Source organism: Pyrgilauda ruficollis, unplaced genomic scaffold (assembly GCF_017590135.1).
Source record: "Pyrgilauda ruficollis isolate IOZ18807 unplaced genomic scaffold, ASM1759013v1 scaffold1, whole genome shotgun sequence".
Taxonomy (NCBI): domain Eukaryota; kingdom Metazoa; phylum Chordata; class Aves; order Passeriformes; family Passeridae; genus Pyrgilauda; species Pyrgilauda ruficollis.
In genome coordinates this window covers 9,105,019-9,177,107 of record NW_024508100.1, presented here as the reverse complement: position 1 = coordinate 9,177,107, position 72,089 = coordinate 9,105,019, and positions in this window count along the sequence as shown.

Genomic DNA, 72,089 nt, shown 5'->3' with positions numbered 1-72,089 from the left:
ATATATATATAAAAGAGAACCATGAATATAGAAACTATGATTAAACAGCACACTTCAGAGTGTTTTTTTTTTTTTGCATTTTGTCATTTGCAACCTACACATGTAATTACACAACTATATAATAATCAGTCAAAAGGCTTGTGTATCTAATTCATATTAACCATTCATGATAACTATATCAATGTGCTTGAAAGGATAGAAAGATGCTGCTGAAGTAATCTGGAGATATGAAATGGTGTGGACAAACACTAAAACTAGCATTCCTTAAAAAGGTTGTTTGTTGTCTAGCAATTCAGAATGTGAACTCCACTTGCATTTACTAAGATGTCTCTGAACACCTATGTAAAAATTTCCATTTAAAAAGGCTTTAAATTGCCTGCTGCTTGTGTTGTAAAACAATGACAGATTTTGGCCATGTCTTTGTGCCAAAGTACAGACTTGTGACTGGATTTCCCTTTTTCTAGCTAGAATTGTGTATTGCTGAATTGCTGCATCTATGTGTATGCTGACTTCTGGTAGTCATTTTCCCCTGCTAAGTTAAAGGTTCAAGCACATCTAGGAGTTGTCATATTAAAGAGAGAATTTTTTTTTCAAGACAGCTACAGAATTTTCTTGATGAAGAGAAAAGTAAATCTGTATGTCATCAACCCAGAATAGCAATTTAATAAATTGCTTTCCTCAGAGGCAAGGTGCGCATGCTAAAAAATATACAAAGTACCAACCAACCTAGTTCAAGTCCCTTTGGGATTTCACAAAGTGTAAAGTGTAAAAGCAAAGCAAGGACCCTGCTTGTATCAAAAACTGTCTTGAAATAAATACTAGTTTTTAAAAAGGCTTATAAGAGAGGAACTAATCTTTTCCTTTGTTTATATCTTCATGATATGCCTCTGCCCCCTCTCCTCCCACCCCTGCTTTTAGTCTGAGAGCAGTTCATACTTGTTATTGACAATGAGAGAGATACTCTTTTAGGCTTTTCTTCAGAGGAGCACTGAAAATCAGCCACTGATATGTTTATTTGAGAGCTGAGGCTGGAGCAGAGAAAATAAACATTGTCAATATGTTTGGTGTTAAGGTGAATGGCATCAGGTCCTCCCAGTTTGACTTGTAAAGTCTCAGCAACTGTATTGCTGTGTGCTGGTGTTTTAGCAGGCCATAGACTGGCCTCTAAAAGGAAGGGAAAAGTACATGATGTTTGTACAGCTGAAAACAAGATGAAAAACCACAGGCCCCGTCTCACACTCCATTAGACCCTAAAGTCCATGGAGTACTGCACTCAACACATAAACACTCAGTTTGTGGAAAACTTTTTCAATGTGTGAAAGAAGGGAACAAAGCCTGGAGTCAGAACAATGAACATCTATGTATGCAGCGAGCAGCCAGTGCAAATGCAATGGCAATGCTCAGTTAAACAAACAGCTGATACAGAAACACATTAGTCACATTAATAACTCCCAATAAGTTCTCTTGGGAATGTCTCTTGATATTCCAAGTGCACTGTGATGTGTGCGGTCTATAGATAATGTAGTTATTCTTTTCTTCTCACTTTTTATGAGTGGAAATAAGAAATAATGCCTCTGGTGTATGCTGGCAGAGACCTTGGCATAGGCAATAGGAGGACCTGGTTTACATGTCCTGTACTGACATGAAAACTCATCTGCAATATTTTGTAAAAGTACATTAAGGGAAACAAAAAAAAAGACATTCAACCTTGCTATACAGTTGTGTGTATTGCAGCTCTACTCTAAACTGTCTTCATTCTGCTACCTTGTATAACAAAACAGTACTCTCCTGTGTCATTACTTTGTAATAGGAAATACAGAATAGAAGGAAAATGATAAACAGAGCTTTTACATTCAGTTGTAAAAATCTCTTCCTATTTTGAAAAGAGCAGTAAGAACTTTTACTATATTTTTCTTTGAATTCTTTGAGGCTATCTAGCTACAAATTTCCAGAGTCTGGAAAGTAAGATGTGCCTTATGAGTAAGATGTGCACCAACATAATGATACTAAGAATTATGCTGCAAGAAGCATGAGCTTAGGACTAACAGGAAGGTGTCAGATGAGGTATTTACAGTGTTTGCAGCTGATGAGCAGTGAGAGCAAAACAGATTTGCTTCTACAGATTAAGGAAAATATTAAAAACCTCATTTCTATTCAGGCATCGGGATTGTTTTAATACTGTATTTGCCAGTATCCCAGAGCACTGAATGCCAGCAAACAAATAAGATCTCATTCTCCCAGCCAGCTTATTTATTTAGATAAGGAGGATCAGCTGTTTAACTTGCATGGTGAGATGGTGTCAGCAGAGAGTTTCATAATGCATGGCCTCTTGTTCAATTACTGCACTTTGCCACTACTCTCTCACCCTTTAATCTAGGTGTAAGAGTTAGAGCTGCAGCAAAGGCAGGGTGAAAGGGGCATGGCAAAAGGGAAAAAAATATGCCTAAATCCTACCAGCTGCTGTGAAGAAAGAGAAACTGAAGGTTAACAGGAGTAGACAGGCAGGAAGCAGCCACAGTTGGGAGGAATCTGAGAAAACCAAGGAAAAGATCACTTTGGGATTCAAAATGCCTCTCTCTTACCCCATGGGGCTTCATTGATAACAATATAGCTTCTGATTAGTTTGTGGCAAATTAAAACCTATACATGGAGAAAACGGGACTTCTATACCTGCCTGTTTGTAGACAGGGAGGAAACTGAATTGTAGGTGCTGAGATGAATGTGAATTGAGATTTTTCACATATCAGTGATTATTTTACTGGCATCTTGAAACAGTTTTTAAAAGCTGTACTGTAGCTGTGTTTTAACAGAATAATTTCATGACTGTCTTAAGTTTTGGTGTTGAAGGTGTTGAATTAGAGTCAGTTGGTCTTCCAATTATTAGCTCCAAATACCAGACCTTTAAATACATTTTCTGACTTCCAGAAGTACTGAAATACATCTCTTGCATCTTTGCAGGGTGCTACCATGAGGTCTAAAAATCAAGTCAATTTTCAGTGATATGTGTGTGTAGAGGAGGATTTAAACAACTTGACTGTAGAAAATGAAATGTGCATCTCTTACTCCTGGCCATGATCTTAATGCTTCTCTTCTAATTTCTGTCAAGAAAGTCTGAATTAATTTTGCTTTAGACTTCATTCTGGAGGTGAGCTTGTCTACATCCCTTTTTTTCAGTTTCATACATCACGAAATTCAACATGAAAAAATGCACATTGTTAAAATTATATGCTTTTCCCTGGTTGGAAGCTCAGCTCAGGCTTCCATTAGTATAAACCAGACAAATATAAAAAACATTCTTGTTCTGTCCCAATGCTTTAGTTTAAGATTGATATTATTGTAGACTTTTTAGAACTGTGTTTTTACAGGCAACTCTTTCTTGGGGTACTCCAATGAGCCAGTCCCAAGGAAAAACCTCAAAATGATTCAGGGGATACTTGACCTTAACATAGTTCCCAATCAGAAGTGCTGACAAGACCCATCAGTGTTACTTTCCTCCATCTCACGCATTTTTGAGGTAACAGCAGTTTGCTATGTGCTCTGTACAGCCTCACACTTCAGGACATGGCACATAACTCCAGATTTGTCACTCAGTCATTGCACTGGTGGGATGCAGCCTGACCCTGACATTATCTCAGGGGCACTTAAAAAGCACCTCCTCCCCCATCCTGCCAAAAAATCAGGTAAATGTGTGTAGGGCCACATGGCCCAGACGAAGCCGGGACCAAACAATGCTGTGGCCAGCCCTGGAGGGATCCTGCAGAAGGCAAGGTGGCCATGGGCCACTCACGCCACCCTTGGCAGGGGGTGAGGGTCACTCCCTGGGGGCACCCTGCATATGCAGATGGTGATGCTGCCTCGTGGGCCAGTGACCACTGCAGGTGACCCCAGGATCAGGGGCCCTTACAGTGGACAAGGTCCTGCATCCCCCCTCTCACACTAAGCCTGCTCTGGTGTGGGGCTCTGCTTCACTATCGTACACAGCTGCTAATTTTTGTGACTTGCCAATATAATGACATCGTTTGTTTTGTTAATATTGCAGCAATTGCAATTATGACAGGGTTCCTAGCTGTCAGGCTTTCAGAGAAGTTTTGAAGCATGAGCATTTAATTCTAAAAGATGAACAATTACAAGTTTATTTATTTTGATGCTTAAATCCCATGATTTAAAAATCAATCTCCCTATTCAAAGATGACTGCAGAAACAAAGCATTATAAATGTACTAACGTAATATTACAAAGCTTTAAAATAGCCTTTTGTTTTCCCTCTTGCATTTAATATTTCTAATTCATTGTGAAAAAGAAAAATTAACAGCAGACCACTGGAAGGTTTACCTTATTTTTCCAAGATAGTAAATGCCATGAAATACAAAGAATTATAAAGCCAATTTTATCTGAGATAATACAAATTACTTTACATCTCAACCTATATTCTTAAGTTTTGCAATTTAAGATATGTATTTTTGTTTCATTCTCTTTAGGAAAAAAAGTAATGAGTGGCATTTGCTGAATAGCGTTTAAACCTTTTTGTAATGTACCTCCTTTCCACCCCAGCTCTGTCTTTCCCTGACAGTTTTAAGTCTGTAACACAGAAATCCTCACATTCTCCAGATGGTAGCATAAATTTTCAGGTCAAGTGATATTAAAAATAGATGATAGCCCAGACCTCATGAGTCTCTACAGAAAGACTAAACAGTCACAATAGGGAATATCACTGTTTTGGTTTTCTTTATGAGGTTTTATGTACTCAGCTGTTTCTTCAACGTGCTCTCAGTGCAGGGAGACCCTGATCACTCTGAATTCCAGTTCCACCTCACTTCCTACCCTTTATACTTTCTAAGCCCCATGCCACACAAGTCAAGGGAAATATATCCACACAGCTGCACCATCAGCCCCTAATGTGCTCGGCACTGCCGATACTCCTGCTCTGCACTTCAGGGTATTTATAACCGCAAATGAGTTCTTGAATAACCTGCTCTTACAGCTCCTTTGGAGGAACACAGTCCACTCCAGGGCATTTTGTCTTTTTGATTAATGGATAGAACCTCTCTAAAAAAGTCTGCTGAAAATAAACTCTTTTAAGCACGGGAAGTTATGAAAGTGCATCACAATAAAATACGTCTTTGAGTAATCATATTTTGTAGGCAGACAGTAGCTGCCAGCTAAGGGGTTGAGCTTGTCTCAGATGGTTTCCTAGCATGTCTGTGAGGGACTATTAAAAAACAAAGTAGCTTCAGGGTGGCAAAGAGCCCCAGAAGCTATTTCATCTTTTGTGTCTGGTTCTACTTGGGCCAGATCTTAAATAGATATTTCTCATGTGGCCATGGGCATTTGCAGTTCAGAAAAATAGCTTTTCAACCATGAAGGTTGCTTTTCACACCCAAGTGGAACTGGCAAATAGCCAAACCATCTGCATGGTTCGTATTTACACAGTAATAAGATTTCGGGAGGAAAAGAAGCTCTGTGGCTTATCAGTTTCCTTTGACCTGTGTGGCTTATACTTAGATATTTTCTTGTTAATCTAAATTTGGGGATTTTTATTTTTTCTGCAAAAGACAAAAGATAATGAAGTTAATAATTCTTCCCTAGTGTCCCCTTGCAGTGGGATGGATATGTCTTTCACAGGTAAACCTACTAATGCAACTCGTTAGGGCCATTCCAGGAGAAAAACCCTGCTGGACAAAACACCAGTGAGCTCAGTGAGCTCAGGAATTGCAGTGAGGAGCTACTCTTACAAAATAGGGACAGGCTACATCTCCTATAGCAACTTTAGCCCAGCAGAAGCAAATCTGATGGGCAAAAGAATCTCTGCTTAGGACCGGATGCCCATTCTGTTCTCATTTCAGGGGATCCCTTCAGCTCCAGTAAAGGCTCCGATGTCTGGAACAAAAGCTTGTGAGCATTTAGAGGTTTGATAGAGGCCTCAAGATTTAATTTCATCAGAAAGGAATTCAGTTTGTGTGCCCTGAGATTGCTCCACAATGTGTCTCACGTGTGGTAAATGGGGCCAGGCCATTAGATGAGTCTCTTAAAGGAAAATTCTCCTGATCTAAACCACAACATTAATATCAGCATAGCCAGCACGTAACAGAACTAAAACAGAATTCCCACCCTGAGAAACTGCTTTTCAATTTCAATATTATATGCATAAATTTTAAAATCTCCATTCTGCAACTAGGGGTGCATGACTGAGGAGGCGTGGCTTCAAACACCACAGTGCATCCAAATTTTTCTCAGCAAGGGCAGATCCGCTCCATGAGATTAGGGGACACCTCTGAGGAAAGGTACACACTGTGCCCCGCTAGGCATGCTGTATAATTCCATATCCCTGAGTCACACAGTAATGCCAAGTTGCTCTCTCAGGAAACTATGCTGTGCTCCCAGCCGCAGGAATAGCTGCTGCCCTGCAGAAAAGCAGTTCAAGGATTTTCAGTGTGTGTTCTGTAAGTCCTGACCAGACAACACCATGTTGCCTCTGCTGAATTGCCTTAAATTTCCCTCAATTTAAAGCTATGTGAGTTGGTATTTTCCCTTCTTTCTCTTTGCCAGGGAGCTTTTCTTTACTGTGGGCTGTCCCTAATCAGAGTGATGTTCTCAGCTGTCGGGGGCATGCTCCAAAGCTCTTGTTTTTGATTGCTGCATTTGTGGCTGCCCTCGGTGTCTGTTAGCAGGCAGTGCTCTGGTGTGGGCACAGCAGCCCTTTGTACCACGGTGCAGTTATCTCTTGAAATCTGTGCTCTGTTCCTCTGTTTACACTTCCCCTTGTTTGCTTGCTTTCCAAACTGCTACCAGACATCAGGTTGCTGGTTTTAAGTGTCTGTCAACAGTCGTCACCAAATCCTTTCCCTGATCAGTGTTTTGCAGTCTGTGACTGGGGAACATACTTTCTACTCTTTTTGTCAACACTCCTCTTGTTATTTACTGTTTATTTAACAGCCTAGTAATCTCCCCTGTCTGTGCCTGCTTTTAATTCCAGATTTGAATCATCTTCTCAAGGGTAGAATCAGCCCTTGCTGTCTCATAGCTTTCTTGTATGCTCACTAGTTCATCTGTTCTTCATTTTAGGACATACAGTGTAGGCTTCACATTAAAATTCAGTGTCAGTAAATATTATACAAATAACCTTCATCTTATCAATACTGTTTTCAGCTTATTTTTGAGTTTTCATCAACCCTCCAGAGCAGAATATTTCTACGCCCGCTGGTACTACTTTTGCTGTGCAATCAAATGTATGAAATCACCTTCGGCATATTTAGTGCTTTAAGTTATCTCTTGCTCTTAAGTAACAGGATTAGCAAAGGAAAATAACTCCAGGTGAGATCCATACAGAGCTAGTGAAAAGGCATCTGAAAAAAAGGGATTTAATTTGTGTGGCGCTGGGGAAATACAAAGTTTGATGAGAGCCAGCAGCATCAGGAGGTTTCAAGACACACCTAAGGTTGTTCATTACAGCTGCTTCCAGTTCTTTAGTAATTAAATTTTGCATGGATTAACAGTTTGGGACCAATTTGAATCTGCTTCAGTAAATATCTGAACTGTTCACAAGGGGACATCAATATTTTCTCAGTGAGAGAAAATTGTTTGTTGGAAGAAGATGGAAAATTGTAACAGACATTTGTCTAGCATGTATATGTCTTGATCATTTTACTAGTTACATGGAAAGTAATAAATTAGAATTGAAGTCATGGTAAATGAGCTGTCTTAAAATTTTTCTGGTGGACTTTTCCCTTGATTACATCAGAAGTTTAGTGCATGTATTAGAAGTTGGAGGAGCAGTTGGACTAAAGGAAGAAAAATACACATATTCAGCTTTTAAATATGAATAGGGTCCAGTTTTGAAAACAGACTCCTTTATCAGTATTAAACTCAATATTTAGAAAAACAGTTTCTCTACTAACCAGGCCTTGTGTTTTTGTGATCTTCAGTTACATGATTTTGTTGCATAGAAACAGAATTTTGTTTTGCAAAGGGGGTTTGACATTTAGCTGTGTATTAAACTGGCAGAAAACCTGAAACATTTAACATTTTCTAGAAACCAGGCTTCCCAAATGTTTTCTTGTTTTAGATTGATGGTTCTTCATTTGACAGAATGGAAACATTTAATTTCTTATGGTTTGTGTGGGCAGGATTTTGATAATATATTATATAAGTATGAGGTAAACTAAGAAAAAATAAATTAAAAGTTATGTCACAATAAAATTTAAAATAATAAATTGTGAATATAGCTTCAAGGCATATTTTGAAATTGTCAAAAGTACTCTTTCTTGGAATGAAATTCCAGGAAAACAAACTGTTTCTGTCAAAATTGCATATTATGTATACAGCATTTGCAGCATACAAGATTTGCAGCAGAGTTTTTGCTAATAAACCTCAATTTTTAAATAATCTTATTTTTTTCCTGAACCTTAGGCAAAGAAGAATGATCTAGTTTTTGAGAAAGACCCTAAACACAACACTCTCCAATGCATCCCTTGTATAAGTGTTTCTTCTGATTGTGTTGGTATTCAAATTTTCTAAAATGGCCTAATTTTACCATGTGCTTGACAATTCAGTGAAACAGACTGGGTAAGATAAAGACACATAAAAGAGAAATAATTTAGTAAGATAATTTAGTAAGAAACATTGTTGTGCAAAAGTTTGTTTGTGCTTTTAAATATCTACCTGAGCCTTTTCCTCTTTGTTTATGTGTATCTCACCTCTCATTATCAATGTCACCTGCCACCTTCCTACCCTATCCAAGCTCATTTCCAGTCCCCTAAACATGGCCACATTTTTCATCGGAATTCACTATGATCTACAAGGCTGTAATATTCAGGCTGCTTCAATGTAAGCCTAAATACAGATATGGAAATTTTTGTTTAAGCTACACAGGCTGCAATGAGGGGAAAGAGAAGTCATAGAGAGTTTAGGAAATACTTGCTGACTCTGACAGGTACAGACCTACAGAGGGCTTATGCCCTGTGGCATGTTCCCAGTGAAGTCAGATGAACTTCAAGAATGCTTTGAAAAATAGTAAAGGGTGAAAATACTTGTATAAAGACATAACATTTTTTTCCCCTGGAACTGATTTTAGTTGTTCAGTAAATAATAAATTCAAGAAGTCAAACCCGCTAGGAAAATTACAACAACCCAAAACCTTCAAGATAGCTTCTGCAGATCCTGGTGCAAAAGGATGACAGCAAAAAGGCAAAAGCAAAACAAAAGTTCCTACACAGCTCCTTCAGAGTACACCATGTATGTTGCACTGTTTAGAAAATGCATATCTGAAACCTATGTTTCTTAAGGGAGCCTGTGGTTTAGCTTGGAAATATCTTTACTTGGGGCTTCATTAGTCCAGTCCACCCTGGTTATTCAATGACTTTTGAGGATGGGGGTTGAAGAGGAAGAATTAAGAGACTCCAGAGTACAAACATCAATTGTGAAATAGGACAGGACAAGATTAATCACACTCACAACACCTGAAATATAACTGTGCACTAGGGAGTGACCAATCGTTTAAATGGTTGCTCCCTATTAAATCCATCTGCACTTTTCTCAGCCTTCCTTAACATTTTAAGAGCCTGGGCTGCCATACTGAGGCAGCTGTGGGGCATGCACACCTCCCTTTAGTGACAGTGAACCCCAGGATGTGTGGTTCCACATGCTCGGAAGGGAAAGGAAAGGAAAGGAAAGGAAAGGAAAGGAAAGGAAAGGAAAGTCTGTGGCACAAGCAAATACCACATAATATATCCACATAAAATGTTTTCATCTGCTATAAGTTTTGATATGATTGTCTATATTTTGACTGTATAACTTCTCACATGAATTAAATTTTTTCCTGTCAAAGTACATTATTTTATGGGTGACAATAACTTGGCTTCAAATGAGGTGAAACCATCACAGTGATAAATGAGTTTCTTGAGGAGGGCAGTTATACCCTGGGAATAGTCTTTGAAAGACCACACACCTCTGCTTAACTAAGCTTGTTAGCTTTACAACACATTACAAATACTCCTTCTAATGCACATGGCAGTGTGGAGACCTGAGCACTTGACTTTTGAAAATACAGTGTATTTTCAAAAATACACTGTATTAGTCTTGATTTTCACACTGGTCTTTTGTGCAAGTCGGCTGTTTAACAGACGAACACTGCCTTTGTCCCTTTCTTTTTGTATGAGTACTTTTTAAATATTCTAATTTTTTTTCTTTTTTGTGCCACATTCAAAAAATACAGGTCAGGTTTTGACATGAAACTTTTAACTGCAGTCATCAGACACCATCTCATTTACTTGCTGTGTAGTTCATGTTGCAATACAGGGGAAAAAAGTCATGCCAAATAGTATCAAATTTTTAGAAGCATTTCAAGATATCACTGCAATTTTTAATGACACAAGCTGCTGAACTTCATGAGTCCTGTGATTATCTTGCTAAGACATTCTCATATTGCTCCCTTGACATTGTATGCAACATAATGGAAATCTGGAGAAAAAAACCCTGGCATAACCCCTGGATGTACAGGAACATGACTGCCATTCACCATGGAAAATATGCATCATGCTGCAAGATTTACTTCTCTTTCACAGCTTTTTTGTAAGTGTTGAAGTAATGGCTCTGTGAATTTTTGAGAGTTACATCAAAAAATACCTGTGTGATGCTTTACTCCATTATCTGCTTCACATGATGACTTTAAATAAGTCAATAGCACAGCTAAAACATAGATTTATTTTTTCTTAGCATTCATTTTCTTCTTCAAGGAGTTGCCTGAGGGACAGACTTGATTTTTCTTATGATTAGATGCTGAAAGGATGGCAGAGATGGTATGTTCAGTAATGTACTTTCTCTAGCAGTGTTAGAAATACTAAGTTAAACAACAGATTTGACTTTACCTAAATCTCTATTCCTAAAACCCAGCCTCTGATAGATATATTTTTCTTGTTCACATAGTCTCTCTCTATTTTCATGCCCTAGAAGAATGCTTTTGGGGCTAATCAGACCAAAATATAATACAAATGGAACCCATATGTCAAGGACAGATTTTCTGAGAAACTCAGTCTTCTGAGATACTCAAAAACTTTTAGAGTATTAACTATAGTGGAATCTGGGAGCCTGTCAGGTGAATAATAATTCTCCATGGTGAATAACTAGGTTAGTTCAGTGCTGAGATGTTGGAGCTTTCCTTGTGCCAGCCAGTGTAAGCCCAGGGAACTCATCTGCTTGAGCAGTGGTGTTGGAACGCTGGACGCAACCAGAGCTGCTGTGGCATTCTGACTGTGCAGTGGAGCTGCAAAGCCTATCCAGGAGCATTAGGAGTCAGCCAAGATCTGGAGGCAGTAGAATCATTGGAGATTTGTCTCTGTGTGGTCCCAAACCCCCCTTATCCTGGACAGTAGCAAACTGGTCGTATTTGGGATCAGGGCTCCCACTGCCAGGAAAGCTTTGAAGTTAAGGAGGAAAAGTTTTCGCAGTGGGACATCTCCCTTCTGAACTATAGCATGTCAACACTTCCAGAAGTGAATGCAAACCCTTTCCTCTGTGCAGGTCATCTTAACACCACACCCCCGCCCCCCCAATACCTTTTGACAGATATTTGGAAAACGTTTGACAGAAGGGAAAGGAAAAGAAACAGATTTGATACAAAACCTGGGCGTGAAAGAGATCATCTTCACGTGGGTGTCTCTCCTCTTTTATTGTCCCTTTCTGGCACTCTGAGGTCAGATTTGCAATGCTCCGGGGAAGATTTGAGGAGCCCTGGCTGAGCAGGCCTGGCAGTGCAGCCTTCCCAGCCCTCCTGACCCCTCAGCTGCAGGGGCAGCCTGGCTCCCTGTGTGCTCCTGCTGGAAGGCTCTGCCCCAGCATCAGCAGCACCCACCACTGCTCCCACCGGGACAGGTTTGCTGGGCAAGTGGCAGAGCCCTGTGTGCTTGCAGGAGACACGTTGAGACAGCCAGAAGTGGGAAACCAGAGTTAGCCCACATACTTGCTTCTCCTTAGACACAACCTATATATATTAAAAAATATAAAAGTCTACATGAAATTTCTTTGTTGTTTGTTTATGAAGGATGGGGCCGGCCCATGGGGATGCATGCCAGATACAACACAGGCAGGTGCTGTGCAAACTTCCCACCGCAGCTCAGCCAGTGCCCCTGAGTCCAGGCTGGTTGTGGTCTCAGGGCCCTCGTGATGGACGGAGTGGTGTTTTTATGAAGTGCTTGATGGTGGCTGCTGCCCGTTCCCACTTGCTGTGCGCCAGGAGAGCAGAACACTGAGCCATTCTGCCCCAAGTGTCTGCACTAACACCCATCAATTAGCACCTGCTTCTCAGGGCGGCCTCTCCCTGCCCGCGCAAGTGCTCCTGGCTGCTCACACCTGCTGAGGCCGGCCCTGCGCGCCACACACAGACAGCGGGTGAAGCTGGGTCGAAAGCCGATTGTAAATCAAGCCCTTATTTCACCTAGTTTCATCCCACTGGCTGAAAAACAACTTTTGCATTGGCATGAGAACTGGGCTGATGGCCACCAATATTGGGAGTGAAAGTGGCATTCATAAAGCTCCTGGCCGGGAAAGGCAGCTCAGCACCTCAGCCGGCTGCTGCTGCTGCGAGGGGAATGCTGCCTCCTGCCAGGATGCACTGGGCTCAGACAAGAGCCAAAATCCAGAGCTGCTCTGCAGCTATTTGCTTTTGGAGTGTTGGGGTGGGTTTTTTTAAATTTTTTAATTTTTTTTTTTTTTTTTTTTTTTTTTTTTTTTTTTTTGGTGAAAATGTGACAGGTGTCTCTTTTTTTAGAGAGCTGCCACCAATACTGACTGGAAAATATCCAGATGTTTTCAGGATGAGAACTTTTCCAGGAGTTAGCTCTCATCTTTTTTGCAACAGCAAGTCCCCAGGTGCAGCTGTGCCTGGAGCACTGATTCCTGATGACAGTGGTGTGAAAGGCTGTTTCTGCAGGGTTTTTGGAGGCTGTGATAGTCTACTGAAAAGCCTGAATTTCCTGGCATCCATTTGCTGAGGTGGAGCCCAAGCTGCTACAGCTCTTGCAGAATCAGACCCAGAAGCTTCTATGCCTTTAACTTCAAAGCACTGCAGCATCTGTTCAGTTAGCTCATCCAAAAGAAATGCAGTTTGTGTGCTATGAGATGCTCCACAACATGAATCAAAGTGCAGTTAAGTGGGCACCACCAAAAGATTACCTTGAGAAATGTTAATTCCTGACCTGAAATAAACCACCCTTTGGAATATCTCTAAGGCTATTAGAAAGATTATCTTTCTCTATTTAGCCCATGTTGAATACCCCATCTGTGCCTCAGTTTGGCCTTTTTGAGCTTTGAATATCTTGGGCTTTCTATTGTAGCCTAAAAAATTTAAATATATATATATGATGTGCCCGTTATCCAACCTTCAGTGGCAGTGCCTCCTTTGCTGTCCTTCTTCAGTGTAATGACTAGACTTTGTTGCTCTATCCATCTTTCTTTCTTTCTTTCTTTCTTTCTTTCTTTCTTTCTTTCTTTCTTTCTTTCTTTCTTTCTTTCTTTCTTTCTTTCTTTCTTTCTTTCTTTCTTTCTTTCTTTCTTTCTTTCTTTCTTTCTTTCTTTCTTTTCTTTCTTTTCTTTCTTTTCTTTCTTTCTTTTCTTTCTTTCTTCTCTGATGTTCCTCCTTTTCTTCCCTGTTTTCCTTATTTTCCCCTCTTTTCCTTCTTGGTCTTGAGTCTAATCTTTTGTTTAGGATTGACCTTTCTAAGCATATAAAGGATTTATACATGCTTATTTTTTTACCTTATGCTTAAATAATTTGATTTTTAGACAGACTTGTAGTTTCATTTGTTTATTTATTTATGCACTTGGATTGATCATAAATGCAAAATATTACGGTGGCAGTAATATACATGAAACTGACTTTGCAAGTGTAGTTCAAGAGAAGGTTTGGAAATGTTGAATGAAGACTTGCTTGCAACTGGTCAGGAAATAGTCTTTTTTCCTCTTTCAGGGGAGAGTTAAAAACAATAAGGCTTTTTAATCATCTAAGTACTTCTTTGGTTATATTGGAGAAAAATCTCCTGAAAAGAAAATGTTAGCATTTATAGGTGTTGTTTTCATAAAGAGCTATCTCAGTAATTTTGTCAAAATGGATGCTTCAGCAAAAAGCACCTTTCCATTTAAACCTCTGATGGATATTCTCGACCAACTTGAGTTAAAAAGTTCATCCTTTTTTAATGCAGCTGCCAATGTACTTGGTCATTTTACAATTTGGTCATTAGATGGTGCTCAAGAGATTAAATTCATGCTTTAGCTTGTGTTTGCAGTTTTTGTTTAAGAAGCTGTAGACTAGATGCAGATTCTATTTCTTTCTTCAGAAAATATATGTAATGTGTATCTCTGGGCTAAGTAGAGAAAATTTACTCTTCATTTTGATGGGATCAAAGTCTTTAGTGATTAACTGGTGTGATGGAGCACAGATATTGAGAACTACCACACTGTTAGACCCAGAGTGAAAATATAGTCACTCTTTGGCTATGTCAACTAATCAATAAAATTGTCATATTAAAATTAGTGGGCTTTTGACAAAGATCTAGCAAGTAGTTTTGTTATGATATGAGACACATCTGAGGTTTGCTTCTTTTGGTTAAGAGCATTTACAGAAATTCAATAAACAGGGCTTGTAAAAATATTTCTGCTATTTACAATGTGTATAAAATTTTTTAATGATCAGAAAGTTTTAACTGTGAACCAATCATTTCCATTATGACTTTTATTAGAAGTAAGGCTGGACAGAAAAAAAAGTTATTTTTGAAAATTTACCATATTTCTAATTAACACTCCAAAGTGAATACACTGTGAAGATTGATCTCTTCACATAACATAACTAAGTACTGCTATGGGGTTTTAATTACTATAAATACTGGAGGGATGGTTGTTTTCACAGCATTTTCTCTCAGCTGCTCATAGCCATGTTATAGTGAGTTGCATGCAGACTTTTGATCTTGTTATGCCTCTGCTTTGAGCTGCAGATTCCCAAGGTGGGAGTGCACCATCTGCCACACAGACTCTGAAGGACAGCGTAATACAGATGGAGAGTGCTGGAGTGGTACCACAAGGAATGGTGTGACCTCAAAATGTATTGACTTGGAGATATCAAGCAGGGAAATATATCCTGCTCATTTCTTCCTCACATCTTCATTAAGCCATTGTTGTGAAAAAAGACATTTTTTCCACAGTATATTTTGTCATTGTTATGTTCTGAATGGTGTCCCTGAGGAGGAAAGTCAAATGAACCTGTTATTTATTTCCCTTTGTCTGTACCTGTGAAGCATGAGCTCTAAGCTGTGCATTTGAGCAGTACAATTTAGAAAACAGCCCTATATGCATTTGTTTGTCATGAATTTGGTTGGTTTTGTTGAAAGTATTGTGGCTTCCACTGATGTACCAGCAGAGATTTAATATTTAGCCAGGATTCAAACATGATTAATATTTTAGCATTTGACATTACCACTATTTTTCCAGGCTTTAAAAAAATAATTATTTCACCTGTTGTATATTATAAACCTCAAATTATATTGGTGACAAAGTACCAATGATGTAGCTGCCATTAAAAGATGTTGAGGACATATTGCCCATAGCCTTTTGTTAACATCAAAATCCATAATAGATCAGAACATTATAGGTATAAGCATTAAACAAAAACTAGAAGATAATTAGCACTTGATATAAGGATATTTTTCCCTGCTGACCACCTTAATTTGCTGGCAGAAAATGTTAGCAAGTCTTGAATGTATTTTCATATTAATTGTTGAACAAAAAGCTATACAGATAAAACCTCAAAATTATTGTTAAGAAAGAATAGTGGTCATGCATATTGATTAGGTGAAAGATATAGCTAACGTCTTAATAGGAAAATATTCCATAGTGCAGCTTATCCTGGAAGCACATATGAAGGATCCCAGTTAGTGCCTTCAGTAATTTGGCTTTGCTCTGTGATGGTGGTTGCAAATTTAATGTTGTAGAGATCAAAGACTGCATAGCTTACATTTTTATTATGCTGTTTGTTCCCACTGTATCCAATGAATTTCTAGGTAAAAATCAATGGGAGAATGTTTTCTTTACAGGAAAGTAGAATAAGATCATGTTTGGGATAGGGGGATAAAGATCTGAAAGACGTTTGTCAAAGTGTGGATCATGTCTATTCACAACAGTTATGATGAAAAGGTTTTCCCAACAAAGAATACTTTGAAACATTTTCCAAATACATCTACATTCTCAGCTAATTTTATTTCCTTCGGGAGACTGATTATAAGAATTAATTTTATTTTCTTCCTTATTCTAGATGAAACTAGTTGGGTTGGTTCATAACTTGGTGTTCAGTTTCTAGTGTTATTGGGGCTTAGTCCATTAATGGACTTGAAATTTAGGACAAAAGCCTAAAAATACTTGCTCATGGTTTCATTTAAGCCATGGCAAAGGGAAGCAGATGTATTGCATATTAGCTAGAACCTGCAGCTTCTCTTTATGTTCCACATCAGCTAGCATGAATAACTGCAATCAAGCCTGGCTATGACAAATATGAGTTACATTTACTTGTCCTCACTTGGAAATGAACATTTTTTAGCAAGTTAAATGTGAAATGCTTTTTCATCCTCATAAGCACACATTTCCAGCTACTGGGGGTTTGTCACCCAGAGTTGTATGTCTATGCTGACATTTGAAGAGTTAATAACTACATAAACTGAGAATAAAATATGTAATTGAGTGCAGACGACGGGTTTGGCACCTAAATCAATTTTCTTTCTTGCTCTTTCCCATTAGCCTCCTTGGGTATTAAAGACCAAAGGGTTCAATGAGGATCTTTGTGGGAGCTCTACAGATGAAGACACTTGTAGGGGAAGATTTTTAATTAATCTCATCTCACAGAAGTGCTGGAGAAAGGAAAGACTGCTCACTGGGGGTCTGTCCTGGTCCATCAGTCACTCCTGTTGCATCACATGAGCATGCCAGAAAAACAGTATGGGTCATTATTAAATAATAGAGAGAAATCAGGAATTTTGGACTCATGTCCTTAGTGTTCACCCACAGCTTGTGTTCACCCTCTCCAAGTTCAGCCCCTTAGCTGAAGTGTCTGCTTCTCCAGTGCTGCCCATGCAATTTGAAGGAACAGCAGTTCAAAGGACAGAGAAATCTTCACCTGTATTAACACAAAATAAATCAGTGCCTCTTTTCATGGTGCAAGAAGATTGTTGTTGAAAACAATCATTTAGGGCCAAAAACTACTGTCTACAACCCATTAGACCGAGCATAATTTATTAAACTAAAGGCTTAAGGAAAGAGCTGCATTTGATAGATCAAAGTGAAAGACCACAGTCCCAAAATACAAAACAATAAGAAATTGCTAAAAAATATTGAAGAGAAGGTGGCTGTTTGTTTGGTTGGTTGGTTGTGTTTTTTTTTCCCAAAAAATAAAAAGTTCACGGTAATGGAGAAGTCAATGAGAGTATTATCATGGTTATTGTTGAAAAAGTGAGAAATATTTGTGTTGCCAGATATGGATGTACCAGAAGGCATTAACAAACATTAAAGCCTCCTTTTTTGTTTTTCTTATTTTTCCTTCTCTCCTGCATTGACACAGGGAATAAAGACCAGCACCCTGTCACCTTTGCATCTTGTTCAAAAGCACAGCTGCATGTGACATGGTGTTTTTGTTTTTTTTTTTTTAGGGTGAGCAATGCACAGAATAATTTGAAGAAGTCAAATTACATAAATCACCAGGAACCAGAAACTCTCATTTGAGGATTTTGGCTGAAACATAGTGCCAAGGAAAAGAAATAATGGTGAGAACTTGCAATAAGTAATTGAAAGTAGAAAGTTTTTTGGTAGTCTAGAAAGATAAAAAGTTGAGTAAATATAAAACAATGCTAAAGGGAATTTTGGAAAGTACAGATTGAATGTCTTAGTGATGTGTGTGTAGTATATAGATGTTTTAAGATCACGGTCATGCCAAGACAAATCCTGCCTTGAAAGCTTTTACATTTTTCATATCATGCGAGAACAATATGGGGTTCTACTGCCATAAAAATATTCCCATTCTTACTTGCTGAAATACACAGCAAAAACTCTCTTGTGGTTCATATTGCTCCATTACTGTAAAACACACACAGGCAGGAATGACCTTTCCTAGATGGAAACGCTACTGACGTGGGTTTGGCACACAGCAGCACCCACAGCCAACAGTCATTTGAAAAGACAATGCTGTCCATTCCACAGCTATCTACATTGTTTTCAATTTAAAACATTTCCAGGCTTGGATTCTTTTTAACAAATGATAACTCAGAAGGAGTAGATTTTTCACACTATTTCTCGGTAGACTATAACAAAATGTGTGTTCAGAGTAACCCAACCCAAGTGAACTACCCTTAAAAGTGCAAGCCAAGCTGATCTGAATGCAGGGGGTTTGGAACAGATGAAAGAAGGTTGTGAAAATAAGATCCTTTCAAGGGAAACAAGACAATCAAAATGCACACTGCCAATCAAAATATCCTGTCCTCATCCAAAACAAATTAAAGAAAACACCCAAATGAACATTAAATCTTGTATAGCTCCATCAAGATATATTGTCTTAACTCATTTTACACATCCAGTCAGGGCAAGACTGGCAGCACAGATTTCTGGGTTAATTCTCAAAGAATGAAAAATCCTTAATTTGAACTGGCGCTAAGGACTGGCCCACAAAAATGCTTCTCTGTGGCATGTTGGAAATGAGGACAGGAAAACAATAGTTGGAAACTGTGGGAAAAGAGCAGAAGGATCACTTTCAGCTTTAGTGTTTAATGGCAATTGGCAGTAAGGTCAGCATGGATGATATAACCCCAAGTTGGATTTTCAGAAAAGGAAGTTGGAGGAGCTGTTCTGTTCCACTTCAGGAGCCTTTTGGATACTTGCTTTTTAGGTGGTTCCAGTTGTACTTTGCTGTCTCTTACAAGTTTCTGTTACCCATTTCACTTTACTGCTCCAGAGACTTTTTTATTATTATTATTTTTTTATAGTCTGCCATTTATGATAATGAAATATTTCACTCTCTCCCCTCAAATTTTATAAATTCAGTTTTGCCTGCAAAACGTGTAGCTCATTTTTAAAAATAAAAGCCACTTTTGCTCTTGTTTTGATACTTTTCACGTGCCATTTAAAAAAATGCTTCCAAAAAGCCTACTGATGCAACATAAGTCTTCATTTTTATTTTTTCCTCCACAGAAGCAAAAGAAAAGCACTCCTGGTGTGTGTGAAACCTTTCTATACTCCATGAAAGGTGCCCTGCTCACATTTTTTGAAGTCTTTCACTTATGAGAGAGAGAAACATTTTTTTTCCTTCTTCAGACTGAATTCTGACCTTGATGCTCCACAAATAAAGTACACATTGTTGACTCTGCTTCTGTTGACTCCCAACTTCACTCACTGGGAAGTATTGATTTTCTGTGAATGACAGTGAAATGTGTATATTGATCTGGTACACCTGGCAAGATGTAACTGGTGTTCTAGGAAGCAGATCTACTAAAATTATCAAGATTTCTCAATTAGCATCTGCAGAGGAGTCTAGAGATCCCTAACGAAATCTTGCTTGAGTAGAGATAGGTGGAACAATTGAGTTTAATCTTGTAATTTCTGATTTCTCTCCAACACTGGAAAGCAGCTCTTCTAAAGTGACTGCTGCTCATCTTCCTCATTTTCTGGTCCCCTACAAAAACTGCTCCAGAGATATGGAAGAGCATATTTTCCCCATCTTGTTTGCTTAAAGAGAGCAATGAAGGAAGTGTTGCTTCCTTCATTGGGGGTGGGCTTGCTCTGTTTCACCTAACCAGCAGCTTGGCATACCTCAGATTGCTTCTCTCCCAGGCCACTGGTGACTACTGGGGACCTCCCCCCTTTTTTTCAGTTCTCCTGCAGTTTTTGATTCTGCTCAAAATTTTTACTGTTCTGGTAATTGGAAGACAGATTTTAGGTTGCCTGGTTTCCATGACTGTTAAAATGGATAGTTTTAACAATGGAGAGTTTTAACAAGAGAATCTCTGGATATTTTGAGAAGGGGCAAATTAACAATGTCTTTTCTTTCTTCTCTCTTTTTCCATACAACGTCCTGCCAAATTGACCCCATAAATTCATAATGATATCAGTTCATAAATTATTTTATTGTCATTCCAAATCCACTAGATCAGATCAGGATACCTTAGAATTATTTTCTTTGACATTATAGATTTATGTATCAGGAAAAGCTTGTTAATGCTAAGAGTAATTACCCACGTCAAACAGGCTATCTGCAGACAAGGAAAAACTATGATAATCATAAGGACTGAAAAATTAAATCTGTCAGATGATCTTTCTCCTTTCTAAAAAAACATTTGATGCAAATATTTGGCAAACATTTCTGTTTCATCTTGTATTTAGGTTAGCACTTGCAATTATCTAGACACTGTTGCTTTTCTCTTGTGGCATTTTGAACTTTAGATTATTAATTATATTAGGTTAATAATTAACAGTTTAGATTAAAATAATGAAATCAAAGAATATTAAGCTATACATTATAAACTTGGTGCTCTGTTTTATAAGTACATGGGGACCTTCTTGACACAAATGTCCTGTAGGCACGACACAAAAAAATAACATTGCCATAGATACATGTCTGTAACTCATTTAGTTATTGTTTTCAAGGGTGAATTAAAGGAACTTACATGTACTTTTTAGGGAAATAACATCATTGGAATATTTTCTTTATATGTATAAAGAATAAAGAATAAAGAATAAAGAAAGTTATGAGACAAATCATCTTTTAAAGGATGAACTATGCACATTCCAGACAAAAATGTCCAGTAGACTAGTAAATATAAATCTGAATAATGAGACTTAGTATAAAACTAAATGCAATGTAAAATGTCAAAACACCTTGAAAATTATGAATATTCTTGAAGTGATAATTTCTTTTTTTGGCTTTAAAAGCCTTTATGATTTATTTTGAGTGCTCTTCAAAGTGCTCAAAATACTCTTAAAAGCTGGCAAATGGAACATCCAGTATTTTTTCACCATGTCGTGGATAACAAGACTATAGTATATGGAGAGCATTGCCATTGAAAAATGTATGGAAAGCCATTGATCCCAGCCTGTAAATAAAAATGAGGGAAATAATAAAATGAGGGGGAGTTAGGGAACGTGGTGTGGCTTTGGCCTTATTATTTTACAGGGTGATGTACAGAACAAAAAAATTAGGCAAAGCTTCTGTGTCTGTGTGGTCCAGCTCTCAGCTGTGGTCTGAGTTAACTGATTTCATGTTGGAATAAGATGCCTGTCTTATATTCATGGAAGAAGAAAAAAGCCCAACCCTGGAATATGGTACAACACTGTATTGTGACATCTCTCAGGTTGCACCAGCTGTGTTGTAAAGCATGTGAAGTAGCAGAAATTGCTTGCAAAGAAAGGATATTTTGACTTGTATAAGTTAAAAAATGTGGTTTAAATAAGCTGAGAGGACCTGTTTGAATGAATGTTTTAGAGTGTCTGTTTTCTTCCTAAAACCTGACATTGAAGAAATTTCCACAGACTTTACCCACTAAGCACTGACATACCCAGAGTTTTTGCACAGAATGCTGAAATTCCATATGATGTGTTTAGGTCAAAAAATACCTACCTGCAACATAACTTTGCTATCATTAACAGCAGTGCAACTTCCACTGAAGCCACCTTGGCATATTACACCTGATGAAACATCTATTGCCAGTTTCTGAGTTTCAGTCTTCATTCCTGATTGCTCCCCAACCAGGACTTACATGCTTGGTTTGACACAAGAGATGTTTAGCAGCGTTAGGAATCCATGTGTGCATGCAAGTGGTTGTCAGGAGTAGCCTTTGTCACCTCTTGCAAAGAGATGCCAACCACTTTGATCCTGCCTGAAAAATTAAAAATTATAGAGCTTGAAGGAAAGTCTGCTTGCTTCCTATATAATTTTCTGTGCTTTTGTCCCTTTAAAATAATCTGAGCGTGTAGTAATGCTCAGTATGACTTTAACAGTGATGGTCATGAAGGCTATAGCCAAAGAGCTACCTCTGAATCCATTATTTTCAGCCATTTTTTTAGATAAAAAATCCAGTGCTGATCCTTAATGACCCCTCTTGCTCTGATTTAACCTGTTGGATTTCAGAGCATGCCTAGTATACCAGCAATAAGAAACTGCAAGGTTTCTAGTCTGTCTGGCTTCTCCCTGTATCTTTCTCTCTAGAGTTTTCCTATATATTAATAAATACATATTCATACTAAAAACTAAGCAGTGCATATAGCTTCTTTAATAACTCTCGGGAATGCTGGTTATCAAGGATTCCCAATTTTTTTTTTTTGTAGCCTGTCTCCAGTATTCTGTTTCATATAGTTTTACAGCCACACAGCTGGAAATCCAAAGGCTGTGACTGAAAAAAAGGTGATGAAAGCTTGGGCTTAAGATAAAAGCCAAAAATTAAACAGAAGGAATGGCTCCTCACCACAAATAGTTTTTCAGCTTAGCAATGAGGAGGTGCTGACCAGGGATACTGCTTACCCAGCTCCTTGGGTTGCTCAGCAATTAGGTGGTTTGTACTGCGTGAGCCATCTATGTCTGATTTCCCTAGGATTTCTTACAGTACACACTGTAGTAATATTTGGGAACCAACAGAGGTTGGTGGTTCATTTCTGTGGCTACATAAAAGCTGGATCAAGCCTTTTCTGTGTTGTAAGCAAACATGAATCCAAATTCGTTTTTGGTTATGGCCAAGATGAGTAAAAAGACCCAAGAAAGGAAAGCTTAATGCTGCAGCAGAGTGAGATCTCAGCAAAAGATGGTATAGGGGAATGGGAGAGGTTGACAGGAACCTGATCTGGGACAAATTAGCAGAGGTGGAATTGGAGGATGGCCCTGGGCTTTTGAAGGTGGGTGGTTTTAACTTCTGCTGGATTAATTCCCTTTTTTTTTGCCTTTCTTTTTGCCCAGCAGTGAGTCCAACCATCTCTTCACCTTGTCACAATAGGAAAAGGGGCTGCTGACGTACATCTGCTGCCTACCAAGGTGCCAGTCTGTTTCTGCAGCTCTGGGCCTCATGTCACTGCTTTCCTCACCGTCCTCTTCATGCAGGTATAGCCTCCTAAGAGCCAGTACCTGTGGATGAGGTCTACACCTTTTTCTCTTTGTTCCTCTGTTCTCTCCCTGTTTAACTCACAAATCTCAGTGGTGGCAGAGATTCTCAGTGGCAGGTCCAGCCAGAAAGTAAATCCCAGGATTTAAACTGCTCTGCCATTGCACAGAACTGATCTTACAGAAATGGCACAAACATGGCTGCGCTGAAATGCAATTCAGTCTTAATTTCATATTTGCCTAGTTGCTATTGGCAAAAATACTACAGTAATGCAATGCAATAGAAGATAGATTAGATAAATAGATAGATAGATAGATAGATAGATAGATAGATAGATAGATAGATGTTGATTCAGTCCCTTGCTTTAAAATATTGCTTTGGTTTTCTTTCTAAGTGATGATATATACATTGTTAATAAATGGCTTTATTTTTATTTTTCCCTTTTGAGTAGCAAATCAGATGTGTCCACTAATCTTCCATCACATGTCCAAGAATCAATCTCCCTGTTTCTTCATGTTTGCTTGTTAATACATTGACTTCATTTGTGCCCATTACTTTAAAAAACAACTTCTATCAACAAGCTCCATAGACTGAACAGTCCACAGCCTAATCCTCTGCAGCCTGTGATGGATTATTCAAGCTGTGGATCACTATTGCTGATGTTTCCTGCTGCAAGACAGTGCCCTGCAGAGCTTGGCAGGGTAAATGCTGCTTGCCAGTCTCTTGTTGCTCTTTAAAGGAGCTATCTGCAAAAGTCCACTTACTAGAGTTTTAAATGCACACAGCCAAACTTGTGACTTTTGCTATCAACAGCTTTGATTCTTGAATGCTTAAATTCTCTGTCATAACCTGCTAATATGCAGTTGACAACTGACTGAATTAAAAAAAAAAAAAAAAAGAATCCATTAAATATGATGACAGAGGAAAGCAGCTGACTAGTAAGAAAGCATCTTTGGGAGGGTTTCTAAAGGCAAAATAAAGCCAGAACTGTGAATTAGAAGCTCCACTCAACCCACATTAAGTCCCAAAGGGGCTGTAGGTTAATATGGGTGCCCTAAAAAAGAGGAGACAAAGGGACCACAGAAAATACATTAGAGCATAGTAATTCAGAACAGAATGAGTATCCATATATAGGCAACCTGAAGACCCAAATAAACCACTTGAATGTACTGAAGACCAGAAAGCAGTGAAGAAGTCTAGAATCAGCCAAAGAGGCTCTCTGCAAAGTCTTTTCAATTTGACAGTGCTGGCATTCCTTCCTAGTGAGAAGCTGTCTGTGACAATCTGAGGAAAAATACATGTGAGGAAACTGTGCATCTGGTATGTAAAAACCTGTTTTTTCTCAAAAAGCTTCTCCCCTGCATGTGTTAAATAATGTATTGCTGTGAGCTGCAGGAGGAGCTGTGGAATTCCACTGAGTGCAGCTGGGAAGATTTTATGCTTCTAAAATCCCAAACCTTCTGAGTCTTGTAAACCCTTTTAACAGTTCAATTTTTTTTTTTTTTTCCTGAAATCATCCACAGCAGGCTATTTATCCATCACTGTCTCATGCTCTAGTTACAACTACCATGTAGCAACTGCTCTGGGAACTGCCAGATACAATTGGATTTACTGGCTTTGTTTTTAAATGCAGGAGACTGAACTCAGGGAAAATGCTTTTGTTTTTCACGACGAAATTCTTTCATAAGCTAATCACAGTGCCAGGATATACTTTCATGAGGTAATGTCTTCTGGTACCAATGAGCTGTACCTCAAATAGAAACAAAACACTCCATAGTGCTAGAATGTGATTTTATGATTTATCTCTATCTAAGGATGTCCCATAGGCATACTTACTACAGACAGTACATCAGTAATTTTCAAATTACTTTACACACTATTTCAGTAGTCTCATAGTTAAATCAATGATATATTTAGGAACTTTCTGAAATTCCTGATCTTTGCTTTCCTATGGGTGAAACGGTCAGTAAAAGCATCACTATTGAGATGTCTGTGGATGGTTTTATTCCTGTATTTTCCAGTGATTTTTTTAGCCCATGTTGCTTTGTGTGGGAGGATGAGAGTGCAGAAAGGTTAGGCAATGCATGTTCGTGTTATTGTCCGAAACAATCAATATATGTGTTTTCTGTAGTCATTGTTTCTTTTGAGCTTGGCAGCACTTATTATGCTTCAGGAAACATCATCTTGCTCTAGAGTACCCTTGCGTCACTGAATATAAAGCAGTAGAAAATATTCAAGAGAATATGTCTCTTAAGTCTGTTATATTTTAGAATTAGTGGAACAGGTTAGATTTGGATCTGTATCCATAGCCATACTTTCTGTGAAAAGTTTTTATCTTTGTTATTTAAAAAATATGACTAAGAATGCAGATTTTTTAAAGATTTAATTGAAAAGATGAGAAAACTAATTTTACTCTGAGATAATATATTTGATAAAAGTTATGAACACTTGAGATGGGAAGTTATGTTTGGGGCTTTTTTTGTACTAAATTAAATTAGCATACAATATCTTTGACACTACAATTACTGTAAGGTCTAATCCAATTATAGCTAAGCCTAAAATTTATCAGGGAAAACTACTTTTTTGCAGTAATTTGTATAGTCAGACAAATATTTTAAAGCTAAATATTTAGCAACTCTCAGACTTTCACCCCTGATACTTGGTAGTTTCCCATACCTGAAATTCTGTATTAGTATGTGAATTTCTGTGTCTGTACAAATACAACAATTACGGGGGTGAAGGCCTGTTTGGAGGGAGAGGGCAGAAATACACTTGACAGGCATACAAATGTGTGCATGCTTCACAAAAACTTCAGAGTAAGACTCCAAAGACCTTATCCATTTGACCACTACCCTGAAAGATGCTAACTGAGATTTTCACCAGACTAAAAATAAAATTTGTCAAAGAACTGTGATGATGTGAGAAAAGCAGCTATGCAGAAAGATGATACTCTGGAGATTATGACCCATGAGATATTGCTATTCCTTGATGTGCTTTAAAGTCTCGTTAAAGAAAATAAAAAAAAATCTTCCAAAACACTTTGAGCATTAAAAATATAAATGTCCTTACATTTAATTACTTTGCTGCCTATTCTATAGTTTTACACTGAGATGAAACTGCAACATAAAAATATTTTAATGCATTTATTTTATCATTGAAATATGATTACTGGAGTGTTTTTTTAGAAAACAAAAACAGAAGTACAAAGCTATATTTAAAACTGGCCTTGCTTGTCACCCAGAATTTTTCCCTGTTTCTCATTTTACTTGAAGACCTCCTAAATAATGAACAGTTTCTAGCAATTAGTGATTCCCTCAGGTAAGTGAAAATGTAAATCACAGCTTACTCAAACTTCTGTGTTCTATAATTTGTCTCAGAGCTAAAGTATATTTCTTCTCTGTAAATATTTCAAAAGATTTAATGTTACAATAAAATATACACTGCAATGTTATTGACCTTAGAGATCTCACTTTAATCCTCTTGGTATTCCCTGCATTTACTTAAATCACTATTTTACAGCTTCATTCTTATACCTGATGAATTCCAAGCGATCTATTGCTAATCCATTTGGAAAATGTAAATCCACAGAGTATTCTCTTTAATCATGTTAAATTACTTTTACGTGAAAGAAGTTAATGGTAATTTAATTTAAATTAAAAAAAAGGGACTAGGATATATTTTAACTTTCTATTCAATGTCTGTACATGAAGAATAAGACCGTGTAAGATCAGATGCAAATGGAGGTTTCTTTAACTGCATTTTTGATTTAAAACTACATTTGTTTTTGGGTGAATGAGTTGACAGCTAGGGATGTTCTCAAACTTACATTATAAGCAAGAATATGTACAGATAATATAATTGATGCACAAGCAAAATAATTTACATAAAAGACCAGATGCAACAAATTACATTACTCTAGTCAGGAAGCAGAGACTGGATATACCAAAAATATCCAATTCCTTTCAATTCATGTAATAAATATTCTGAATATACTTTTCATGAACAGCCCATAAACCATTAAATATTTATGGGAATTATTTAACCAGTGTAGAATAACAAATTAATCAGAAAAAAAATGCATTGTGGGTGAATAACATTCAAGGTAAAGGAGTTCATATCACTGCATAAGTTAGTTATTCATTGTGAATTATTCTTTTGACTATAAAGGCTAAGAAAGAAAAAAATTAGGTTTTTATTTTGCATATTTTGTTCAGTGTTTTTCAAAGTGAGTTACAGTCATTAAACTGTTATTATCCCCATCTCATGCATGGATAAAGCTGAAGGACTTGGTGTTTTAGCAAAAGCCACAGATTAAGTCAAATGGTGGGATTAGGAACAGAAGTGTAATTCTTGATTTAATATTTTAGTCTCTGCTCAGTAAATAATTCTTCCAAGATGACTGTCTATGGAAGGAAACAGGAAGATGGGAAGGCAAATCTTTAGGCTCAAGCAACAGGAATAAGAATTGCACAGGAAATTTCTTTCAGATTTATAAACCCTGTCTCTGGTGAATGGTCTTCACAGCCCATGTTGATGCGTTAGGATGCTGAGATTATCCTAAACCCTTGGGTGATGGGATTATTGTAGGCTTTCTGTTAAGACCATTCTCCTTCCTCCACCACCCCAGCTCTCTCACATTTCTCCTGAGATAGTGTGGTGACCTTCCCCTGCCTCCTCTGGACATGAAAGGCAGCCTCCCAGTGAGAAAGGAGCTGCAGGTGTCAGTCACCACTGGGGTCTATTCCATAGATGCACCTGCTGGTGGAGCCAATGGAGTCACTGCAGGTGGAAGGGGACATCTTTCTACTCTCTTACAGCATCTGTTGCCTCTAGCACCCAATTAAAAAGATTTCTTTTGAGCCTGAAGGCTGAGTTGTACCAGACAGGTTGCTTTAAATATTTCAAGAGAGGAACTGTTGCTTTCCCTAAGTCCTTGGGGCTACAGATGCCCTAGAAGTCAGCTCCTAGAGAGTGCACATGATGCCTTGCTATAAAATCCAAATCATTTCTGCTCCATCATTTTTCATTCATGGACTGCCTGCTTGTTTATCCATCAATGCACTCCTTACCTGTCTGAATTTGCATGCCTAGTCCCCATTTCCTCCAGGACTTCAACTGACATCCTCTTCCATCCCTTTTCTGTCTGTTTCCTCCTGGTGCCTTATTTTTCCTAGCTTGAATAGCCCCAGGCAGAAAAAAAAAAAATCTCTCTTGCCTCTTTGCTAAGATATTTCCCCAGCCTCCAGGCCAGGATAGGTGTGATGCATCTTGGTGCTTCCCTTTCTGTGAAAGACCCTTGATGCTCATACAAAAACTTTTTGGCTCATACACACTTTACCATGCAAGCCTTGGTTTTGGTTGTGTCCACAGAGAATGTTCTCCTTTCCTGTGCTGAGCTCCCACAGACAGCAAGAAATGGGTGAACTTGATAACTCTTGAACAAAGACATAGACACCTATGTTAGTAGTGGGATGAATTTTGGGCAGAATATGGTCACATCTATACATTTTATGTCACATCTAGATATGGACTGGTGCATTTAGATGGTGCCAAAGAAGCAGAACAGTGCAAGGCTCAGCTTGATAAAGCTCCCCTTATAATCTTTTCCTTCTGTGTTTTCATGGGCAAATTGGAAGTAATGCAGTGCTCTGTGTTACAATGGATGAGTTCCAAGACCACGTGTGGTGCAGAGATTGGGGCTGGTGCCCACAGAGCATTTGAGGGCGTTAAACTGCAGGGCTTTGGGTAAATGTGCTGCAGCTCACCCAGCTGCAAAGAAAACACAGCAGTCCTCCACAGAAGCAAGAGTGTTATGAAATCCTTGTGCACTGCAAAGTTGTCATTTAGGACACACAAAATGAGGTAAGATATTAAGAATCAATAAGTGGTGATCATTATTTTTCTTAAAGGTTGATCTCAAATTCTATATAAATTGCTAATTCATGTCCACTTTTCTTTTTTTTCTAATCACTGTGAGAATATGTATAGTCTTTATTTTTCTGTGGTTGTGTTCAGTTTCACTTTGCAATTTGGAAAAAACAACACTAATTTTCTAAGAATGTGTTTTAAGAAAAATTTAAGAAAATCCAGGAGAAAATGTCCCTTCTTGCCTCAAAGACAGACACTATCAAACTGAAATCTTCCAAATTTTAAAACTGAACACTTAAAAAGCAGTAGAGTATAGCATTCTTACCTTTTACTAAGCTTGTGAAATCATATTAAACCTGTTTTCTCTCCTGTTTTGCTCTTGAAAGGTCCTCCCCAGACATCAGAAAAAAATGGATCAACTCAGAGATGCTCCAGGTGAAAGTTTAAAGAAGTACATCTTAAGAGGTTTCAAAAAGTAAATAGGAAAAAGCAGTTTTCTCTCCTTCTGCCTGTAGTCCAGAAAAAATTTTCTTCCATGTAACTTCTACTGTTTGATCACATCTATTCCAGTCTGGATAAAATGGAAAGAAGAGACTTATCTGTAGCTAATTATTTGCATCTGATGTTAAATGGTTCTATTTTCTCCAGCATACATTCTACTTTGCTTCATATATCTTGGCTTTCACTGTGGCATCTGAGTACATTTGTTAAGGCATTTAAATAAATAAATAACAAAAAGCCCACAAAGCCCTGAGGATTCAGAGAGAAATTGCTTTTCATGGAGCACTTGTTTATACAATGATGTGGAGTTTTGCTGCATAGTTGTGGGTGGTTTGGATACTAGTTATAGTGAACTGCCTAGAAAAATCTGTGTATGAATAAACCATGTAGACATCTGTTGTGGTAAGTATTTAGGTACTTAAATACCACTAAGCAATAAATGAAGCTTCTCTGTCCCTCAGTGGCCCCAGGTGAGCATGATTCTCTTGTGTACTTTGCTTGTAACTCTTTACTTATCCTGTTTTACTGAGAGCAGTGATGCAGTTCCTCACATACATAAGACCCACAGAGAAATAGCAGTTGGCTGGAGAAAAAAAGAGAACTGGGAAGTGAAGAATGAAAGAAAAAGGAGGAAAATGAAAAAGCAGAATATCTAAATATGAGTGAGAAAATGGTATAATAATACAAGGTATTTGCTACTGTCCTGTCCCTCTCACTGCTGTAGCTTTGAGGGGCTTATTTGCATTTGCAGAAAGGTCATAGTACCACTCATCCCATATGGAATCTTATTTGATTTTGAAACTTAGAAGAAGCCCAAGGTTGTTGAGAAAAGAAGTGGTAGAGATAAAAATGGATTGAAGAATATTCTTACCCTCAACTTCAGTTTAAAAAAGATGATGTTGTTACTACAGGCTTTAAAGACAACAGGAATTTACTCCATCATGTGTTCTTCCCATGTTCAGAGCTGTGCCATTCCCTCCAGACCCTGTGTCTTATCTGTGAGACTACACAGAAGGGTCTACCAAAGACTTGAGTTTCAATAATTAACGGCAAGTCTTTAGCACTTCACAGCACTGAATCTCACACAGTTAATTTCCCTCTCATTTCCATTTAAGTTTGGGGGAAAACCCCCATTTTTGATAATTTTATATATTCAGACACAATAAAATGTTCCTAGTGACACACTGAAGAGAATTTTTAAGTGGAGTTACCGATAGCTGTAATGTAGATTTTTGTGTAAATACACCTAATATCTTTATAACAGCAGTCTTTCCCTCTCTCTTTTATCAGAGTAGTAAGAAGCCCATGAACTCCTGCACTAAAGAAAGCAACTTATTTTGGTCCTCCCAAGGAATGATGTGTGCAGTAGGGGAGCAGGTCCTGACAGTATTTCATAGTAAGTACTTTTTTTGGTGTAAAGCACATTTTGGTATATTTTTAAAGAGAGGAAGGAATTTGGTCACTTTTTCATAGCACTGCCTCTGTGATTTGCCAAGTGCTTCCTTCCCAAACCAGAGCCAGAGTGTATGTAGCACATCTTCTAGGAAGACTTCAAGTTTCATGTCAAGATTCTTCATGACAGGGAATAAATAAGATCCCTGTGTAAGTAGTGTCTGTGTTTGACTACCAGTCTTCTTCCTCCAAAATTTACACATCTTCTCTGGAGACAGTGTATTAACAAATGCACTTGCCCTTCAACAGCAGATTTTGGGAAGAAATCTATCTAGCCCAAAGCACCACCATATTAACAGGACTTTTCTCACTTGTTTTTTATTTAAGAGACCTCAGAATATCTCAGTGGCAAGTTTCCCAATAGAAGCTGCTGTCAGCCTATAATTTTTATTTTATAGACCCATTAACAAAACCTGACAACTAAATTATAGGTTCCACCTTTGGTCACACCAATAGTATTTTTGAAAGGACATGAATGACTCCAGGCATTTTATTTGTGGATCCAGATGATCTCCTTGGCTTCAAACACATATTGAAATGAATATGTGCAGCAAACAGAAATGACTGTTTTTTAAATATGCATCCAAAAAAATGTGGACTCTGTGCAGCCACAACAGAATTTCAAAGAACAGTGTCCCAGCATGAAAAACATATTTTGTGAATCAGTACAGTTTGGTCTTAATTCACTCAAATCCACAGAGCTATCCAGTTTACACTGACTGGTGGTCTGGCCTCTTTTGCTATCTGTCCTTCATCAAGTTTCTTGGGAGCACTGAAAATATATATAAACCAAACAAGGAGCTTTTACTAGGGCAAAGCAAGACAGCCAGGGATTGTTGCAGCCATAAACAAAATAGCTGAGTGCCTGGACCAGAACAGGGAAGGACAAAACAGCTAAGACGCTGCTGGGAGAGACGAGGGGGAAATTGCATTGGTGCTGCTGCTTCAAGAATTCCTCCTGTATCTGAAATGCAAAAGGGTGTGTCCCTGCCTTCAGTCAGGTAGAGGTTAGGTTAGGTTCCTTGGAATACATGGAAAATTCCATTTTATATGAGAATGATGCACTAAGTAGTGAATGCAGTCTAAGTGTCTGTATTTCAGTGTCAATGCAGATCCTTAAATGATTGCATAGATACCATAAATAAAATGACTTTAAAAAATAGAAAGCAGCACTTTAGTTGATTTTTGAAATCACAACACAGAGCTCAGTGTTTTTAATAATAAACATTGCTAGCATATGAATAAAAATTATGGGTTTGGTTATCAATGCTTAGAGAGCTTTAACATGTTTATTTTTATTCATAACATAGAATCAAACTTTTTCAGAGTATAGTAAGGTTACTCCTGCAAAGTAGTATATAGAAAATTGCAACTTTTTATGTACAGTGTGATTTGTATTTTGTTAGCTGATATTAACTAGATTGGCCCATCTCTTCTCTAATGTTACACTTCAGTGTTTGTGTATAAGGCTGTGGGTTTTGTTTTCAGTCTATCTTCACTACATTATAAATTGGCAAGTCATTTGGTATAGACACTGGATCATCTAAAATAGGTTTAATCATTTAAAGAACACTCTCTTTTTCTGTTTAATTTACAACCTTGAACTTGATGATAACTTCAAAACTGTAACTGCATGTGTTGCAAACAGATTGTTCATCTTTTGAGTTGGCCCTAAATTGTTTGTTGATTTCCATTTTCTTAAGAACTGTTCTCTCTTGCAGAAAAAATAAGTGTCTTTTGATAACAAAAGACATTACAGCTACTTGAATCCCCCTGATCTTTTTCCTCATGGAGTGAATTCTCCAAAGTACTTATGAACCCTCTTTGGTTTGATAGCATTGCTTTACAAGAGATTACTGTGGTAGGATTACTTTCAGCTTCCAGCAATGGAACTGAATTCAGCAGCCAAACCTAGTGGAGTATTTACCATTGGGTGAGGACTTTCCACTGGCTCTGGGTTTGACCCTGCCAATTCTGCAGACTGTGCCCTGCTAAAGAGTAGTGATATGCACTGTCCAGTACATTTCTGATCTTTAAAACATAAACCATCTTGTGGTGCATTATGAAGAACCAAATGTTTCAGAGTTGAGGGAGCCTCTAGAGAATGCACTTGGTCATATGGTTTACTTCTAAGTTGCCCTCTGAGGAGCAGGGAGAGGAACCGGATGATCCTTGTGGGTCTCTTCCAACATGAAATATTTTGTTATGTTCTATGAGTTTAAGAGAAAACTGGAGGCAATCTTTGTGAGGCTTAATGCTGGCAATGGCACATCAAAACAATTCAATCAAAACAAATAAATTATGCAATATTGCTATATAACAAAAGCAGAAAAATACTTGTTTCCACTCGCTCCAATAAGCCTCTGAGCATAACATTTTGCCTAGTAAGTATTTAGGCTTTATCTTATGTCTTGATATAAGAAGAAAAAATGTCCTCTCCTACTGTTAGCCATCACATATTTTCTTCATATTTAAAGTGAGAAAAGAGTTGCTACTCTATCTGCACTGTTATGAGCAACATCACTAAATACTGACACTCCTGTAGGTGATTTCCTTCACAGAGTTCTACAACACTGAACAGTATTTTAATTATTTGGACTTGAAATTGATTAGTTATTCCATTGTTTGTATTTTGAAATGGGCTGATCAGGCAGTTTTTTGGAGATTGCATTTCTCATGCCCCACAGGAAGCTGCTGCTCTCTGCTGTGGGTGAGAGAGTCAGTGTTTCAGAGTTGCTGCTGTGCTGACATAGTGTTCTGGATGTTCTTACAGCAAAATTACAGCTGTGTGGAGCTTGACCCAGTTAACATCCAATTCACCTCTAGATAATATATTTCCAGACAGATTTGCTTTCCTTCCTGCAATTCCAACAAAGCTTTTTCATGCAAGGGACACAGAATAGCCCTTAATCTCCTTCCATAATTTTACCTTTTCAAATTTTCTGATATTTTCCTTCACATGAATTTGCAGACCTTGAAGGTAGGATACTTTCATATTGAGTAGAAGTCTCCAGCTTTTGCTGTAGAAGACTGACTGAATCCATTTTCATAGGAAAGGATGATCCAGTAGCCCATTTTTCCACATTCTACTGTTCTACCAGTTCCTTTAATTTCAAGTAAGAAGAAACCAAAGCTTTATAGAGTAGAAATAATCTGTGTTTTTGAAGTTGGACAAGGCTGTCATTGATGACTTTTTATTTTTTATTTAGCTTCTCAATATTCTATTAGCATCTAGCTCCTGGTTGAGGCAGCGAACATAAAGAAAAAAACTATTTCAAGGCCTCAGGGCAAACCCAAAACTTTCAGGTTGGATTTGGCTTTGTATTCATCCTCTAAAGCTCAGTGCATACTAAAGTCTCTCAAAGGCACCAAGGTTTTCTGGTTTTTTTTTTTTTTTTTTGGTTGTTTTTTTTTTTTTTTTTTTTTCTTTATTTTCCTTGGCGACTAAAACACATTTTACATAACCACATTATGTGCTTCACAGTAATATATGAGATTTCATAAATGGTATAAATGGCCTCATACAAATTCAAAACAGTGCAAGAGTCAATAAACTTATATTGCAAGAGCTCCAGACCACAGCAAGGAAATATCTGAGCCTTTCAAAATTAGTTCATTTTCTCCTAAAAAAAAAAAGCCTGAAAACCCCTGACATTTGGTTATATTCAATTTATTCACTGAATGTTTCTCCTAGCTTTTATCTTTTAATATCTTCATCAAATTATTTTATCTCCACATTTAGCACTATTACTTATAATCATACATATATCCAAATAGATCTGAAATTGCTTTTATAGGGCAGTAGATATGCTATAAAGCATATAATATAGAAGAGGATATAAGCTTTTTGCTCTACTGGTATGTGAGAAATTTATGGGTAAATATTCAAACCTAATTAATGTAATTCAAGTGGTGCTGGGAGGAAATATTTGTCCCATGATCATATTTATTATAGGTATATATTACTGAATTATTTCTGGATTAGCTTGATGTTTATCTTTGATGGCCCAATTGCCAGTAAGGTGTTTTTTGGTCTCTTTGTTATAACTCTGTCGAAAAAATATAAAAATTGAAAATATTTTACTGCTTTCTATTTTCTGAATATTTTTTCACAACCCTCATGAAAAAGCTGACTCATTTGAGATGTATCTACTTTTTGTGTTCATCTTGTCTCTTCTGCTATTCATAGCATTCCAAGTGACTCTGATCTTAGAAGAGGCTTCCAATACAAGATTTTTTATCTTACTCTCTCACTTCAGAACGGTACATAAAAAGATATGACATTTTGTGGCCTGATCCCATGCCTAGAGTCCCATTAGCCTCAACAAGTGTTAGATCATGATCTTCAGTTCCTTGGTTTTATACTTCATAAAGCAGCCTGAAGTCAAACTGTAATTTTGCTTGATTGACGTTTAAAAACAGATAAGCCCCAGATTCTTCCTTTTCTTCCAGACCCCATGTGTAATTTGATAATTTGTTTCTTTCTAAATAAATACTTAAAGAATGAATATTTTTTAACAAAAGCATATTGAAAAATTATCTATTTATCATTTCTTATTAAAAAGGAAATTAAAGTACACACTTGTGAGCAGTACTCTTACTGGGAATCTATGCTGTACATGAAAAACAAAAAGGATGGAAGTTACTTTGCTTTCAGATTTCCAGATCTGTTGAAAATATATTAAAAGTAGACATGATAATAAATAAAATCATCAGATTCTCAGGAGACTGTTTCTTTCTGAGACTGCCTTTAGCTTTGCCTTTAGTCACTTGTTCACTCATCCCTCTTTGCTAATCTCCAGCTTGCTGAGCTTAGTCGCAATCAATGCATGGCTCTGCCACATGTGTCTGTGCTAACATCTGAGGACAGACTATGACATTTTCTTTGACTAGCATGAGATGAAGAAAATTCAAAGCTTGGCACTTTTATAGACAAATCTGCCTTTTGAATAGATGAGTAAAGGAGGAAATTTATCTATGCACTTGGAAGAAGTGGAAGGAGAGAGATAATATATAAGCTTGACATTCAAACAAATTTAAGCAACTTAGTTCCTTTTAGAAAACCTTTACCACAGGTAGCAATTGTGCTGAACTGGACAGAAAGAAAACTCTTTGTGAAATTGTTTTCCTTCTACTGAATAATTTAAATGTCTGCTGTAATGCATCATATTTTACTATCATACTGATTTTTGTTAGAGCAGCAAAAATGTAGACATTTAAAAGCAATTGTATTCCTGACATTTTGCATATATTTTTATATTTTATGTAAGTGTAGGGATGAGTGTATTCAATGCAGTCTTGAAATGCTGCTAAGTCACCATCTATGGAAGTGAATGCAGTAGTATACAGGCATGACCTTTGAAGGTGCCAAAGTTAATCCAGATGTACCATACAATTTTGGCATAGTAATGTAAATTATATGAAAAGTTATTAAAAATAAAGTTTTTAAAAGTAAGTTTTAAAGTATTTTTAACTACTTTGAGATATTTGAACTTTCCACCTGGAAACATGCAGTTTCCTGACCAGATATGCTCACCTTTCAGCTCCAAACAAGACATTTAATATTCCGTGTGTGCTGTTCTTTTCATATGATGTATTTTATGCAGAGGGGGAGTTATTGCTTTGCAAACACCACAGAATATTTTGGAGGCTGTGCTCCTGTTTGCCCTGCTGCTGCTCTGCACTTCTGCAACATGACTGCAGAATCCTCCGCCAGGTGCTGCCAGCCCCACACTCCACTGACAGGACAGAAATAAAGATTTAATGAAAGGAGATTGCCCAAAAGGGCTTGGAGGAGTGCTGGTCCTTTCACAACAGTGAAAATATAGATCTGTTGAGGTCAATAACAGCAATGTTTTTCCTCTGTATAACTTCAACAAATTGTTGAGGTTATACAGAGGAAAAACATTGTTCTTATTGAAATAATGGTTTTATTTCTGGCAATCTGATAGTGCTTTAGATTTGAAACATAATTTAATTAAAAAGGTGTTTCTTAGAAAAATGGATTGGACTTGCAAACTTGTTTTTGTTATAGAGATGGAAAATAAGAGAAAACAGATTTACACATACATTTTTGCCACCTAAATTACAGACTAGGGTATTTAATATAGTTTACAAACACTCTGCTGGTAATATTCTAATTCTCATCAGGTATTTAAGTGGATTTTGGTTACCAGCATACCTTTTTATTTATTTTACAATTCTATTTTTACATTAAATATATTTAATTTTACTTCTGGTGGAAAAGCAGGAGAGAAGCTTTGCAGTTAAAGGAAGCAAGCTGTATACAACAGATAATTTTATGATCTATGAGCATGTTACTGTGAAACAAAACATGTGAATATCTTTGGAAGGTAATTGGCTTATTCATATAATTTAAGTGATTTAGGAGCTTAAAGTTTGCAGGATTAGACTTGCAAGTGGTAAGAGTCGTTATAATAACAATGGAAGGCAGCTCAACTGAGAAGTGAAACAATAAAAAGCAAACTACTCAGGAATGGTGTAACCACTGTTGGGTTACTTTAAACAAGGGTGTACTAAAGTGAGTTCACAGGATTACTTAAAGGAATATTAAATTGTTTTGTTACAGATTCATGTCATCGTTTGTGCTAAAATGTTTCTTAGGAAAACTGAAAAAAAAAAAAAAGAGCAGATGTGAGGCATTTTTTCTATGAATTTTTGTACTATTGAACTACCTTTACGTTGTTTGATATGATTGGTTTGTTGAGCCTGTATTATTTTTCTCCTATTATTTTTCAATATTAAACTCTGTCTATAGATGGCACTAACTTCTTGCTATTTCAGAGAATCCAAGAAAGAGCTTCTTGACATATACAAAACATTTCTTGGCACTTTGTGTGCCATAATCCAGCAGTAAGAACATAAAATGACTGGTTTGTAATTTGCTTTAAAAACATATAAAAAATCCTTTTTTCATTTTTTTTTTAAGATTATAATACTTTCAATGGAAAAGAGACACAGAATGTCAGCTGTGGATTTCTAAAACACATTTCAAATGTCTTTCATATATATATATAAAGATTCAACCTTTTGAAAATAAGTGAAATGATCTAAAATAAGAGAATGAGTATGTTGTAAAGTTCAAGCCTTGTGCCGGCAGCATGACTCTAATAATAGGAAATGTTGCTACAAATGTTTTCTTTAAAAAATTTAGATTATGTCTTCATATGTCTTCTGTTTCTATATCTGCATTTTTAGTTGAAAAAAAGCAGCATGGTTTCTGTATTAGACAGTCTGGAAAGTAGAATTTAGTTACACTAAATTCTTCAGTTATACTAAAGTTAGCGTGTTTATGTAAGACTAAACATTTTTGTAAGCGTTAAGATATGGCCTTTTTACATTGTATGCAATAAATAGCAGCTAACCTTTCACAGTTGTGAAGCATTACAGCACTGTAATTGACATCACTGGCACACTGATTTCTGCTATTAATCTAATTTAAAGCCTGTTTAGTACCATATTGCTTCCTGTACATTACCATATACTTTTTTCTTTTTGTCCTATTGCTTGGCGCTGCTGAGAAAAGTCCAGTTCCATCCTCCTGACACACTCCCTTCAGATACTGATAGACACTGAAGAGTCCCTTCTCCGTCATCTTTTCCTGAAGCTAAACAGGCTCAAATTCCTCAGCCTTTCATCATAAGTGAGATACTCTAGTCTTCTTTGTAGCCTTCCCCTGGACCTGCTCCACGAGCTCCATGTCTCTCCTGCACTGAGGAGCCCAGAACTGGACACAGCTCTGCAGATGTGGCCTCAGTAGGGCTGAGTAGAAGGGCAGGATCCCATCCCTCAGCATGCTGGCAATGTTCTCCATAATGCACCCCAGGGTACCATTGGCCCTCTTGGCCACAAGGGCACTGCTGGCTCATGGACAGCTTGCTGTCCACCAGGATGCTCGTATCCTTCTTTGCAAATTAGAGATGATGATTGATGAGGTACAAAGGCAGAATAATTGGTGGAAAGAGATGGAAATAACTTTGAAGTGGATCTAAGGTGCAGAGCTTAAACAGGGAAGTGATGATCAGATACCTCCATCTGAGAAGACTAAAAGCTTTAGCACATGAAACCACAGATTAGGCTGCAAATGTTTTAAATAACTCTAGTAATTTATTTAAATTGACACCAGATGACTGAAGTGTAACAAATAGAGCATTTGTTTTAAAAGCAGGGTAAGGAGGCCATCAAGACACTACAGACCCATTAGTTTAAAATCAGTAAATCCAGGCTACAATTTGTATTAAAGAATCGTTAGGATATGGATACAAATTTTAAAAAATAGGGACAAAATACATTATGGATTTACTAGTGTAAGCTGATAGATTATCCTTAATAAAAATTATTTCTCCTTTACAGAAATCCTGGAACCTGAACTTCATACAGTAATAGAAAAAATATTAAGGACAGAGAAGAAATAAAAATTAGCTGACAAACAAGGACAACTAATTTTGACACTGAAGAACAATTAGGCTCCCAGAGTTCTCTGAAGTTCATTTTTGCTGCCAATCTGATGAAATATTTTCAAAAGTGGAATTCATACAAGTAATTTAAGTTAAACTTAGGGTGTTCAGAAACATATCTAAGTTACAAAGAGTACTGGACAAAAATATTAATTAGAGGTACAAATTTAATATCCAAAATTTTTGTGGTCATGTGAACACAATTCAGTCAATCTTTCTGAATTTTTATATTCAAGAGATAGGAACACTGTGTTTAAGGTTACTTTCTTTTGTGTTTCTTTGGGTGTAATTACATAGTCCTTGGTTTTCAGAAGAAAATAAAAATTTGAAATAATGTCTGTGAAAGACACAATGGTGTTAATATATCCTGAGAACATGAAGCATATACTGACAATATGGAAATGCTCTGAGGGAAATTTATTTCACTTGCAATTCATTTGGTTCCTGCCATCATGATTGGACAAAGCAGTTGAGTAGCTGCCAGAGAAAATGAGAAGCTGAGCACTCAATCACCATGCCTGAAATTCCAAAATTTTAATTGCATCATTCACTGCAAGACTCTGGGAGAAAAGGTTCTGTAGACAAAGCACATCATGAGTATTGTATTGCTGACAGTCTGTTTTCATATTCCAGATGTCTCAATCACTGCCAAACAGCACTACTCAGCTCTGAGGAGAGCTCCTCTGGTGCGGACAGCTCCTGCATCAGGCACTGGGGACAGGCAGGCAGATTATGCAGATGAAGGATGAGATTATGTGGATTTTCAGGGAAAAAGTAGAACAATAACATTCCTCAATAACATTCAGTTATGTTTCTGTATTTAAATGAAGGTGAACCCTTCATGTGCACAAATTGCAATAGCGGTGTCCTACTGTCTCGTTTGTAAGTACTTGATTGAGATGTTGGGAGCCAGATTGACAGTGGAGCTAGTTAATTTTACAGACACCCACTGTCATGAGCAAAATCTGCTCCTAACTCTGCAGGTGTCTAAAACTTCTTCTGCATCTGCATTCCCCTGGGAAAGATGTTGATGCACTGCTGTAGCCAGCAAAGTCTTCACAGCATTGAGATACTGGGCATGTGATTAAGGCCTTAGGCCTGGCAAGGTTTAAGAAGTTTTCACCCACTTTACCTGGAAGTCTCCAACCAACAGATGTGCTCAGACATGAAATAATTAACAGTGCATTGGCCCAGAACAAGAAAATGAAAATTCACATGAGTCTGTTGTTGCTTTCAGTTCAGGATAATCACTCAGAGGTGCAAGGTCTGGCTTCCCGCCCCTGTGCCAATACGTGTTCTAATCACTGAATCACTTTCCACATTGGTGGGGAATATCTGGAGGGTGGAGGCAGGAGGAGAAAAGGGGCAGATGAAGAAAATATATTATTTCCATTTGTGATGGTAAAGGCAGGCTAGCTGGATTTTTATATTTACAGTAATGAAGGAGAGCTAATTGGCTGACAATGGAAAACTGTAGAAGGTGAAGGTGTAGACCTGTGAGGTGTCAGCATTTTAAAGGATGAGGATACTCTGCAGAAGCCATTGCTGCATGTCTCCCTTTCTGAGTCTGAGTCTGGCTCTGAGTCTGTGTTCTGGCTGAAGTGCTGGAACACCTCTGAAAGGAGTGGGTAAGAAATTCCCCAAGCCAGGTTGCTGCTCAGCTGACCTTGCGGCACTCAGCTCCCACACTAGTGCAGGGGTATTCCCAGTGCTGAAGTATTGCCTGTCATCTCCTCTTTTGTTTGAAAAAAATAATGGTGTCCAGGCATTTGGAAGAAGTTTGGTGTTGAGAATCTTCGAGAACATTTGGATCCTAACAAGAAATGCAGCCTAAATTACCCTCTCTTTCAGAGTAATAATCTACCACATTGACTTAAAATCCCTCTTCAAGGAAATTTCAGCACCTAGTTATTGAGTTTTTAACACTCCCCATCCTAGAGTGGCTAATTTGAAAAGCCTGCATTTCACAGTGTAGAAAATGATCTAAAATTTAGGTCTCTAAAATACCCAAGATTCTCCCATGAATTTATTCATTTGTGGTATTTTAGGAATGGCACTCAGCACACTGAGAATGTTAACAGATGCAAATGTAAGTGCCACTGAGTACATTTTTAATGCCAAACGAGTGTTCTTCGGAATAACTTTCAGCCAAAGTTGGAGAAGTTCCACAGAAAACTGAGATGAAATTTAGTAAGTTGCAGCATGACAGATACAGAAATGTCCTAGAATTTTGCTAGCACATGACAGACATGTTAAATCTTCCACAGTCTAGTTAATGTTTGAAATAACTTAGAGAAGAGCATTCCTATTCACATTATGCAAACCCCCACATTTAGATTCAAAGGTGGTAGGTTCCTGTGATAATTATTAAATCAAACAGACAGTGAGAGATGCTTGCATCAGCTAGCAGTACTTGATGTTGGAATGGTGAGGGAGAAAGCAACTTTAACTCTGGCATTTATTAAAAATAAGGAATGAACTGCATAGTTTTCTTATAAACAATTCCTACCTCAAAATTTATCACTATAGGTACATTAAAACTTTATTACTCTTTCTGTCTTCCCATTAATGTCTTAAAGCTCTGATTTCCAAATAAATGCAATGACAAACCTACTTGAGAAGGTTTCTTAGGTTTATAAAAGGTGCATGGAAAAAATTCTTGTTAAAGTATTGCAAAACAATAAACTGATCCGTGAAGTAGCAACTTCTAAATTTCTCATTAAATGGTTCCTCTGCTTTTCCTATACCTCAGAACTGAAGGCATTTGGGAACAGACTCAACAACTTAGAGCTGTGCTTTACTCAGGGCACAACATGTAGCTATTATTTCCACCTTTCCCGTTGAGAGATGATGTACAATAGGTAGGAAATCTCACAGGAAATTCTTTGTTGTAAAGTGATCATTCTGAAGTTCTGTTATGTAAAGCCCTTATTCTCTGGTCAGTCTTTGTTTGGCTTCTCTTAGTGTTTAATGGAAAACCTTGGAATTCAAACCTTAACTAAAATATTTGGGTGTCTTACTTTTAGACGTTATTTGGCTAAGACATTAGGAGTGTCTACAACAGATGATAAACTGGTAGTGCCTGACACAAAATGGTACAACACAGCGATTAGTTATTTTTATTGCTGGCATAGAAACACTTTTTAGTGGCTGTCTGCTTTCTAAATAGCAGCCCATGTATTCTGCTTGCTTCAATTTGATGAATGTGGGAATCTTACTAAAACCTGACTTGCTGAAGGATGACTGATTTATTTCAGAGAAATAAATGAATGATAGATTATCCTATTTCAACCTATGGACTGTCATTCTGCCATGTTTAAATGCTTCTTTTTTAGGTGACAGACTTTTGTAGATCACATGGACTGCTGTTTTCTTTCACAGCAGCTTTGTTGTGTGCAGCAAAAGTAGCTGATTCCCATTTGGGTACTCATAAGTAACAACGTTTTGGTTTTATTAGAACTTAAAGGTACTGCAATGAATTATTTCCTTGTTAGTCTGATTCAATCTATATTACATCTTTTAGTAACTGGCTTGCTTTTAATGCTTTTTACCATGCTTTAAAATGCTATGCAAAGTATATTCAGCACTGTAGGCATCAGAAGTGAATTTAATTTAAAAAAATTAAAAATGTATGGCCTGACTATTGTTCCTCAGAAATCTGGAAAAAGCTTTATTTTTTTCTGTGCATGTTTTGTATATAAATATAGAGGAGGAAGTAATACAAAAAGCATACCAAACACACAGCTTATGAAACTTGCTAAAATGATCAATGTGTTTTATCCCACAGGAATGTGTTTTTCCCCATTCTCTTTGGCGAGCATTGAAAAAGTAATTTTGCCAGCATGAATTCTTACTTGTTATAGAGTCAATTATTCTGTTAGTCTGTGTTTTACTTAAGAAATGCAATTGTGGCCTGCATTCTAAGTGTTTTCCTTCAAGCTCATTTCAAACAGGTTTTGGTACCAGGGATGGCTGATGCATAGTTCTTCCATTTTAACAGGTCTGCTCTCATTGGTGATGTTGTGTGTTATGAAGCTCAAGTAAAGAAAAGGGAAGCCATAAAGTAAAAATGATCAAGATCTCAGTGAGGTCAGACACATTGGGGCTTTTTTTTCATTTTTCATTCTACTAAAATTTACTAGGGGAAAGAGGTAGAAATCAACCACTCATCTGGATGCTTGTCTTGACATCTGAGCCATTTACATCAGTAAATTTGCCTTCTTTATGCAGCTATCAGTGTATTGAAAGAGTTAAATACACACGTACACACGCATACACACATACAAACACACACAAAAGAAGTGAGGGGAATTATTGCCTTAATATTGAAAGTCTGTCAAAAAGGAAAAGAACTAAAAAGTGAGGTTTCTTAAAAGTTCTTCTTATTGCATATTTCTTTGAGGGTTGCCTCCTCCTGCCCACCTTTTATGACAGTTACTCCTCCACCTGACCTGAATCCCTGAATGTCTGACTGGACGTAGGCTGTTGGCTCTCCCAGCTGCAATGTGTGAGGGTAAAGAGGCTCAAAAATACCCATAACTGCTGAGTCAGGCAGTGGAGAACTAACAGTAAGACTGTGACAGAAAAAGAATGCCTAATGCCTTGCCTAGGCAGTCTTTGTCCTGGAAAATTCACTGATCTTGAAAGCTGTGACCTCCTGTGAGAATGGCAGTTCTGTACAGACCCCTCTCTCCTGGCAGTGCCTCCACTGGGGAGGTAGGAATTTTTTGGCTCCTTACATCTGTGCTGGAGCCTAGTGTATAAGAGCTAGTGATACACAAATGAATTATTACAGCCATAACATGGATGTAGCTATTGGTTGTTCTTTGGCTCACTGGCAATTCTCAGGGATTTGTCTCATGGTAGAACAATTCTACTTACTGTGGGTTTGCTGTACACCCAGAAAAGTAGGTTATGGTTATTAACCAGTGAGAATATCTTACTGTTTTAATGTTGTGCATAAAAGTTCCCTGACTGTTCAGAGAAGTAACAGAAGATCTTTGTTGTGAAATCATAAGAAACTTCTTTCTGGCACCCAAGAATCTTTTGCTGAAATTGCTTTATATACCAAATATGTCTCCCATGTGAACATATAAATCATCTGTGTTTTATTACAAAAATACTACCATGTCCTGAAAAAGGGTACTCTCAGTAGGTTCAGTTGTTTGTTCCCGTCTTAAAAGAGGAATGTTGAAATCTGTTGTGTGAGCAGGAATTCCTGGCAAAATAAACTCCCAGGAATGCTGGAGACATAACTGTTTCTCTCAGCTAATAAACACTGCAGGATCTTATTAAACTTGTCCAGCCAGCACCAGGGCAACTGCCCCAAACTTTCCACGTTGCAGAAAAAGGAAGAATAGATGCACTTCACACAGAAGAAGTAATTTTGTACTTAGTGTTCAAGGTGCACATACCTGAAGGGAGCTGGGCTGTGCTGTCTTGTGTGCAGAAGAAAAGCTGCTCTTGGTTTTAGTGGTTTTGGAGTGACACTCCTGTCTTCTCAACAGTTCCTTAATGAAAACATTGGACTCCCATAACACTGTTATTACTTTGGATAAAGTCTCTAAAGTAGCACCTAATCCTGAGCTGTTTGGAAGTTAAGTGTTTCATGGAAATAGTACTTAGCACTTAGGGAATGGAGAAGGTTGGTCTCTGCTCTGAGTTATTTGGGACTAACTTATATTTGTATTCCTGAGCTCAGTGTCTGTATTTTTTTTTTTTTTTGGACAACTTATTTTTTTTAACCTATTTTTCTCTCTCATATTAACATGGACAGTTCAGTTAAACTAGATCCATGAAAGCTATCAGCAGATGCACACATCTATCAAGGGATTGAAGTCAATGGAAAAGGGAGAAGCAATCTGCTTAATGTAGCCACTGCAGTCACTGTAACCTTTAATCACAGTTAAAGAAAAACGTGGTTATATTTTTCCATTATGGCTATAGGGTCCCATTAAATCCAGGCAGATTTTACTGAATTCTAGAATTCAGTGGTGATGCAGTCTATGAGGGAGATGTCAAGAGAGATGTCTGTAACACATGATTTAAGAGTACCTTTGGTTTTAAAAGAAACAGACACTAAAGAGTTGCTGAGATTAGAAAGACTGGTTTTTTTTGTGTTTTTTTTTCCTCTTTTTTTTTTCTTAATTTAAAACTGTACAGTGAATTACAGTTAAATTTTTCATAGTGAGAATGACTTCTGAGGAACAGACATTGTTTAAATCCCAATATATTCTCCTAAACATCACCTGTGAGAGATAGGAATTCTTGTTTTTCAGTGAGGGATGTGACTATCTGGCATCAAAGCTTTTAGTAACTGAGGTGAAAGAGCAATTCCATTGAAAAACATGGGCAAAGCAAGAGGCTTTTTGTTTAGTGCAATGCAGAGGAGGTGTGGTCAATTCTTCTTGGAGTATAGGGCTAACCTTTACAAGGCCATCTAATTGGCTGCTATAATGACTTTCTCTTTAACTGGAACTGCACAGAGAAAAGTTATTCTTTATATGAAAAAGCACATATTTTAAAAATTTGTTTTAATTTGGTACATAAATTATGTTAGCCTAATTTGGGGAAAAAAAATATTTGAAAAAAGTCTGTGGGTACTTTCTAGTTTTAAGCATAAAATGCTGAGGTGAGAAATTTGGCCTCAAACTCTTGCTCTGAACTAAACAAAGCAGGACTTTTGGATACAGTTTTAACCTATTTCCATGTGATGCAAAAATGTGGCAACAGACATACTGACTTTTTCTGTAAGAAGCTTCATTCTGGATCTGATCAATGTCACATCTGCAAAAGTTTTACTGTACTTGATATACTTCGGTCAAAGTAAAAAGGCTATTTTAAGAAATAACAATTTCTTGAAATCTTTTTTCTAAGAAATAGTTCAACAAATGTGTTACCTGAGTTAACAAACTACAATCAACAAATGCATGTATCTAGCAGTTTAGGGCAAATCTTTAGGTTACAAAATAATGAATATTTTTTTATTCTCAGGAGTTCTGTATGTAAATCATATGTGAATAGAAAACCATACATGGAACTACTTCATCAACACATAAAACTTAGAAATCTAAAATTGCCAATTGCTGAGGGAGGGAAGGAGGGAGGGAGGGAGGGAAGGAAGGAAGGAAGGAAGGAAGGAAGGAAGGAAGGAAGGAAGGAAGGAAGGAAGGAAGGAAGGAAGGAACTTTTGCTTCTGATTTTTTTTCTGAATAAAATCCTTTTAGATTTGCTGGACTGAATTATTGCCCATGGCCTTGTTCTCCATGGAGCAGAGTTTACATCAGAACCCTAAGAAATAAAGAGATGTCTAATTCTGTTTTTCCAGAGGAAAATTATGTGTTTGTGAAGTGTTTCCATTTTCACAGCCTGTCACTCAAATAATGCTACTGGCAAGTTTGGCCTGCTTTTCCAGCACTAAAAGAGTGACATGTGGCAGATAAGGATGGGAGAGAGCAAGAAGAAACTTAAAAAGAGCAGTGGAGAAAGTAATTAGAGAAGCCTGTGGCTGAAATTGTTTCATAGTGCATAATATTTTCCATAGCACTTCAAAATTGGATAGTTCTTTAGTTGATGGAAGAAAGGATGTAAAAAAATGTAACTTAATAGAGGAAAATATATACACAGCACATCCTCTAACTTGCACTTACCTTGCAGTTTGGCATGGAATTTCTGCAGAAGTACATACTACACTCTCACATGATTAAATTTTGTTTCTAACAAATGTTTTTACTCATGAAACTGGAATCATGCTATTTTGAAATTCCGAGATACTCACAATGTGGTTTTGCAATTTGCTCACCCTGCTTCTTGTTTTTCAGCATGGTAGCTCTAGTAACGTGTCCTGTACATGAAAAAGAAAGAAGGTATCAAGATACTGCTACAAGGGAGAAAGAGTCAACAAAATCATTTTGCCCCTAAGTCGGCAGACATGGGGAATATCCTGCAGCCTCTGCTTGGCAGAGGAATTTTTTTGATGTAGAAGAGGATGATCCTGATAGAAAATGACAGAACCGTCCCATTTACATCTGATTTCAGAGCATGGCAGTGGTAGTAGTATTCCAAGTCCAAATTAGCTCTTTGGCCAGTGTGTCTGCACATTTTGTCATGGTCATGGCAAATGTACAACTGGGCCAATGTCAGGAAAAACTAAGCAAAGAGTAGACTAGTTAAACAGTCTGTGAAAAATATGCACACAAATACCACATACCACTTTGAGAGTGTCCACAGTGCTTCTCTGTTCTTTTTTTCATAATTTTTTAAAACTCATCTAAGAAAATTTTATTGGCAAGAATGTTCATAAAGTGCTTTGGCTACATCTGTGAATAGCAAGAGCCATCCCAAAAATGTTTGCACAGGCATTATCACTGTCTCTTGCATGTTCAGAAGTTGCTTATTCAGAGAGGATAAGCACATTTGTGCAAATATGTAAAGGAGTATTAGATTTTCTGAATATTGTGAAAAAACTGTAGGTTGACATCTCCTTGAATAAATATTTTTTTAGCATATCAACAGTTTCATTCAAGAAATCACCCAACAACAGGTAATTTAAAAGTAGGTAGCACATAATATTTCCGAAGTTGTTAAAAAATTATAATAAAAGGACTAAAAAGAAATGATGCAGAAATTCAGTTGAGAAATCAAGCAATGGGAATCAGTAATAAGTAGAAATACCTATCAAGGAGGTTGTAGGTCTTCTGTCTGTGGATGTCTTCAGCTCCAGGAAGAATTTCCTTCTTCCTCTCCCTCCCACAAGATTTATTCACAAAGCACAAACTGTTTGGCTTACTGGAGGAGTTACTAGATGAAGTTTTATAGCTGGTAAAATACCAGTAGGCAGACTAGATGATCTAATGATTCATAGTCTGAAAATATATTAATGCAAAGGTCTTAACTTATTGAATGCATTTATTAAATAGATAGTTTTCAAAGAAACCAATGGGAATTAGACACCTAAATCCCCATAAAATTAAATCTCATTCATTGTATTTTCCAGTCACTTCTGTCTAACTTCTCTGCCTTTTCTTGCTAAAAAAGTGGAATAAAAGTCTCCTAAAAAAAAAAAATGCACTCCAAACAAAATCTTTTTTAATACAGGATCTGCAAAGTGGAATCTGGTCATGTTTCCTAACATGCAATGTAAACATATTTGGTTTGTAAATATTGGAGTGTTTTCTTCAGCTTTCAAATGAATCTAATCCTGGCACTATTTACAGAAAAGGGGATTACTGATTCCCATTTTTTCTTTTCCTTTTTTTTTCCTTGAGACTTGACAGATTGGTGGTAATGTTGCAAAATAAGCACACACTATCACAGAATCAAAGAATTACAGAATCACAGTATTGGTGTGTTAGGAGGGGCCACAGTGGGTCACCTGGTCCAGCCTCTCTGCTCAAGCAGGGCCATCCCAGAGCACATGGCACAGGATTGCATCCAGACACTTCTTGAGTAACTGCAGTGAGGGAGACTCCACAACTTCTCTGGGCTACCTGTTCCATGCAGTCACATGCACAGTAAAGACGTTTTTCCTCATGTTCAGCTGTAACTGCCTGGGTATCAGTTTCTGCCCATTGCCTCGTGTCCTATTGCTTGGCAGCAGTGAGCAGAGCCTGGCTCCATCCTCTTGCCACCCTCCCTTCAGATGCTGACAGACACTGATGAGCTCCCCTCTCAGTTTTCTCATCTCAAGGTTCAACAGGTCCAGCTCCCACAGCTTTTTATCACAAGAGAGATGCTCCAGTCCCTTCATCATCTTTGCTTCCTTCCCCTGGACCTGCTCCACGAGCTCCATGTCTCTCCTGCACTGAGGAGCCCAGAACTGGACACAGCTCTGCAGATGTGGCCTCAATAGGGCTGAGTAGAAGGGCAGGATCCCATCCCTCAGCATGCTGGCAATGTTCTCCATAATGCACCCCAGGGTACCATTGGCCCTCTTGGCCACAAGGGCACTGCTGGCTCAGGGACAGCTTGCTGTCCACCAGGAACTCCAGGTCCTTCTTTGCAGAGCTGCTGCCCAGCAGGTCAGCTCCCAGCCTGGACTGGTGCCTGGGGTTATTCTTCCCTTGGTGCAGGACCCTGCCCTGGCTGGATTTCAGACAGTTCCTCTCTGCAGATAGGTAATGTTTCTGCAGCAATGTATACGAAGTAAGGGAGAAATTTTTCCATCTCACCTGACAGGACTGGTGTCACCTGAATGTCACCTTGGTCCATTCCAGACACCACTCTGTATCATTTAAAGGAGACAAGTGTGAGGTTAGAGTAACCACAAGTTCTTTGGAAAACAGTAAAAGTGCTCTGATCAAAAAAAGTTATATGCTAGGCTTTTGACCTAAAATTACAGTTCTGAAATTCTCTTTTATATTAATCCTGAAATCTTTTATATTGATCCTTTTATATTAACTCCTGAAAACATTTGGCTCTCAACCTCTCAGGTACTAAAAGATTCACTCACTAAACACTGTGTTCCCTGCATGGGGACACAGTGTTTAGTTTCCCTAAAAGCATTGTCACAACCCATTGACTTAGGTCCACCCTTATCTGTCTGTCCTACTTCCAGACCTTGACACCTTGGCTGCAGATTTTCTCAGAGCACATTAATGGGACTAGGCTGTGCAGAAAATGAAACCAACAAAAACCAGAAAACCAAACCAAAAGGCAGTAAAGGAACTTACTAGCTTTTCAAAAGACATCAGTTAGAAGTGCTTTGCTGTGAAGCCTTGTGAGCAGGGTTGAGAAAGGACATTACTGCTGAGCCTTAATTTACTGAATGGACATCATCTACTACAAGAAATCTGGGCTAGCACCCATCACAAGGGTTTAACCACTTATCACTGCAAGTTTTGGACAATATTTTCTTCCTTTAAAGCTCAGCTGGTGAACATGCACGTACTGCCCAGGAGGCAACACTTTCATTTCCACAGCTATTTTACTTCTGTATTTAGTAGAAATGATATGATTTAGATACCTCAAATCCTAAAGTTTCTTGAATTGCACCTGTAAAAGCAAGCTTCCACACCATTTCACTCCAGATTTTAACAGTGATTCCCCAGTTAAAGACTGAACAATTTTTTCAGCCTTCTGACTTTTACATCATCTTTACTTGCCAGTTTGGTTCTTTATCGAGAGTTTTTCAGCCACAAGTCAGAGTGAATAATTTTTGTCATAGCCAGGAGCATGTCTTTGAAGATTACACACCTGCTCCTGGCTGTAATCACCTGAACAGAGAGTATTGTTCAGTTGCGTTTTCCCTCCTATTGCCCAGGACAAATCCTTGGAGCACTACAGTGAGATAAATTACACCGGGCTGTGTAAAATTGGCTGATGATGTTTCAGAGCAACAAATATGCAGTACAAAAAGTAGTATCAACAATTCCATTGCCATCACTGCTTCCTCTGTCACAAGCCCAGCATTGACAGTGCTCTCACTATTCGGATTTTCTGTGTTAAACTGATCCAGTGTGAGTAATTACTACTTGCTAATGTAAAATGACATTTGCCACTTTTCCCTCTTTCATACATTTCTGGAGAAATTGATCAACAAATTGGAAGTATTGTCTCTTAGTTTCTACCTCAGTTTGTATGACCATTTTATTAAGGTAGAATATAATTACCACTAAATTAAAGAAAAATCATCATTATATTTATGTCCAAGATAGTAATTTAGAAATAAATATTTGAGAGTCTCCATCCAGTTTTTCTCCCAATTTTTATTTGAACAGACTTGAAACAAATTAAATGATTCATGAGTTCATCCTGGCTGGATATCAGTATTTTTTTTTATGCAGAAAGACTAATGAGCTGGAAAGGGACAATGAAAATATTCTAAATGCTATGTCTGATTCCAGCAGAAGCAACTATGTTCTGGTAATTTCCCTTCAGAGCTTCTGGAACTCTGTGGTGTCAACAATTAGGGACTTGTTGGACTATCAAAATGATGGGCTGTACTGTAATGCTCTTTCAAAGATATTATTAGGACTTTGCAGAATATGTATTTTCACATAGTTTATCTAACAAAGACCTTTTGGATGTTTTGTGTTTCTGGCATCACAATTTCTCTCTACAGAAGGGCTAAAATGAGTGCAGGGACTTAAAGGGTAACAGTATAATTTGGCCAGAGAGAAATTAAATACTTGAGAAAGGCTATTGCAGTTGGCACAGCCTGCTGTAAGGGTAGTTCCAGGATGGTCCTCATAGGTGCTTTCTAGTCTTTAGTGACAGCTGCTAAAGAGCACCAAAAATCTTGGGCTGAGACCAAGCTTCATGCAATCCTGAATCACCCTTCAATATCTTGCTTCAACTGCTGAGATAGTGATCTCTGGATTTATATGTGAATATTATTATTATTTTTTAATACAGCTGTAGTAATAATATTGTAACATGTGGGTCTCTATTTTAACATCACTGTGTCATTCTGTGATTACGCAGGAGAAGATAAGCAATTCACTGCTAGAAAAAAAAATTGTGGTGGTAAGTTTTTTCTTCTCAAATTGAATAAAAGATATAAAAATATTCCAGTGCCAAAAAATGTCTTAAATCAGACACTGTTATGAGCATAAGTATATAAAAATCAGTAATGGATGACCAGGTGTAAGATTTGACTTTCACACTGTATTACTCCTATATTATTATTTCTTGAGTACTGAAGTGGGTGAGACACCTCTGAAAAAAAAAGGACAAACTTATGAGTAATTCTGCCCTTTGTAACTTCCACTGAATGTAATGACTGAAAAGAATTGTTATGAAACACCTCTGAAGATTGTACTGTAAGAGTGAGTGTAAAAGCATGAAATTAAAAACCCTTGCAATGCAGTTGACAGTTGCCTGGGCAATAGAAAGGCCTTCTTCCTTCTTTTTAATATAGCCTTGCCAACTGAATCTGTTTCTTTTCACAAAAGTCCAGTCATGCCGGGATGAGAAAATAGCAGTGAAAAATAGGTGTTCTCTAGAGGCAGAGTGACCAGATAGGACTTTAGCTTTTAGAGGAGAACTTTTATATATGGATCCAAAAATAGCTCTCCCAGTGCCTGGCACACTGGGATGCACATCTTGAGGGAATTTGCTGCAAGGGGAACAGCACCTGAAGTCACCTTTTATAAAACAATGGTGTTTCAGCTGTCGTCAGGAAAGGACTAAGAGTCTTTGATTCAATACTTTCATTCTGTTCGTTCCAGGAGAGCCATCAGAATCTTTCCCTTTCTTTCTTTCTTTCTTTCTTTCTTTCTTTCTTTTTTCTTCTTTCTTTCCTTTTCTTTCTTTCCCCCCTCTCTGACCCACATAGGCAAAAAGAGCCACCTGAACCATGTTTTTCCTCTTATGCTGACATTTCTGAAGCATGGTTAAAATTAGCTCAGCACCTGCAGCATTATTAATAGCTTTGTGTCACTAGTCCCTAATAGTGGAATCCCAGCCTATCTGCATGAGAAGCCTGGATACATATAAATATTCTTCTTAGTTGCCTGAGAAGACATTTATACAGGACAGAAATTAAATATGGACAAATCCACCTGTGTTTCTTATCTGGACTCTTACAGGATCAGGACCACTAGGAGACTTCATGGACCTCAGTTCCCCTTTAGTTTAAATACAACTGTACAACAACTGTCATCATCCTGAAATAATAAATATCCACAGCATGTTTTCCTTAAGTGCTCTATTTGCAGTTACAAGGCTCGCCTCACACTTCACACTAGTTACTGACAAAGATCAAGCAGCATTGGTGTGAAGTGAAGGCACTTGGCTTGAACTCACTCCTCTAAACATTTGGGCAGGACTTGAGCCTTGGAATACCCATCATTAGTTCTGCCTCTGTTTAGAATTTTGCAGACATCTTCATTGTTTAACACTTTTTACTGTACTTGAGAAAGCATCTTTTGTTCCTTTCAAGATGTGAATAATTAATTTCCCATGTCCTAACTCTTAAGGTATTCACCACCTCTGAGGATCAGTTTCTATATTTGCATAACAACATGTGCATCCATTGTGGAGCCAACTAATAAATATTTAGGTGGTCCAAAAGAAGGAGAGCAGCAGAAGCAGCTTAATTTGTCAATTTCTTTTTCATAACTCCCTATCATTCCTTACAAAAAAATATCTGCCAATGTCACAAGGCTCTTCTTTGATTGATGGAATTTATAAAATAATAGCAATTAGACATTACCTGGAACATTAAGTGAATTCATCAGTTTTTGTATTTTAAGCAATAATGTAGACAGCATGTAAAATATGCATAATTCAGCCATATCTATTATCATTGGATGTAAAGAAAAATAAGTAACAAGCTGTTACAAGTTGTGTATATGATTATCTCAAGACAAAGAAACCACAGTATAATGTCATCTGCATCTAAGTTCATATATTCCACATTTACAGTAGCTGCACATAGTGAGTTCTTATGATACAGCCAACTTTCAGCTAATTTGGCAGAATATATTTTCTCTGTTCTAAGTGGAAAATGAAACAAAATTGGCAATAATTTTATTCAAAAGTCAGTATCCAACTATCTCCACATGTCTGCATTGTGGGATTAATAGATGAACAGCATATGAAAATTATAAAGTATATATTGATGTGTCTGTTAATATAAAATATTAAGATTCTCAGAGGATGGAAACACAAACTGCTTTCTGATTGATTCTGAGACAGCTGTGAAGTGTAAAATATCTTAGCCTATGACAGAACAAAGCGTCCAATACTAAAAGTGAATCTTATGTAACCAAATTGTTGCTTCTTCAAAATAGTATGACTGCTATGTGTAGTAATCTAAACTGTAGGCTTAAAAAAAATATATTGACCTTATAATCATCTATTGGCTTTCCTTTGTGTCAGTGTTTGAAGAGAAAAGACAAACAATAATGAAGTACTCACTCCTGCAAAGTGCTAAGCACTCTCGGTCTGACTATGCAGAACACTGAAGGCTTGTGATTGAACACAAGGGGTTGTTCCCCTCACTTTAATGGTAACGGAGCAGGACTGTGACATTCCTTTCAATTAAAAATGTGCTCTCCTGTTAGTCTGGGTTATAGATAACAGTGCCAGGAATCAAAACCTAAATGCATAAATTGATTTGTTTTACAAGTCGGCATTTTCCTTTGACATCTTTTCAGAAATATTAATATATTAACTAAAATTTCAGTGTGATTTTGTTGGCAGTAGATATTATTTTTTAACATATATACTATTTTTAAAGGAAATATATGTTAATTGGGCAGTTCCTGATTATCCAGGTTTCTGTATAGCCTTCATCGCTCCTGGGAACTTCACTGCTCATCTAATTTAGTTGGTTCCATAGTGCTATTCTCTGTGAGATTTTAATAGCATAAAATATGTCCTTGGAGAGATTAGACAGCTACTGTTGGTGTCTCAAGGGTTTGGCTTGAATAGACAGTCAAAAAAGAAACACACACCAAACAATAAACAAATTATGCTAAGTAACAAGCATCAATCACAGTGAAGAATGTTGTCAATTTATATTACATTTGTCCTTGACTTTCAACATGCATTTATAATGTGCCAATGATACAGCTTTTAAAAGTGAGAAGTCATTTAAAAATTTCATGTTAAAAGTGGAGCATTGCCAGGTTTCCACAGTGCAGGAGGGTGCCTTGAAATGCACCTGTTTCTTTTGATCAGTTGTGCAAGGACTTGCAGGTGCAGGGGGGGTGTCTGTCCTAGGAGGATCCTCAGCATCTGTGGTTAATCCTCTACACTTGCAATTAGTGTCAGGCATCTTATTTAACTAGTGGAAGATATGACATAAAATAAGACCTTACCTACTATATAATATCAACCAAAATTCTTCCTTCTATTTGTTTTGTTTCCTTGCTTCATAAGTGCAACTAGAATAAGAGAATAGTATAATGGTATTTTCAGATAAATAATTGATGTAGTCTTTGTATCCTACATATGGTCTCAGCCTTTTGTGCAAACAAGTACTAAACTGAAAAATATAATGGTGGTATTTTTTATTAGCTCTAGTAAAAAGAAGGGTAAGAACTAGTCCTTACTTAATGTTTTGCTTCTGAATATATCCTCTTTAAATACAGGGAGGCTGAGAACAAGAGAAATAAAAATTTTTAGAATAAAAATTTCTGAGCCAGTGCAAGCCTTTTAAAAGTGAATGTATATGAGTGACTTGGTTACAGGAGGAAACTTTGATAATATCTGTCTCAGAGATTTGTTTAGTAATACTGTCAACTGTGGCACGCTGTCATAAAATGAAGGAGCGTTTCCAAATTGTTCCCATAAGAGTTCAAGCAGGATTTGAGGCAACCCAGGAGAGACATCTTAAACACAGGATGCATTTGCACACAATGTCAAAGTGCTCATACAAATGACAAAGAACTTGAATTGTTTTCCAATAGGCATTTCTAACAAAAGCAGGAAGCTACAGGATCTTAAAAAAATAAAGAAGGGCTACAGCCTCTGAAAGTAAATGGAGTGGTAGAGCAAAGATAGTGTGGTTGTTCCATCTGAAAGAGATTATGTTGAAGTCTGAAGTGCCTTTGTCACAGTCTTCCCTGCATCTCCCAGGTGTCTCTGGAGAAGCTCTCAAGTCTCAGAGGAAAATGTTGATGTGGATGATGGTGCTCTGAAGAGCCATTGCATGAGATCAGTTCTGTAAAACATCACATATAAATATTCTTTGTTATACCATATGGTGACAAAGCAGAGAAAATATCCTTGCTCTAAGAAGACATCTTACGAGGAGAAGTGATTCAGCCAAGAGGTTAGCAGGGAACAGAAACTGTCTCACTCACAGCTCTTGTGGATCTGTCAGTCTGAGGTTGGATCAGAGAACTGAAAGGGGAAACTTCAAGCCCAGAAAAGTGTGTTGTTCCTCGGCCCTCAGGGTTTGATCAAGTAGGTGGAACAACACGCCTTCTTCACAGAGAACTAGATTAAAAAACTTTCATGAAGTTATGACACAGCTTTTGGCAAAACCATAGCAGATTATGTGCAGAGACTATGGGCTCTGTACAAATATCATATTTTTGAATCAGTATTTTTCACTACAGGCAATAAAATGGCAAGGAACTGGTTGTCTTTTTAAGTGATAGCCCATTCTTTAATTTATTTTTTCTTCTAAAAGCTATAGCTTCATTTAGACAAGACCAAAGTTTTAATATGATTTTTGCATAGATTATGTATCCTTCATCTGTTTGCTCTTCAAAAGTTATTAGTATTTCTACCAGCAAACAAGTTTTCAATTCTTAAATTTCCATCTTTGGTGAAAAGTGAGATCTTTTCTCGCAGAAGCAAAAATAGTAAGGTAGGGTGGAAGCAGTAGAGCAAAAGGGGTTGACAGTGGCATGAACTATTCTAGACTTGCAGAGTGTAAATGTGTTCTGCAGTGTCATTTATTTGAGCTTCACAGACTATGAGGCTACCAGTCAGGCAGCTTACTCCTAGCTGAATCTCTTCCAGTCTGAAATCGGGTGTAGCCAGACAGGGTTGCCACCGTGAGATGCGCCACGTGCTCCACCAGGCTCTGGTATTTCATACAAACAGGTATTTCTACATTTCTGCCAGCTCCTCTTCACCCCTCTGCCATGCTCTTTTGCATAACTCAGAAGAGGATTTACCTGGGAGCCATTTAGTAACACTGCATCAACAGAAAGTTTGGCAATCACACCTTACCAGGAATGACATATTGTCAGCAGAGCAATGGTGTCACATTTTCTGCTGCTCTCTCTCGCCTGCTCCTCTGTCTGCTTCAAAAGACTGAAGTGATTGTGAAGAAAATAATTTTTTTCCTGCATAGAAATCTATTGCATTCTTCAGGCTGGTGCAGCCAGTCCTGCTGCAAAGCCATTATGAGCTACAATTTTCATGTGGTAAGAATGAGTCAGTGTCTTACACCTGCCCTCAGGCTCTTTCTTAAGGTTAAAAACAGCCTAATAGTACTTTTTCCTGGCATTTGATATACTCATCACATACACAACACATTAATGAGATATCTGTACCCACTGAACGAACGCTCTGTTGTTACTTTTCTTTTAACACAAGTATAAATTGAAAAATCATAGAAAACTCCTCCTATTTAAAACAGAAATCAAGGGATATTATTATTTGAAATACCTTTATTCTCCACGTTATGGTGTTAGATACCATATCTGCTTTAGGTCTCATTTTATTTTTATGTAGATGTTTCTCTCCCCTGCTGTATTCCATTTATAGAAGAAGGTGAGTGAAGAGTGGGAAAATGTTTTGAAATAGCAAAATCTTTCTCTCTTCCTTTCACCTCTCCACAGACCACTAAATATAGTCAGCTTCATGTCCTGTTAGGATGAAACTTGAAAGACTTGAAGACTGGAAAGGAAAAGAGAGAAGAAAAGAAGCAGCATACTCTCAAATTAGAAAAACTCTGCATATTTTTATGCCCTGTCATGTCAAGCCCACATTAAAAATTCTATCCACTTATTTCAGATGCTCTCCACCCCAACAAATGAGCAGGGTCTGTAGAATAATTAGCCTTACTAAAAACCTTGGGCTGTGTGAATGTAGTAGCTGATTCTCTGTGGTGTGCTGCATGCCGTTGTGATATTCAAGGTTGGACATCACCCACTTAAATTAGCAGTTTATCAGAGTCCAGGATGGAAACAGCTGCGGGGATAAAGGATGATGAATCACATGACACAGATTAAAAGTAGCTGTGATTAATGGGACATCACAAAGCAACAAAAAAGAGAACCAACTGTGGAAAGAGATAACTACCACCACAAGGAGCAAATTATTGTCCAAGGTGATGTAATTAACTCCAAGCCTCCCCATGGCTTGGATGACCAAGAAGTCTTGCTATTGTGCTCACAATAATGACAAGGCTGGGGATCCTTGGCTTGAGTACTGGGATATTAAGCTTCATTTTTATACATTGCAGGGAACTGATAGAGTGTCAGTGTTGAAGATATGGCAATTTGTAATAGTACAATTAGTACAATATATTGTGGTGAGTCTTTCAACACTCCCCTGAGAGAAGAGTCAGAAGAAAATCTTGGATACGGTGCACTGTGAGTTATGTGGTCCTTTAAATGCTTACACTCAAGAATTACCCATTGATTATACTTTTTGTCATTGTGTGAAGTCAAAGCAGCTCTCCAAAAGCATTTTAATGCAGTAGGAGTGATTAAAGATGTTTTTTGTTCTTTGTCCTTATTAGTTATATCCTGGAAGGACAAGTGGTATTTTTCTTGTTTTTCCAAAGAACAGTTTTAGCCCTGGGAATCTTTCACTGTTTTGCTTTCTCAAAGATACCTTGATTCAGAGTATATCATCTTCATCTGTTTAAAAGACAAAAACTTTATTCAGATCATTTGCCAGCAATTCCTTCTGCTTCCTTTCTTTAGCTTAGAAATTAAGATTTATATGCACCTGAAGGGAATTTGCTGACAACTTAAAATACTGGGGTATTTCTAAAATATTCAATACCTGAAAACCAGAAAGTGAAGACAGAATTTTAATTTTCTCTGCTGTCTTTGATACTATAAGGATTATTCTAAGCTGTCTAAAAGAGTAATAAGTTTTTGTTAAGAAATATCCTTATAATTTGCCATCCTCATGTAAAAAGGAGTTTTGAATTGCGTGTAATTTTATCATAAAATACATTTGGGTTTGGTTCATAGGAATCTTGCATTGGGTTCTGCTGTGGTGACAGATTGACTTCAAGCTGGCAGCCGTGTCTGTTCATGTCTGAGAGTTCTGTACATGATCACAGAACAATAAATCAAAAGCACCAAAATTTGAAAGCCTTCTAGATCAAAACTGAGAGAGTCCAAAATACTGGACAGTTGCATACTTTCTGGATACATTGGTTTCTTATGGTATTTTCCGTTTGACTTGTTCTTCCTTGGTGTTGAATTAGACACGTATATGTGTGTTGTGGTCCTAATGACAGAGTACTTGCTGTGGCCTGCATGAAAATCTACTAGAAGTCTCTAGATGTCTGAAAATATAAGTTTGATTAGTTTTATTAAGCTTCCTCTCTCAAAATTTTAATTTCTTCTAATTTATTTCTAGATCGTACAAATGTGAGGTGCACTTGGGGAAGTCTAAAAGATGATGCATTGGCATTTTTTGCAGTTGTTGTGAAGATAGCTTTCAAATAATGTGGTGGGCTACTGGTTATGTACAGTTTTTTGACCACTAAAACCAAACTTGTATTGCCTGCTGTCAAGGCTTAAGATTGTGAGATTCTTGAGACAGATGTGTCACTGTTTCATTTGTTAAAAAATACCTTGCATAAAGCAATCCAATGTCTTGCTTTACCTATAGGTATTCTAGCTGTGTAAATAGAAGATGGAGAGTAATCACTCTCTGAAATCTAAACTATGAACTGATGTAGTTTTTGAAAGGAATCCTAGAGAAGGTTTTATTTTTGTCGCTCATATAATCTTTTCCCTTCTGAACTTCATGCTACATACACAATAACAGCATGTTCTTTAAACCGTAGTATACAGAGGAAAATATTTTATTGTTCAAATAACTACAAAAAGCTAATAAATACTACTGGTTTTATAATCACTTCAAAAAAAGAATATGTTATATTACCTGTGTCAATAAAACAGATATTGATAGAAGCCAAGCTGGAATTTTGCTGGTGTTCAGACATATTCATGTAATCCAGGATCAGAAATATCCCAGTATCTGGTTTGAATAAGAAGAAAATGGATAGATCAATGCTTCCTCACTGTTTTAAAATTATTTGTGTAAAAATGATGCCGGTATGACAGATCATTACATAATATTTGAGTGAAGATCTTATATTGAAAAATGAAATGTGGAAATTCTAAGACAAAATATTTCTGATTGGTATTTTAAACAAAATTTTTGAACAAGCTAAACTTGATATAAATGCCAAGTTTTAAAGAGCTCTTAGGACTGTATCAGTGAAACTGCAGCCCTAAGAGAAGAACTTCTGTTTAGTACTCAGTATTGAATGGGAAGGGAATCCTTCCACAGGCCGTTGTTTAATTTTGCATTGTTTAATTTATAGCAAAGCAGGATTCTCTTTAGGAGGAAAATCCATCACTGGACAGTTTATGTGCACTGGTTCTTCACTTTAGTTTTCTGCCTTATTAATAAGTAGTAGATAAGAAATGTGTTTTATGAAGGATTAAAACAGCAAGTCCACAGCAGAATGATGCAGGTAATATTATGGCAGGTAGCCATCATGTTTAGAATATGAATTTTCATTATTATTTTTACTCATTTTTAGTACTTATTTTACTATTATTTTTATTATTTTAGTTTTCTATTACAGGTTTAACCTGATACGTGTATTTGGTCATAAATATTAAGAGGAAACAATGTTATCTGGAAATACAGTAGAATAGTGGTTAGTGAAAACCCAGAAAGCTCACTGATTCATCATGAAAAAAAAATAAGAATGCTTCTTTATTTTTTAAATGATGAATTGGTTTTCTTAATAAATTCCTGGGGTACATACAGTACATGCCTTACAAAAAGGTTGAATTGTAGGAGGTTCATATAGAAAACAGTGAGAAGAGAGAAAAAATATTCAGACAGAGGTACTGCAGTTTTCATTAAAAACTAAAGAGATCTAAAGAGAGAATTTGTCTCTGCTCTGCTGAAGGCAGAGACAAAAACTTCATTACCTTTAATGTGGCCATTATTGCACTTTCTGCATTTGGAGGCATTCATGGATAGCTGCTTCATGTTCTTTAGGCATAATAGCATCCTTGACCAGGTACACTGAGCAAACCAGTGTGTGACTCCATTACATATTTTATAGGACTTCTGATGTCTATTTCCTACAGATTATGCTATCTGGAAAAGACCAGAACTAGCATGAAGTATAACCTCCTCTACTCCTTCTAAATTTATGGTTATTATTGCTATAAACAATTTTACAAACTTCTGCAAAAATTATGTTTCAGACAGCAGTCATTCCTAAAAGTTTCTCAGCCAAACATAAACCCTGGTTCAGTGGTAATTACTATTTAAAATCCATTCTGTGTTTTTCAAGCAATACTGACAATGTGTAAGAGTGCTTTTTATTTTCTCCTTTAGGAAATGCACTGTGCAAATTCTTCTCAGAGAATGACCTCTGAACAAGCTCTTCTTTCATGACCGCAGCAATATGGAAATGCATGCTTGTATCTGACCAAGTTCACAACAAGGTAGACAGAGGGAAAACTGCAGATCCTTATTCTGTAGGCAGAGCTGTTTGTTACCAAGGGATTCATTCAAGAAATAGCAGCAGTGTTTTTATCATCCCCAGTCCTTGTAAGACCAGCATCCTGAAATTTTCTTTTCCAACACAATGGTTTTTGCAGTCAGGGCTCTACTGGCATGGCACTCCAGGAACATATTAGGAAGGGAAGAAAACTGGCCATGGACAGCATCTATCTATAGATTTTATTTCAGCATCCTAGGAATTCTGCATGGATTGTCCAAGTCTTAAAATGGTAGCCTAATTTTAAGTTCATCAGCAGTCTGAAACAGATTTTCTAAGTGCTTAGATGTGGATATCTCATTTTTGAAGCTTCATCCTGTTCCCTGAAGTTCATGTGCATTCCAGCCAGAGAGATTATGCAGAAGGTCATGCAAGTCTACTAGAGATAGGATGTAACAGCAATACATTTAGTACCTTATTCCCCAAGCAATTTTTCTCTAACCAGATCTGGTTACTTATCTAGTAATTTCCCAAAGCAGTAGGACCTAAATAAAACTGTTAATTTTTATTTTTTAACATTAGGGAAAAAATATCACCAGAACTTCATTTTTTTTTTTTTTTAATTGGATCAAGTAATAAAACAGTAAAATTCTGGCAGCAGTTAACTTCAGATGACAAGACACTGCTCATTTAGATTTTGGCTGTTTCAGAGGAAGTGCTCTTTTTTGTCCCAAGGAAGAATACTAGCACTTTTAATCTTATTTTATCTAAAATCATTCAAAACCTTCTCAGTTCTAGCACTGGTGTCACACAGTTCTTAAGAATTAATAATTCTTAATAAGAATCATTAGTTTTGTATCACAAATATTTCTGCTTAAAATATGTAGAATTTTTTTTGTTCCAAATAGACAGTAATGTTGAGTACTTCTCACAACAGCATAGAAAGCTTGTTTGTCATGTCTGATAAAGGGTGTTGTTAATCCTTAATTGTGTATTTATAGTTTAGTTTATGGTTAACTGGGAATAATTTAAAAGTACTTACGGGAATGACAGTAGTTCTTCCCATAGACTGAAAGTTGCCAAGATTAGTGTCTCTTGCAGGAACACATTGTAGGAAAAAAAGCTACCAGATCAAGGTTCATTCCATATATATATATATATATAAAGTGGTTCTTGGATTAGTTATTACTGAGTAAGCTATTTCCATCCTCATTGTGTGACCAGTCTTATACAGGAAGAGAAGTGATTTGCTCCTATTTAGTTTAAAGTGTTTTGGAAACTCATTTGACCTGGTCTAAAATACGACTGTGAACAAAGAAACTGTTCAGCTGTCTTTATTCAGATTAAATCAGGGTGTTGTATTAAATGACCTTTCAAATATAGAAATATACATTGAGTGTAAATTCCTTTTTTTCCATAAGTGCCCTGGATATTGATGTTTAGCTTCCACTTTTGTCAGAGAATGATTACAGATACAAGTACTAGAAAAACTGTGATTTAATGCTTTAGAATGCACATGGTATTGTGCCACTAATAAAAATAAATCCACAGTGCTGCACTCTGTCCCTTTTTCAGTGCCTTGTCCTCTGTTAAGTCTCTGTTCTCTGCAGTGACCCTTAGGTCTTTTCCTAGTTTAGTGCATTTGGTTTAAGCTCAGCAAGGATGAAAAGATATTTCATTTTTTTTATTCTCATGCATATCAGTTTGTGGTTTTCCATTACTAATTTAATTTAAGTATAGATCCATCTGATTAGGACTGGAGGTACACATTTCATAAGTATAGCACTATGGCTATTCATTGAAAGAAGCATGGAATGAAAGGTACAAAACCTGTGGCAAACACATTTTTCCAGTTTCGTTACTTTCATAACATATTGCAGGAAAACAGTAAATAAATTGAATGAAAAAAAAATACAAAAATAAGAGGGCTGTATTTCCCCCCTTTTTTATAATGACTTTAGAAATCACTGCAGAGCTTGCATTCTTTCACCCTGTGTCTTTTGCAGGTCATGTCCTGTGCCCTAACACATTGCACCCTTTAGCACTCCCATTTGAAATTGACTTGTCTCTTTATTTTCGGGTTTTCACATGTTCTCCTGCAGTCAGAGTTTCTGAATCTGAAACCTGAATGATTGTAAAATTACCATTTGTAATGCGATAACACATCACAGGGTTTAAGTTCAAAGTGTTGGGTGAAAATCACTTCTCTACATTCTTGCTTTTAAAATACACTTTCAGTGGTTCTAGAAAGCTGGGCCACAATTGATGGGAGCCAACAGTCACTGCCACACAAAGCAAACAGTAATTTTATCTTTTTGAAATAGTTGGCCATTTGTGAAATTTCCAAGGAGTGGATTTAGATTTTCATCAACTGGCTGTATTTCAGACTCTTTTTAAGATTTAGAGTTTTGATTTGATGGAAAACAAACAAAAATATTAATATACATATTAATAATTCAGTTCTAGTTACCATAAATAAAAATTCTCAATGAAGAAAGCCCTTAATAGGCAGTATATAGGTAGTCTATGAAACTGCAGCTATTCAAAATGTTCTTTAGAAATTAGATTTAAAGGTGTACTGCTACAATCAAATAATAAAATGAAAAAATTGTGTTGTCTCTCCTAGTATTTTACATGAAGTTATCCACCCTGGTATGACTGGTACACAGTCATTTCTGCAGCAATAACCCAAATCCAGAGACTGACTTTTCTTATACCCACGTACTTTGTCCTCATTCATGTTTTTCAACAGAATGGGGATTGCATCTCAGCAACGAGCAGTGAGTTTACAAAGGAATTAATGTGGTTGAGCAGAGGAGCTAAGTATCACAACCTAAAAAAGCTTCTTGGGAGGCTTAGTAGGTGCTATTTGGTCTGTCATTTCTTTCCTTTTTTTTTTTTTTTTTTTTTTTTTAATATTTCAAATGCCTTATCTTTCTGCTGGGACTTAATAATACTGTCTTCTGTTGTACCACGCTTCAGAGCAGCTGGTAAGTAGCACGATAAAAAATGAAGACTATTATTACTTCATAGAGGAAGCACAGACTTTGAAGCTTAAGTTCAAAGCCTCTATACTGAGGTGAAGAATCACTTTCTAGGCATTGCTTTCCTTGTATCTTCTGAAAAGGCAGTTCCAGCAATGGGAGGAGAGCAGCTAAAAAAGCCTGAGTCACATACTTGCTTGACCAGCAATATGTGCTAAAAAATTATTCGATCTGTCTCCTAATTAAGCGATTTTCTGAACAACCAGCAAAATATTATAATTAAGTATTAATTAAGCATTAATAAATTAATTAAGCATTAGTAAGGAGGAGCCATCTTGTAGTTCACCCAGATGTTTTGGTACCTGAGGTAAGCATATCATAATAGTTTCAACAATCAGTAGTAGTAAGAATTTACCACCCAAGTCCTTGGAAAACCAAATTAGAATAATGGAAAAGGAATAGGGAATAATTAATCAGAAGCTTTAAAGAATGAGGTGGAGTCTTGTTCTTCATGCTGAGATTGTTTTCATTAATTACTTCCACTGCATTCTGCAGAAATAGTTGGAGCTTTGCCAGAACATTCTGATCTTTACATGCTCAAACACACTGTTAAATTCCTATGACACATATGCTATTTTTTATTTTGTTTTTTTTTTTTCTTGTACCAAAATGGTTGATATTGTGTGACCTGAAGAAAACAGGATATTGGGCAGATTTGTACAGATTTACGAGAAAATGCAGCTTCCAAAAATAAAATCAGTAAATCACTATGTGCTTAAAACAGGAATCAGTGGCAGTAATTTCATTTATCAAGAAGATCTTTCCTGGACAGATTGTTATATTTTCCTCTACTACTATCCACAGGAGAAAAAAAAATACATGATTATATTTTGTTCTTATATTTGTTAACGTTCTTGTAAGTTGATTAGCTTTTCTTTTAGAACAATTCAAGGAAAGAGCCACTTTCTCTGACAAATTAGACATGGGACAGGTTAAGGGTCGTTCTCATAGCAGTGACAAGAACAACAAAAGTTTTAAGGTGGACACAAATAGCTGGTATTTTGGTCATACAGCTGAAATGACACCTTCAAAATCAGAGTGTCTACCTCCAACTCTCTACAAGTGACATGTGCTACTGTCCATTCTCTGTTGAGAAAACCAGGTCTGAGACCATTTAAGGAGTCTGAAGGTACACAAGTCCTGACAAGACCCATACACAGGTCTTGAGGGAACTGGCCGTGGAAATGGCTAAGCCACTATCCATCATATTTGACATTCCATTTAACTCCCCACTGACTGGAAAAAGGGAAAAATTAACCCCAATTTTTGAAAAAGAAAATAAGGAAGACACACAAAACTACACACAGGCCAGTCATGGCACTGGTCAAGATCATGGAACATATTCTCCTGGAAACTCTGCAAGGCATATGGTAAATAAAGAGGTGATTGGCAACAACCAGCATAGGCAGATTTTTTACACATCTCCCTTCACTAAAGGCAAATTGTGCCCGGCAAATTTGGAGGCCTTCTCTAGTGAAATAATAGCAGCGGTGGATGAGCGATCAACAAGTATCATCAACCTAGACTGGTAAATAATATTTTACGCTGTCCCATACAATATCCTTGTCTCTAAATTGGAGAGATGATGATGGATCACAGACCACTTGGTGGATAAGGCTGAATGAGAGAAAGAGCTCTGGCAAAGAACTGGCAAAGAGCTATGATCAATGGTTCAATGTGCAAGTGGAGAACAGTGATGATGGCATTTCTCAGAGGACAGGATTGGGACCAGCACTTTTTATCCTCTTTGTTAGCAACATGGGCAGTGGGATTGAGTGCACCCTTAGCAGGTTTGCCAATTACACCAATCTGTGTGGTGGAATTGACCCACTGAACTGATGCCATCCAGAAGGACCTTGACAGGCTTGAGAGTTGGGCCTTGTGAAGTTCAATAAGGCGAAGTGTGAGGTCCTGCACCTGAGTCAGGGCAATCCCAAGCACAAATATAGGCTGGGTAGAAAATGGATTGAAATCAGCCCTGGGAAGAAAGACTTGAGGGTGTTTGTAGACAGAAGGATCAATATGGCTTAGCGATGTGCATTCACAGTCCAGAAAGCCAAATGTGTCCTGGGCTGCATCTAAAGCAGTGTGGCCATCAGGGCAAGGGAAGTGATTCTGCCCCTCTGCTCTGCTCTCCTGAGACCCCACCTGGAGTGTTGCTGCATCCAGCTCTGGGACTCCCAGCCCAGGAAAGGCATGGACATGTTGGAATAAGTGCACAGAAGGCTACAAAGATGATCAGAGGCCTGCAGCACCTGTCTGATGAAGACAGGCTGAGAAAGTTGAGGCTGCTCAGCCTTGAGAAGAGGAGGCTTTGGGAAGGCTTTAGAACAACTTTTCAGTACCTAAAGAGGGCTGGAGAGGGACTTTTTTAAGGGTGAAATGCTTTAGGATGAAAGAGGGTAGGTTTAGATTAGATACTGGGAAGAAAGTCTTTACTGTGAGGGTGGTGAGGCCCTGGCACAGGCTGCCCAGGGAAGATGTTGATGCTCCATCCTTGGAAGTGTTCAAGGCCAGGGTGGATTAGATTCTGAGAAATTTGGTCTATTAGAAGATGTCCCTGTCCATGGCAAAGGGGTGGTAACTAGATGATCTTTAATGCCCCTTCCCACACAAACCACTCTATGATCTATGATTTGGCTCTTCATATGTGAAAATAAATTCAGAAATAATATTATTTTAAAACAATTTTATGGTTTTTGTTTCTTGTATTTGTTAGTTTATTCCTGTATGGACTTGGGGTGCCTCAAAATCACAGTTTTGCTTCACTACTCACAGGGATTTTTTTTTTATCTCCAGTCATTTGGAGCAAATAAAATGTTGCTTAAGTTTATTTTATTGTCAGCACACCTAGAAGCTGAAAATCTGCTCCTGGGAAGATGACCTGAGAACATCTTAGGCATTGAAAGCTTAGGAAGGCATTTTTTGTAAGAGTTGCTGTGTCAGCTCTCTGCCGCCTATTTGACAATTCCCTTGTGTAAGAACATTCTCAAAAGACTGGTTAAGCTAGTTTATAGCTGTTTTGTGACACTGAAGAGAGCCTAAGGATTTCTGAGATTAGTTTAAAGTGGACTTGAAAAAAATACAGGCAATGTTCTTCACTGTCTCCCCAGTTTCTGTTTATGAAGGTTGAGTATGTTTTAAAAAGCAAAATAATATTTCATCTATACATATATATAAAAGGATGTATATGAATGCTTTCCAAAACCTTAAAATGGATGAAATAAGTACCACATCCATGCCCAGAACTTATATTTCCAATAAGCTGTCACAGAGGACAGCACTCCAATCCATGATGTCACCTGCTTTGCCAACTGATTTCAAACAAATGACTGTACAGCCACTGCTGTACAGTACTTAATAAGTAAAGTTGAGAGGTCATCAGGATGGATTTGATATTTCTCAGTCCATAAAATCTGGACATGAATTGCAGTGCAGACATCTTATGCAACTGCTGTCTAGGTCTAATGATTTTTTGATCGTCTCCTGGTGTTTTTCCACCCCAACAATTAACTTTTCTCCTTAATATTTAGCCTAAATCCTCTTCCCTGTTAATTAAGCCACATGATTTTTAGACAGTGATTAGGGCAAAATGTCCCCCACATGCTGACATAGGGCGGTACAGAGTAACCTACTCACCACGCCCACGACTCCAAACTCCTTCCCCTCACAGCTACTGCAAGAAATTAACTCAGTCCTGGCTTTGGTTAGGGCAGATGGAGATCTATGCTTCAACAGGCATGTAGAGGCTTGGTAACATAACAACATATCATAACACAGCGCTGGCTAATGCATTTTAGTTAATAGGGCTCTGTTGCATGAATAAAACAGATTGTATTCCTCACTAGAAGAAGTATGTGCCAAATAGTGTTCAGCAATGGTGGATGGTTCAGGACAGGTCCTCTGACAGCTTCTTGTCTAGTTGAGACCATGGTAGCAAGATGAGCTGCCCTATTTGCTGTGTAGTCCACCAGCATAGACCTTAAAGGAGGAAGAGTTGCACAAATGTTTATAATAAATGAGACAGAGATTGAGAGGAGTAGAATGGGCAGCAGAAGTGTTCAGTGTATTCAGCAACCCAGCTAAATCTGCCTGAGCTTCTGTCAGGCTTTTTATCAGCCACGTGGGTTCCCCTTGTGGTCTGAGATCTCTAGGATATTCTCTGCTTTGACACAGAGGAATGAGTGACGTGGGTTGGTCATGCATCACCCAGCTTTGTCACAGCAGCAGATCCACAGGTTTCAGGAGAATTAGCTCGAGCAAGTCAGGATCAGAGCAGCACAGCAGGGAGTGATCCTGGATTGCAGGAGCAATATGCAGCCTGCCACTTCTGAATTTGGTAGCCGTGACATTGATGTCATGTTGCACTGTATTGGATGAAATTTAATGTTTTACACTTCATTTCTGTGTTAAAAATTAATAGAAAATCATAGGCTATAGAAAGACAGCATAGAATCTCAGACTCACATAAGTTTATTGCTGTAGAAAAGTTGCCCATTTTAAATAAAAACTTGCTTATCTTAAAAGAAAACTTAGATGGTTAGTAACATTTTGTATGCTTAGCAATACAAAATGTTCTTCTAGCTGAGTGCAGTTTGGTTACCAAATCTCATCCAATTTTGTCCTTCTCTGTTTATGGCATCCACACTCTCTTGGGACACTTGCAGGCAGGTGCAGACAAGGATTCTGACTGTTTACCTGCTCATTTCACAAACAACTAATTTTATTTATCTGCACATCAATCAGCTTACTTCTTGGAACAGTTAGGAACCCTCATGCATTTTCTTCTGTATGTTTTTCTCTCAAAATTATTTCTTTTGTGCCTTTTTGTAAACATCTAGGCTTGCATACCATATGTGAAGAAACTTGTGTGACTGATGATGAACGTGAAGTGAATACGGGGTGAAAATAAGCTTGCCAAGATATTGTATTTAATAAATACAAAATTTTTACTACTTTAAAGTGTTTTCATGGCTACTTGTACACAACACTGAAGAAGACAATTGAGAAGAAGTGCAGCTTTTCAGTCAGGTTTGCCACTTAATTTTTAACACAACTGTCTGAAGTAGGCATCTTGTAACACTCCCTCACATATCCATTTCTTAGGTGTATCTATTTGTACTTCAACTCTGAGAAAAGAGCCAGATGCAGAAGTCTAATCAAAAATCACAAAATTTCAATTAGCTGGAAATTCTGTAAAGTCTTATAAGTTTAACAGTACATACATATAAGAGAATGGTGTTATTCCTTGAACAGAGTATACATAAAATCTAAAAAATAATCAAAAATGTTTAATCTGGGTGAAAAGTCAGACACTGCCGGCTCTGAGTCACTGAATTGAATAGGAATTTCTTGTTTTACAGCAGCTGAAATGTGGATTTTTTTTTCTTCATTTTGGTGTTCAAGAATAGTTACTGCACAAAGACTAACATTACTAAACAATATTTCCTTATTATATTTGCTAACTTAAAGGTCAAGTGGCACATGCCATTGATTTCTTTTTTTTCAGATACTGTAGTTAAACAAGTTCTGCAATCAAATTTATTACAGGTGATTCACTGAATGCTTGAACAGCACAGTAGGGCTTAATTTTGAATGCAATCAATATTTCCAAAGCAAGACACAACTAAAATAAATTTGATACATACAGAGTGGGACCCATGGTCATTGACATTTTCAGTCAATAATGCTTTTGAAAAACAGCAAACAATATGTTTAAATCAACTACAAATTCATTGTTCTTGTGGTACAAAGGTAACTTCTTTAGAGAAAAAAAGAAAACATGCAGGAAAACAAACACTTCTCCCTCAATGCCCTAACAAACAGAGCTGTTATAATAATAATATATATTTCTTATGGAAGAAGTAATAATCAGCAGTAAAGAGCAGCAAAGGATGGTGGCCAAGGCCTCTTAATAGTAATAGCTTGAAAGTACTCCAATTCCTTCCTACCTGGTTTTCTCTAGCTACATGATTTTTTTTTCCCTAGCAACAAAATATATTCAATAGTCAATGATGTGAGTAAATTTCAAAATGATTTGTGTAGAAAATAGCATATAGATATAAGAATTTTATTGTCTACTTGAAGGAATTTGATATAATATGTGTATTTTAACTTCTACTTTGATTTTTTATTGCAAGGCTGCAAAACAGAGCTGCCTTTTTATAGAGATCAATTTAAATGGGAAAGGTGAGTAACTTTTGAATACCCTGTTGAAAATACTTCAGGGATTCACTGAAGATCGATATGACTTCAAAGCTGGCTCTGCTTCAAGTCAGAGGTTGGACTGGATGATCTCCAAAGCTTCAATCCAGACTAAATTATTTTTAAGGTTCTGAATTTTGCCTTTCAGCTGGCAGTCTTTAGGACTCTGCAGAAAAGGCCATATTAAAGAAAAAACAGGAGTACTGTGATTAAAAGTTAATCTTACTTCTCCAGATAATCTTTAAAAGACAGTAGCTGCACATTAAAAAAAAGCATATATACTCAAATCCCTCTAGCTCCTGTATAACTAAAGAAAGGGAAGTTAGTTTCAGTTTAATAAAACTATTGGAAAATTCCAGTTTCGCTTTAATACTGGGGACTCTCCTTGTCATATAAATTTTAATATATGAGATATCGACAATTTCCACAGTTTGTTAATCTCATGGGAAACACTATGGAGGGTTTTCTTCCAGATCTCATCACCTACAACAAGTTTTGCGACTTTGAATATGAAATGTTTCTTGTCATAAATTGACAGTTCATATTCCACCCTATTCCCATGAGGATCTTCTAAAGATGAAGGAAATGTAGCAGTCAAATTGTATGATATGAAGTGACAGCTTGATTTGTAGCATTTAAAAGATGGCTGCTATAATTATTAGACAATTTGATAGAGTGGAAAAATGTAATTTTCTCTTCTGCACATACTTCAGTTTCAGTAATGGAGTTGTATTTTACATTATTTTATTCATTGGGAAATTTGTCCCTACTTCCATGAAAATAGAAAATCTCTTATGTCAGAACATTTTTACAGCCCTTCTTTACAACTCTCTACATTTTCACACCATTTGTCATTCAGGCAAATTCATGGGGAAGCCCAGTTTTAGATTAAATATTGAATGGTGTGTACTTAGCTACTGTCCTCTCAAACCCATATTCCTTTGTCAAAACTCATTCAGTTCCAGTCGTCACCATCTAACTCCTTTCCCGTGAGATACTTGGTCCCCTGAGTACGGGTGAGTAGCTGAAAAGTGGGTCACCTTGACATATTCTACAGATATCTGGGTGAAGAAATTAAGGACTAAATTACTCATCCTTCTGATCTTTTAATTTTTTCCCCTCACCAAATTCAAAGGAGACACTCCTTCAGTTTTTGGTACTTAATGACAACAGATGTCATAGGAACAGCACCTGGATTTCCATGACTTGGGGAACTGACCTGCTACCAGCTATGGGTTAAGATACACCAAAAAAGAATGTATGCACCATTCACTACATGAAACATCCTTCAAAATGCCTTCCCTAAATAGATCAAA